The sequence below is a fragment of the Xenopus laevis genome, chromosome 5S (genome assembly GCF_017654675.1).
Source record: "Xenopus laevis strain J_2021 chromosome 5S, Xenopus_laevis_v10.1, whole genome shotgun sequence".
NCBI classification, from domain to species: Eukaryota; Metazoa; Chordata; class Amphibia; order Anura; family Pipidae; genus Xenopus; species Xenopus laevis.
In genome coordinates, this window is record NC_054380.1 from 99,080,844 (window position 1) to 99,152,932 (window position 72,089).

The 72,089-nt window shown below is 40.2% G+C and overlaps 1 long non-coding RNA gene and 2 pseudogenes across 1 annotated transcript; 2 read left to right on the forward strand and 1 right to left on the reverse strand.

Annotated features, from left to right (window-relative positions):
- Positions 1-7,101: 7,101 nt before the first annotated feature.
- On the reverse strand, positions 7,102-17,151 carry LOC121394120 (annotated as a pseudogene).
- Positions 17,152-26,754: 9,603 nt separating this feature from the next.
- LOC121394291 lies at positions 26,755-45,243 on the forward strand (annotated as a pseudogene).
- A 7,579-nt stretch (positions 45,244-52,822) lies between these two features.
- Positions 52,823-54,503, forward strand: LOC121394292. The gene is made up of 3 exons (XR_005961623.1): positions 52,823-52,969; positions 54,307-54,376; positions 54,489-54,503. It is a non-coding gene; the product is annotated as an uncharacterized LOC121394292 (long non-coding RNA).
- The last annotated feature ends 17,586 nt before the right edge of the window (positions 54,504-72,089 follow it).

The window sequence follows — 72,089 nt, forward strand, 5'->3', positions numbered from 1 at the left end:
GAGCAATGTTGCGCAGTTGAATACGGCAAGATTTTGCAAGTGTTTGAATGTGTGGTGAAAAAGACAGAGAGAGTCTAAGATGACTCCTAGGCAGCGTGCCTGTGTGGTGGGAATGAAAGGTGTTGTTGTTTACGGTGATGATATCTGAGGGACAGGGGAAGATCTAGGAGGAAAATATAATGAGTTCTGTTTTAGAAAGGTCAGTTTCAGGTGGCGCTGTGACATCCAGGAGGAGACAGCAGAGGAAAGGACAGAATTAGAAACGATCAGGAGTAGACAAGTAGAGTTGGGTGTCATCAGCATAAAGGTGATACTGAAGTCCAAATGACTGAATGAGTTTTCCTAGTGAAGTTGTGTAGAGCGACGAACAGCAGGGGGGCCAAGAAACAGAGCCTTGAGGAACTCCGACAGAGAGTGGGAAAGTAGTAGAAGTAGAGTTAGAGAAGGAAACTTTAAAAGAAACGGTCAGACAGATAAGATGTAACCATGAAAGAGCAGTGTCCCGAATGCCAGATGAGTGTAGAATGTCAAGGAGGAGTGTGTGGTCAACTGTGTCAGAGGCTGCAGAGAGATCTAGAAGGATTAGAATGGAATAATGACCTTTTAGACTTTGCCAATAGAAGATATTGGTTACTTTGGTGAGTGCAGTTTCAGTCGAGTGTGATGGGCGGAAGCCAGATTGCAAGGGGTCGAGGAGGGAGTTGTGAGTGAGATGCTGGATCAGGCGTTTGTAAACAGCCTTTCTTAGTAATTTGGATGCGAATGGAAGAAGGGAGACCGGGTCGATAGTTAGTGGAGAGCTGGGATCAAGGGAAGGTTTTTTGAGGATAGGAGTGATTAGTGCTTGTTTGTATAGTGATGGGAAAGGTACAGTAGAGATTGAAAGATTGAATAGGTGGGTAAGTGGCAGGGAGAGAGTGTATCCAGAGATTGGGGTGGAGAAGGCGAGAGGGTATGGGGTCAACGGGAGCAGGTGGTGGGTTTTGAGCTGGCTAGAAGTTTGCTAACTTCATCTAGAGTTGCAGGGTGAAGGAGTGCAAAGTAGATGTGAGTGGACTGCACGTTGGGTCTGGCGATTGTTTGTCCGGACGGACTATAGAATATAAAGAATAATTCATGCCACATGGTATGGGATCTATTTCAACTGAATTATCTGCTGGTACTGGGGCTTTCCAGATAGGGATCTTTCCATAAATTGTACTGGCAAGCTTTTATTTGATATACTTTTATATTTACTAATACTCAGCACATTCGCTGCAGTGCAGTAAACCTGCCTTAGCCAACAAAACAGTTGCTTTTTTTTTTCTGATTGTAGTAGCCTTAGTATTACCACATCACACACACTAATCATAGTCATGAGCCTCAATATATATAAATTAGGTTTGCCAAAAAGGAATGTTTTGGTTGTGAAGTGTTTCCTGATATCTCCATGTGTCAGGGAAAATAAATGAAAGCTAACGCTCTGTATAGGGTTTTATATTTATATGTGTATATTTTCCCTCAGTTGCATATTTTAGAATCAATTATATTCTGTTTTAAAATGTATACCAACAGATTGGTTTCATGCAACTGGGGAACATTTGATAAAGCTACTTCAATCTGCTGTTTGGTGCTGTATTTTACAGGCCAAGGGCCGGGGCCGGTATTACAAATTTACCGGCAAATGTAATTAGCCGGTAAATTAATAAATACAAGTAAGTTCAGCTCCTGGCTGCCCCCATCTGCTCAAGAATCTACTCTAAACATACCCTTTTGCTTCATATTTCCTCTGCCCGATCCTCCTGGAGGCGGAGTGAAAATCACAGGCCGCTCCCTTTGTCACCCCTCCACTGGCTGGTAAATTTATTCTCAAAATATTCAGTGCAGTCACCAGGGTGTTGCAGCACAAATCTGTGTGTGTCTATGTACAGATTTTTCTTGTGTGTTCTAAAAATGTTATAGTGATTTTTACAAAGGTGCTATCTCCAAAATAAAATGATAATTCAGTTAAGTAAGGTGCTTACAGTGCTTTCATCAAAAGGTAGAATGAATCAAAGCAAGGTGCAATGGTATTTTCTTCAAACAATAAAATTTAGCATGTGGCTTCTCCACTCTCTGGTGGGATTAGCAATTTACAAGATTCCTGATTTCAAAACAACATATCAGTATCAACTCCAGAGTATTTCTTTTTTATATAAAAACATTAAACCGTGCCCATAGTGTTAATTAAGCCTTTATTTTTAAAAAGGTTTTAAAACTTATTGCACTTTCAGTGCAATATCAAATCAAAAAATCACTTTCTCCAGTGTTATGGTGCAGATTATGGAGGTGGACCTTTGCAATACAAAGAGATTGATTCTCCCTCTTCCATGTGTTTCACCTGTGCAATCACTCACAGCTATAACTGTAAGTGAATGTCACACCTGATGGGTTTCTCTGAGGACAGGCTTCTTCAGAGGTGGATTTCCTGATAGTGTAAATGATCTTTGTGACTTCACCCCCAATAAATTCCATATGGGCACCAGTTTAAAAAGGCTGTTTATACTGCAAAAGTACTTGGAATTTGGCCTTTAAAGCGCAGGGTTCATCATCCAATCAATGAATTAAATAAATACATAAATACCTTATACAAATATAACATTATACCAATCCTAAAATCCATACTAAATAGTCCTATAAAAATACTTTCAAATGAATATCAATGTTCAAACCAGTGGCGGAACTACCAGTGGTGGAAAGGGTGGCAACCGCACCAGGGTATGCACCCCCTTGAGGCACTCTTGCGAAGGCATAGCCTGTTCCATTACTGGTTCAAATCTAGGGGAATAAAAGTCTGCATGTTCATATATCCAGTGTCGGACCTGTCCCACCGGGATAACAGGAAAACTCCTGGTGGGCTCAGGTGGTCAGTGGGCCCTAATGCTTCAAACTTGTGGCCTATTTCACAGACATTCCCCTTTTATGGTAAAAAAGAGGCTTAATAATGGAAGAATAAAGTATATTAAGTAGATATTTAAGACTAGGAGAATAAAGAAGTGAAGTGAGGAGAGGAGGAATAATATTTTGGAAAGTGGGCCCATGGTCTAAGGTCTGAACATTGCATATATCCATTTACTTTGCCTTTGCATTAGGTCCCCCCTCTCCAATTTTTTCCCAAGAATTTCAATAACCCAAAATTTCAATCCCTGCAGGTTCTTCTTACACTCTTCTTTAAAATGCTTGGACCACACTATGGGTCACTACTCCAACTTTAATATTCCTTGCATGTTTATTTATTCACTCCCTTAACTCCCTGGTTGTTTTCCCTACGAAACTGGAATCAGCAAGGATATTCTAGGAAAATAAATGACATTTTCTGATGTGCACTTTATATAGCATTCAATGTATATTTCACTGGTACTGCAATTTGCTATAAATTATTTCCTTTCACTGCATACTTGCATCTGATAATGTAACAAAAAGGGCCAGTAACGGCCAAAACACAAGGGGTTTGTAAGCAATAAAATACTGTGACCCTGCACTGGTAAGAACATGTTTGTTTGTTACAGAATCATTAATTAGTTTATATAGATAAGCTACTATGTAGACATGAGAGCTCCTACTCAAATTTTCATAGGGCTGTAGGGCCATATAATTGTGCAGTAGCAAATACAGATTACATTGTTTGGAATAACAAAATTCTTTATGGTAATTCTGTATTGAATTTTTCAAATGACACAGATGTGATAAATAATTCTCAGTTATTGTCGTATAGCAGGGTATTTTCTGGCATTTGTAGCCGTCGAGCAATTAGCTTGGCTACTTAAAAGCTTCCGTGAGTGCTATAGCTCTAAAGATACATGTTAAACTGAACAGAAGCATTCTGGTTTAAGAAGAAGAGAAGATGTCAAACGGCTATTGTGAGGTGGAGTTTTTCAGGTTAGGTGGGTTGCAATTTGACCTGATGTGCATCCACCCTTATACATGTTTGCGATAAGCTGGTTTTCCATTATTTCTTTAGTGTTTACTTTGATAACTGGTTACCTTCAGTTTCTCCCTATTCCCAACTTGTAGTCAAAATGTCATTGTGTTGCTGGGGTCACTGAATCCAGCAACCCAAAATGATATCCAATTTGCTGCCTGTTTGCTGGAGTGATTATTCAACCAGATAAAATTCAGGGTTAAGTATATTAAAGGAATTCTGTCCATGATTTTTATGGTGTAGTTATTATTTCTAAATTAAACTGTTAATAATACAAAAATTCACTCTACTGCTTAAAATGTTTTTCTTCAACCAACAAATTATGTATTATTTTTTAGCTGTAATATTGATGTGTAGGCAGCCATCTCAGTGCACTGACCCTGATTCTGAGCTTTGAGAAGGAGCCAGTGCTGCACAATAGAACTGCTTTATGATAAGCTAATGGTCTCCCCTTCCCATTGTACTTCAGTACGACCCCAGGTCATGCAATAGCAAAGCAGGGTTTCTCCTTGCCTGGGTGTTGTTCTCATGTCTACCACAAGGCAATGGAGCACTTTTAGCAATGCAAACAATGCTGAAATCTTTTTTCCAGCCTTCAGGAAACCTGCTTTTAGGAAGGGTAAGGTGGTCTGGGGTGTCAGAATTCATTGCCTCGCATTGTGTTTAATGTATTTAGCCCACTGCCTCTCACTGTATTTATTGTACATGGGGCTAAAGTTCCCACTGCTTCTCATTTTTGGTGTGACTTCTTCTTTCCCTCATTGTATAATGATATTATATGATCTGTTATTGGTCATAGCAGCCAGAATGTACCATTATTTGCAAGAATGTTCCGTGTGTATATATCTATCCACTTTATTTATACTAAGCTAATCCCCTTTACTGTACTGCCAATGGCCAAATGGGGCTGTTTTTTCACAGTATATTTAGCTGGCAGAGAGTTGCTAAACAAAAATATATGAATATTTAATAAAGATCATTCATGGGCTCTCTACACACCTATAAAATGTTAACCTTTGTTGTAGCAGAAGAGGTGGCAGCAAGTGCTGGTGACACACAAATGCAGCCTTTAAATACTGAATAAATGTAATATATGCCTATATTTAACTATATGTTATAAACATCATCCATGATCATTGTGACTTATTGGCAAACATGGGACTCATCCTGTAAGGGATGGACAATCAAGGCTATGACAAATATTTTGCTGGAAAATTCCTTCATGACTGGATGTACTTCTCTCATGCCAAGTCTAAAAATGCCCCTTTGGAACAAGCTGGATTTGACCCACTGTTGGTCTGCTGTTTATGGATAGGGACTGGAGAAGAGGATAGTGCTTGAAATAAAGATTCTGCATGGCGTGTAATTAAGAACAAAGAATGTTGGCAAAGAGTAGAGGAAGCTGTTTCATAGATATTTCTATTTTTGTGGTGCAAGCATGTAGCAGACAGAAAGTACAAATTCCTATTGTTATATTAAATATTTTATTAACATATTTAATTTATATCATAGAAATTAATGCTTAATAATGTGCTTCACAAGACAACATTTGATTGGTGGAGATAGTATTCCAGTTACAGTCACATTTAAAGTGAATACCTGAACAGCTTAAAAAGTACCAAATCCTTCCATTTAATTTTAAAAGTAATTGGTCAGCTTTTTAATAAGTTCAGATGGAAATCAGCTTTGTCCTATTGATAATCACATGGATTTCTCTTTATTTTCTGGCATTATTATTTCAGCAAGCTTAGTGACGTCTTGCGCCTGGCGGGTCAGACTCGGACAACCAATGTCACCGTGGTTAACGCAAGGAAAGTGTTGACACAACTTTCAGATGAATGATCAGGTTGCCACTGGTGCAGTGCGATGGAATTAGGTCTGGTCAATTTGCAGGCTTGGGCATTATGAAAAATTTTTGCCTAAACGGCAGGAGATCTTTAAATGATAAATCCCTAGTGTTAATAACTATATTACCATCTTTTTCTCTTTAATTGATCTGCTAAACCTTCTCCTAAGTCAATATTATCATATTGGCTTCCTGTGTAGGGTTAAAATCTATTCCATAGCTCACTGGCAAACTAGACCATTGAGACATCTTCTTGGCCGATCAATTTCTACGAAGGCCAGATTCTCTCTAACCTTTTTCTTTTTGGGGACCAGATTCATTACAGTCTTTTAAAAATTGTATCTTTGGGTAGTCTATTTTTATGGCTGGTTCAATCCATCGTCATTAAGATTCCTGCCACAGCAAGTTATTGTAAATACATACTAAGGGCAACTGCATCAGTAACAAATCAAGGGTCTTAATTTGTGGCTCCAAAACAAAACAGATGCAGAACATTTTGGTGGAAAATAATACGTTTGATCAAACATTAACTATCCATAAAATGCTGAAATACGGGCATAATGGGTTACAATAGCAGATTTCCATATACATTATGCACTTACTTTTATTAACTTTAATGCTAATATTCTATATTCTGGTTGTCCAAGGTTGGGGCATACCAAGTCTTTATACGTTCCTGCACCTATTAAGTTATGTGCATAGATGTGGAAGCTGTTCTATAGGAAAATTGGTGAGAATCTGGTTCCATATGAAAGAATACATACCAACAGAACAGCTGTAAAGGCATGTTGTATGGCATGTTTAAATAAATGTATTACACATACGTTTATCATGTCACCACTCCAGTCCATAAATAAATGCAGCTGCCAGGCTCATACACCTCGACCAACTGATCTACCTTAGCCATGCCACTGAGGTAGATTTCTGGCCCTGGAATTCACAAGCAGTTTACAACGCTGCCAACAATCGATTTTATATAATCTTATCCCAAGTGTTCACCCAATCTCTGACATCCTGAAAATGGGGTGGGGCGGGGCAGGACATACGCCTAAAAGTAGATGCTGCTGAGGAAGACAGTCAGCACAGGAAGATCACAGGCAGGGAGAATGCTAAGGAACAACTCAACCGGAACCTGCCTGTCACCCTGTTGTGCGGAAGTCCGTCATGAACCTTTTCCGATCTGCAGGTTAAACTTGAGACAACCTGCTAAATCACCAATAAACTACATGGAACTACCTGCCTTATGCAATACTCAATAACCACTTTTTTGCTGACTCCTGGTTTTGGCCGATTACTACTTGCCGATTATCCACCTTCAAATTTTTAGGACCGTATGAATGTCCTGTTTTGTGTGAACCCAAATGTGGGGTAGGTATGATACCGAGGACCCGAATTTTAAGTGCTTCCGTCCAAGTTTAAGTCCCAATTGGTGTCCTAGGAAGATGTTCTTCTGTGAGCAGTGGTAATGTTGATCCATCAATATCATGATCTTTAAAGACCTAAAAAATAGTAGGAGCTTATGAGAAAAAATATGTTTTAACTTAAAAACCTATTTCGTTCCCAGTGCTGGGCTATATTAAATAATCTACAACTAATATACCAACAACATTTTAGTTGGTAGCATTTACCTGTGCATAACTAGAACAACCTGGAAGATTTGAGAATGAAGTTACTACACATCCTGCAGAGTCCCATTTGCGAATGTCTTCCATCGACGGTAAAATCTTCTCTAGTTAAAAAGAGACTTTTGGGGGCCTTTAGAAACAATACAAAAAGGATTCAATTAGCAAACAAGTGCAATGGAAGAACTTCACATGCTGTGGCATAAAATTAACATGATGCTGATGGCTCAAGGTAAAGTTCATGTATACAAGTCAGCCTTAAGTGAGCAGTGAAGAGGAACAAGCAAGTGAAGGGGTTAATTAAAGGTAAACATCTATAAGGTTTCTGTCCACTTACCTGGTAGCAGCGGTGAGTTCATGGCAACTGGAAAACTATATGGAGCAGATGAGAGGTGGACAGGAGGCTGGTAGATATATCTATCCTCAAAAGCTATTCCAGGATTGTTCCGTCCCTTGTCCATCTCACTCCTGCCATTCACTATTTCTCTTGGAGTATTCTGGTTTCTCTTCTTTTGAGGATCTTGCAATTCAGAAGTACTCTTATCTAAGGCAGACTGTAGTTCTGTCTTTACCTGATCGAATTTGGAAATGGTCTCAGTTTCTTCCTCTTTCTTCTCATCCTTCTCTTCATCAGTAGGGACAGGTGGGGAAGGTGGCTTATTATCTGCTTGTATTTTGGAAACACTTATATGGTTGTCTATGGCCTTTTGATTGGCAGCTCTTCTGCCTGGCCTGCGAGCTCGTTCTCTCTGTAGATTGCTCATGGAAGGGTATGGGCTGGCAGTTTTTAACATTGCATGTCCATGTAGACTCTCAAAGGCATTTCGATGTACAAACACATCAGAAGGAAGGTGACCTTCTGGAACCATCTGCCTTCCTCTGACTGCCATTGGATTTGATTGAAATCCCATGGAAAAGAAATGGTGCATCAAAATCAGCAAGCCTTTCCGTTGTGATTTATCAATCTCTCTGGGCGGATACATGGTATTCATTTCCAGTTCCATTCTGATGAAAAAATAATTACATTTCTCAGGGCAAATTATTGATTAAGAGCAAATTATTTGAAAGAGCATGATCATCTAAAACAAGTTTTTGGGGTTCTACATATAAAACTGGATCTGGGCCTTAAAACAATATTAGATACATGAAAAGTCCGAGCATGTGAATCTAGCAGACATGAATCATAATTTATAATTATTGTTTAAAATTGCTCTAACATTGCCCAGAATGTTACATATAATTGGTCAGATTCAATTAAGTAAGAAAAAGGTTTATGACATGAAAACTCATGGATGTTATTCAATTTGAGGTACAATTCAATTCAGAAAAATGTGTCTTACTGTTTAAACTCTGTTGAAGTCTATGGGAAAAAAAACTGGAACTGAATTGGGGAAAAATGTTTCTCTGTGAATTTAATCTCATCCATGAACTGTCACGCTGATAAACCACGAATATCTGAATCAAGTCCCTGTCCCCAGTGGAGTTGCAATCTACAATGGGTACATAATTATATCTGTGCTTAGTCTGCAAATTCTGCATAATTTTCGAAAATGAAGAACACTTTCTACATAAAATTACACTGAATACACTAAACCAAAATGTGAATAGATGGGAAAATGTTTTTGCCAGAATATACAAAGAAGGGTTATTTATGAATGGCAGGGCAGTGTGCAGTTTTCAGACACAAATGTATCCATGATGATGTGTTATTTCACACAATTCCAGCATATATACTGCTGAACTGATAGTTGCACCTATCGCTGCTTGTGCCTGATGTGTCAAAAACAAATTTATTTCAGCATGTGTTAGTTCAAAAATCAGGCAAGTTGTGGATCACTCTCTATTTAACACCATTAGCATGTGATTTTTAAGGCAAATCTTCTGCACTTATTGAAGCTGGGGGAACCATTGAATTACAATAATTTTTAGTGTGGTGGTAGCTTCCAGAGTAACCTCAACAACAACAACAACAAGAGGTGCATGATCCAGCAGAAGAGGCAAAACAGACGCAGTGGTGGGTGGGGATGAGGGTGGAGAGATAAGGGAACATCAGGGAAGCAGTGAGGAGGCAGGCAGTACTGGAGGGATTTATAGGGGTATGCAGGCAAGAGGTATGTAACTAGCACCCCCCAGCGCTACTCCCTAGACATGTGCCTCTTCTGCCTACCCCTAGTATCCAGCCCTAGTATCCAGCCCTCGCCTTAAGGATGTCTGAATATTCTGGAGCATGAAATCAAATACAATGAAAAAAACCCGGACCAAGTGCATTGCCTAGAAGCACCAGCTAGGAGCAGCTAGGCAAGTTCTAAGAGTATGAGCTTTAAAGGTGAACTAAACCCTAAAAATAAACAAGGCTAAAAATTGGGCAAATTTTATATACTGAACTTATCGCACCAGCCTAAAGTTTTCAGTTTCTCAATAGCAGCAATGATCCAGGACTTCAAACTTGTCACCGGGGGTCACCATCTTGGAAAGTGTTTGTGACACTCACATGCTCAGTGGGCTCTGAACAGCTGTTGAGAATCCAAGCTTAGGGGTCATCGCAATGATCAAGTGGAAAATGAGGTTGTCCTGTAATATAAGCTGATGCTACAGTGCTGATTATTCAATTCTGATGCTAATTGTACTGGTTTATGTGCTGCCATGTAGTAATTATCTGTATTAAATTACTAATCAGCTTTATACTGTGACATTTATATTCTATGTGTAATGTATATTGTGAGTGGGTCCCTAAGCTCAATAAGTGACAGCAGCACAGAGCATGTGCAGTGAATCAGCAGAAAAGAAGATGGGGAGCTACTAGGGCATCTTTGGAGACACGGATCTTCCCTGCTAAAGGGTTGTGGTTGCCTTGGGCTGGTACAGAAACCCAAATCATAATGAACAACTTTCTAGCCTACTTCTTTAGTTAAGCTTTAGTTCTCATTTAAGGGGGGTCAAGCTGTCACCCTGTAGCAATTAAGCACTTGCACCCCACCCATAGTAAATGAACCCTAATGTCTCTTTACTCACAAACTGAAGTTTCATTTTTTGAAACGGCTTCTTTTGAGGAGGCCAGTGGAAAAATCTACATACACATATTTACTGTTTCATGGTTAAAACCAGCTAAAAACAGTGTGATCTTGTACAATGGAATTCAATATTTGCAAAAGCAAAACACAAAGTGAGAGTTCTGCATAAACTACATATTCAAATAGAAAATTTCAGTTAACAGTATATGTATGAAAAAAAACACGGTAATAAGGGTCCTCTGGAATTCTGTTCTTCAATGCTTTTGTTGTGCTTTAAAGCAATTTAATAATAAAACTGATGACTTTTTAATATAAAACAGTGTATAAAGCGAGAAAAGCAATATTTTAGTATTTTTTTTTAATTAAAAAAACAATCATCTCAGCCTTATATGTTTAATTAACTACAGGCATATACAGTACCTTGTGACATCAGTAAAGGGAGTTAGAGTATGTGGTGCTTTCATCATGTATGAACATACAATAAAGCCTATCATCTATATGTATTACACAATTATACTCAAACCTGCCATATCCATGGGTAAAGCCACTGATCTCAATTTCTGTAATTTTTCTTCCCTGTTAACAACATTGGTATCAAGTATCACTATTACCCTGTGGTCTCATAATGTACCCTATCCATAGAAGATGGAAACTACATAGTATAACTATAACTGCTATTTAATTATCTTAGGTTCATCTTACACTCAGATGAGCTAAACACAGACACGTTATCTTTAGTGGGCACTGATTCCTAGCATTCTCCTACAACCCAAACACCTACTGCTTATGCAGGGCAACACGTTTCTTCAGAAATTGATCAGAATTGGCTAACAGAACAAAACAGGGGCTTAGAATGGGGCAACTAGGGAAAGCGTCAGAAAATTTAACAGAAAGCAGATAGACATACCCTTGCTTAGGAAGGAAGTCAACTTACCTATTCATATTATGTTTCTGCAACAGTTCCTGTCTCCTAGCCGCAAAATCCATAGGGTCTGTTTGCAGAACACTGTACCTTGAAAACAAATTTTAGAAATATATTGGGAATGTGAAGAAAAGAGATATTGCTTTTAGTCTACCAGCAGCAGAAGATACAAGTCTATAATGACCTAGGAGATATCACATTATGAATAGATGTAGTGGAGAGATTTGTTCTATAAGGAAGCAGAAGAAACGGTGGCAGGTATTGATGCAAGAGAGTGAGGTCATTTTTAACCTCCTTTTTAACATCTAATATTTTGTCCTAAATTAAAGTTATTATGGTCATGGTACTTCTCAATGATATATATTTGTATATGATTACAAACAATGAGGCCCTTGGCATTACCTGGACTTGAAAAGACTCTGTTGGAGAGTAAGCCTGGATGTGCAGGAGCGAGTGACCAAATTGAGATGCCACATGTAGTTGCCTTGTGTCATTGGGAAGGATTAGGTCTCCAGATGGCAACAAGTCTCTAACAATCAGGGGTAACAGACACAATTATATTACATTTATTATTTATATAATAAAATGCACTAATGTATCAAAGCTTAATTGTTGGTATGTAGGCAGTGCTATGTGTGTAGCATGAGGCATATAAATACCTTCTGTTTTCAGAAAGCTTTACGCTGCATGTCTTGTAAGTGAAGGGCTTTTTGGCTCCTTTTAGCCCATCTCACCCTAACCATGTCAGTTCTCTGCTTCGCTACTCTACAAATCCTAGTCACTCAGAAGCCATGTTCCAATATCTTGCACTGATGGAAATCTAACAAGATAAAACAGGCTGTCTGCAAGTTGGGATATGTGTCTCTGAACTATTAGGCTGTATCTGTGCTATAAAACTAGCGGTTCTGGATACATAGTTGGCCATAGGGAGTGATTTGCATGTCCCCATTCATAATTCCTTATGTGAGAGTTAAAATATCAGTTTTGGTATGAAGGCAATGCTATGTGTGTAGCATGAGGCATGTAAACATAAAAGACAGGATGATACATATTTACAATCTACACACAGCCCTCTGTCCATTTCACATTGACATTAAGATAATGTGCTGCTTGTTTCCTCTTATACTGGTTAACAATATATACATATATTTTAAGAAACTGAAAACTCCAGTTATTACAAATCTACAACTCTGATCATCCTTTAGAAGTTAAACAGATGCTTAGCAGTGCAGATACACAAACTGGAGTGCTGACTGTTCCCTATCCATTGCTCATTACATATCCCCAATATATTACGTTAACTGCTGGCTGACACTGATGATTGTTGCCTATAATCATTGTCACAGACTGTGTCTCTCTAGTGGCGTTTCAAACATGAACATCAGAGTGCTTGCTTGGGCTGCCAAACAATAAGCTGAGTTTTTTCATAGGCATTTTTTTCACGTTCATAAAATCCATTGGCTTAGAGTTTTAAATACACATCAAAATCTGCCGTAAGACAAAAAAACAAAACCTCCCATGACATAAGATTGCCTTGGTAAGGGGCATCGTTTATCCTTATACACCCTTCACTTTTCTGCCGCCCTCTTGATTGGCTTATACAATTTCAAAAAATGCAAAAAATGTGTAGCAGTGCTTACTACCTCTCTAGCATACGGTGCTCAAACTGGGACTGTAACAAGGGCATTCTCTGTTGGGTAGGTACCACAACTTGGGGGTTGCTTGCCATCATCTGGTTTCTCATCATTATCTCTTGCCTTTGACGCAATTCTGTATAGAAAGAAACAAGACTGGTTACTTTTGACTATTTTAACACAAAGGAGATTCAAGTTCTGATCCAATTGCCTTTTTGAGTCAGGAATTTTTTTTACCACTTGAAACAAAAGCTTCAGATGGAAATGTTGCCTTCTTTAGGCTCAATTAGCAGTTTTCACTTAGACCAAAGCTTGAAGGTATGGACGTTTATCTTTTTCAACCAAAATTTCTATGTTTATATGTGAAACAAAATATTGGTAGAAATTATTGTTATATGGTTAGAATCAGATTTTACCATCCTGCACAGACAATACATCTACAGTTTGTGTATTATATATATATATATCTATATATCTATATATATATATCTATATATATATATATATATATATATATATTAATATATATATATATATATTATATATATATATATATATATATTAAGTGGGTTTGTGCTGCATCTACAACTGTTAATTGGTTGCTAAGAATTGCTGGATAGCTGTTAATATTAATATTGCTCATGTTACTAAATGACTGTGCTGACCTCAATTAAATCTAGATTGTCAAACTTCTAGCAATAACATATCTGCTCTTCTGACATAGACAATGGCTGCACTGGCTGTCCTTTCAGGCCTCGTGAGTTGTGCTTGAATGCACAGCCTAGCTGGTAGTGAAATAACTTAGGCAATGTGAATGGGCTAGAGCAGGAACATTTATTAATTTATTATATACTGAATGTTTTTCCTTTCGTCTTGCCAGTGAAAGCCAAGTGTTTAGAAGGAATGGAGTAATCAACTTTTCCGTCTCCATCCAGACCCTGGATTTCTGAGTCACAGCAAATTATGGTGTTTTGCTTCTTGGAGGCCAATACAGAGTGACCGAATGAAGGATGACACACGCCCAGTCCAAATCTGAAACAGATGGTACTCCGAGAACCTTACACTACACTCTTACATAAGGAAATAGGGCAGACTTATTTACCTGCAGTGGACATGCATCCTGTGAGCTGGTACAGGTGTTTCCCCTTCTACATTTGTTTGCTCTCCAATTATTGACATTTTCTGCAGGTGATCACGAGGGGTCATACCACAGCAATATGGGAATGCTCAATCTGGTACCACAGCAACAGGAATGCCAAACGTATTCGGATCAAACTGCCTCTATAATATAAACATAAGAATAGACTTGATAGAATGTTATGAAGACATTTTGCTTTACATCTTGTACCTTATACATCAGAAAATGAAACAAGAATCTAGGATTCAGTTGGGTCCACCCAGTAACAGACAGGTTATTATTGCATTGGAATTATCAATAATATAAGGGGAGTTCGTCACTTACAGTTCTCTACCAGTTATACGTGTACACATGTGTGTCTTTTACTCTTGTATATGTGTCATATGTACACACATGCTGTAGCCACCAGAACTCATGCTGTATATTCAGTATATTAGTCTGGGGGCACAACAAGTGTCTCTGGTACCAGTCCCGCTCTGTATAGATCCCTGGTAAGGCCTCACCTAAAGTATGCAGTGCAATTTTGGGCTCTTTTCTGTGCACAGTATCAGGGCCGGGCCAAGCTGACAAGGTGCCCTAGAAATCCAGCCGAACCCCCCGCGGTGCCAACCGCAACGTTTATACGCAGTAGCTGAGGGGAGCACAGGGGAGGGAGTCCAGAGCGGCAGAGGGGAGGGCAGCGAACTTGGGATAGGCAGAAGACACTTTAGTAGGTACCTACCGTTGTGCCCTAGGCAGGTGCGTCTTCTGCCTACTCCTAGTTGTGGCCCAGTGTAAATATAAAGGAGGGACATCCTGGCCTAGAGGGGGCAGGAGGTTGAGGGGGCTCAGTGGCACACAGGTAAGCAATTGTAATATATATTTAAGAAAAAAAAAGAATATGTCAGGCCAATAAGCTGAGGAGGTGGATAGGAGTGGCTAGGTTCAAACCTCCCAACTGCCCGTTTTTAGAGGGACAGTCCCTCTTTTGACAGCTCAACCCGCAGCCCCTCGTTTGTAAGGAACAGCCATAAAAAGAAACAAAGTTTCTAACTTAATTGGCTTTTGGCAGAGAGCCCAGAACAGCCACAGCAGAAGATTAGATACTTTTGTAACAATTTCTATAACAGGTCCCTTGGTAAAAGTTAGACTCACAGCTTAAAGGGCAATTCACCTTCACTAGCAAAACTGTAAGAACTGAAAAAAAAACCCCACATAAATATGTTCAAACTTTTCATAACCTGTCAAATTTTGTAAAATGAACATGGTAATTAGGGGGAGTGGCCACAAAATGGGCATGGTCAAAAAAATTTGCCACGCTTCGCGCCAACTTTTTTGTCCCGCTTTCTGTTTCCAAATATTGGGAGGTATGCAGGTTGCCAGATCATAATAATGTATGACTGGCTGATTCACAGGCTGTTGGTACCTAACCTGTTTAACTACTGAATCAATAATTCAACCACTGTACCTATCAAACATGTTAAGTCTGTCTATCTATCCCGTTTGTATAAGTACTACTTTACAGTTGGCAATACACTCATTGTTGGTCTTTCTGGGGCCCACCGTAGAACCTGACACCTAGATAAAGAAACTCAATGTTTTCAAATGTATATAGTCTTATGCTGGAAATAAGAAAGAACACATAGGAACTGTCTTTGGCTTGGGTTCATGAAAGATCCTGTTAGAGCCAAGATTGTCCCCTATTCAGGGCCACAATCAGGGTGAAGAAGAGCATGTACCTATGGTGCAACAGAAGGGGGTGCTTTGGCACATACTATTTCTTCTTGACTACCCCTAGTTTTATCTTTCTTTAACTCTTGTTCATCTGTCTGATCTGACGAGGATGAAATTATTTAATCTTGTCAAGGGCCCTGGTGCTCTGTAGCTGCTCATGAATTACTTTCAGCTTTGCTGAAATGCAGCACAGTGCTGACACCTAGTGGACATTTCTTGATGTATTGACTGCAGAAAAGCACAAGTGTCTGCAGAATAAACTCATAAAAGCAGGGGGCACTTTTGGTCAAAGAGTTCAAAAGCACTAATTTCTACAATTATATCAATGTCTTAGATCATCTGCATGTTTTAGACTAAATGTCATCTGCATGTTTTAGATTAAACATTTGCATATTATATACAATGAAACTGCATCATGTCAGGAGGTGAGTAGGTCCAACTGGAGGGCTTGAATTCTTGTCTAGAGCATTGGCAACAAGCAAGGCACATGTTTAACTCTCTCCACGTTTATTTGGCCAGTCAAACAGAATTTGAATTTTAAAGTCACATGCCATGTGAAAGTGGCAAATTTTAAATAACAGATGATGCTAATATTTACTTTTAAGGTTTGGTTTTAATTAGATTTTTTAATAAATCATTTGTGGAGATTTGTTATTTGGCTAAATATAAAAATGATGGATCTGGTGAATTCTTATTATACTTTTGAGTGGCACAACTGCTTGCTCGAGATTGAGATTGAGCAGATTGAGTCAAACTGGCTGCTTCCATACTGTTTTCTTTTGTTATTTGGAAGAGGAAAAATGGCCTCTTATGTTCATGTCAATAGTTGGGAGAAACACGATGCTCAAGAATAAATTGTAAATGACTCACAAAATAGTGAACGTGGTCCGGGATCACCAGCCCCAGATCCCCAGCTTTAGGGAGTGGTACAGCAAAGGATGTGAAGAAGAAGCAGGGCCACTCAAACTGATCCAAAGAACCAGAGAAAATTAGATAAAAAATATTTTTATTTGTACAAAATTAAAAAATGTATATTTGTATTTCCATCTGCCCAATGGATGGAGCTGCAAATATACATTTTTTAATTTTATATAAATAAAAATGTTTTTTTACTCATTTTCTCTGGTCCTGAATTGTACACAGTATATGTAGAAAGAAAAAGTGGTAACAACAGTGGAAACTTACCTACACTCAAAGCAAGTGTGGTGCAAAGATGGTTTTACACCCAATGGCACTGTGGCATTCTGTGACATTCATGACACCATCTGCTGAGTGCTCGAGCAGGAGCAGCACCTTTTTCTGATAAGCTGCCACTGTTAAGTATCTGGTGCAGATAAGAAGAGTATAATCCCTGCTTAGAGCGTCTTAGCCTCAGTGAACCCTTTTTGCCAGGAGCAACAGATCTCACACCTACTTTATTTTGTCTTGTCTGAGAGACCATCTAGCCCAGAAATATCAGTGCTCCTTCCCTGAATCTGACATTTTATTCATGTGATATTTTTAAAATAATATAATGAAAACAACCAAAAAAAAGGGAATCATTTGGGCCTTAAGGAATCCCCATAAGCCTCCATAAGCACATACATGATTTTATTAACATACTCTTGGAAGGCCTGAATATTTTTTAAATTAGTTTCAGCTCAGTCTGGGGGCTACAATGAGTGGACATACTATTTCAATTACACATTTCTCAAAGGTTTGTACCTGTCTTCTGTAATGACCTAGGGCACCAGAAGCTATAAACATATCCCTGTTCAAATAGCTTTTCCTCCAGCCTTTTGTTCCCTCCTGGGCAGGGTTTAGCTGAAATAATATAATAAAAATCTCTAAAGGCAGTTTCAACCATTCTGTCTTGTCAGTACTTGGAGAGTGTCAGTACAGGTGTGGCACCAGAACATTTCTGGATAAGGAATCGTTCCATAATTTTGATCTCCGTACTTTAGATCTACCAAAAGATCATTTAAACATTAAATCAACCCAATAGGATTATTTTGCCTCCAATAAAGATTAATTATCTGAATAAGGGGTTTCCAGATGGATCCTATACCTGTAGTGAGCCATTCCAAAGATCCTTCTACCCTGTGCAGAAACATAGGCAGAATAAGCAGAGCCCCACTGTCCCCTACCCCCCATCCCATGTATAGAGCCACAGCCCCTGCTCACTATATACCTCAATGAATAATTTTATAGACATAGATGTAATGGTATAAAACACTTGTTCGCTCCTGGCTTTTCAAAAACCATCATATATTCCTAGTCTTAGTCTAAACAGGGGGAAAATAAAGACACTGATATATGATTATATATATTTTATACATTTTTACTACCAAAAGGCTTTCAAAAAATGATGCTTTCTGCACACATTGGGGCTTATTCTCTAACACAACAGGCTGAACTGTACGCCAGAAATTTTATAGTCTTAGTCTTAGATTTTTTTAAACATAAGCAGCAAAAACAAGTGATTCTTTTAGGGAACAATGATATTTATAAATGTGCTATGACTGAATTAATTGATAATAAGTAACAAGATTTATAGCAGATAATGCAGATGGCTTGAAAGAATGCAATTTAGCTTTTCATGCTTGAGTAAATAACACCAGCTAATAACAAGACAAATTTGTAGCATTGTACTTTGGGATAACTGTGTTCATTTTGATGCAAAGTAACTCCCAGTATCAATTTTTCCAAACTGTGATAAGCAAACACCTGAACTTGGTGGCAACAGTATTGGCTAATTCAGAGGCAGAATTCATGTAAATAATATTGCACTAAGGAACATTATACATTTACCTCTTTCCTGTAAAAACGGTTAATTGCTCACATATAAGCAGTAAATTATTTCCCTAGAGAGAACATGGAACGATGAAAGTACAATTTTGTTGACAGAGCAGGAGAACAGAAAGAAGTACAAACAGAAATTCAGCAAAATCTGTGTCCATTGACTAATAAATAATAGGATGACTCAAATCCCTCTTCTTTGATAATGATGCAGGGAAGCAGCACATTTGTTCTGTACAAATAAGCACAACTTTCCCCAAGCATGATGATTTAATTATATTAAAGGGAAACTATTGCCAAGTAAAGGTGCTGACATATGGAAGACTATTGTGTAATGTATTCAGACTATTTCTCAGATTATGAGAATTGATCACAGCCATAACAATATACAACAAAAATGTCTGTATTTTCAAGGGATTATACATTTGCACCAGAATGATTTTTCCTAAAATAACCCCTGCCTTTCTCTGGTTAAATCATTATGCTTGGAAATTGCCGTAACCACATTATCACATTTGTGCTGTTCGTTGCAGAGCCTTTAACTGAATTATCAATATTCATTATAATATTCTACTTAATTATAGGAATTATTCAAATGATTCTGCTGTATGTATGATTTGTAATTTTTTTACAGTATAAAATTAAGTGTATGAACACACAAGGCAGGTATGCACTACTGGAAATCACATAAGACAGGTTGTGTTGCACCACTAGTCTTAATCTCTAATCTCCATATTTACTGTCCCAACAAGTTAACAGAAATAATGTTTTATTACAAACAAAAATTGTCAATACTCACAGTAATATCTTTTCTGTTTAATAGCACAGAGGACACCCATCCAGGAATGGATTCACGTTAGGCAGAAATGTCCATAAAAGTCTCTTGAAATGATAAGAAGATTAAACCTACTATGCGCAGATTAACAGGGAGACACCAGCTTTTAAAGACTCAGTCTATGAAGAGCATGTGTAGGATTTCCAGTAGAGTGAACTAATTTGTGCATGGAACCCATTCTCATATACATACCATTATAGCTATTGCTAATAGGTTAGCAAAAAGCCACTTGTATGAATTAAAAATGTACAGGTACAGTGGCTGGCAGATATTTTTAAACTAGAGGGCCCAGCAATAACATTTTACTTTAATATGGCACTTGCTTTTCTGGTACAGGGCAAAGCATGAAGAACAAGGGGAGGATGGGTACATGGCACAACTCCAACTAGTAGCATCCAGCTAAAGATCTACAGGAGGCCCCATTAGGACAATCATCACACAATAAACCAATATTATAATACATAGTAGAGGGTTATTAATACAAGGATTACTGCTGCCAAACACTGATCTTGAAGTCTAACTTGCCAGCATGCAGTAGCTTATAGTTTCACTAACCAGACTGTACATGGAAATCTTTGCAAAAATGTGGATAAGGCTACAATGGATCCTCTTACTCACTCACTATATCAGTCATCTTTTCATGGGTGGGTTTATTTCCACAGAAGGTCCAGCCTCTGCACACGTCTTCAGGGGGATCCTGCCTCCTGCTACAGACACTCAAGTTCTCTGTCTTTGGTACACTCTCTGTTCATTGCTGCTTGGTTCTTCAGAGGCCTCCCTAGGGCTCAAACCCTCCTGCAGTAGTGATCCAGGAACCTTATACATCCACAATTGAAACATGTCTTCCTATCTCATTCTAAGGCCCCCCCAGTGTTATTTTGGGTTTACATCAACCCCCTACATTCTCTCCAAACCCAAACAGGCAACATCTTCACTTACTATACTATTCAAAAGATCTCTACCTTTTCTCTTCCTTGTTGCCACCTTTACGGGATAGAAATCAGCCAAATATGATGCCAGAATTGCCTTATTTCCCAATTTATGTAGTAGTACAGTTTACAGAGTCAGATTGCATTACAGGCTTTCCATGCAGTCATCTTGATTCTGCACTACATTTATTTGTCTGGAGAAACCACATTGATAACATCTGGCTGCCCCTTGAGACCCATTGACCTTCTCTTAAGGAGTGATACATCTTGGGATAGTCATGAGTTTTTTAAAACTTTTAAATATCTGGTGCCTCGTCTCTTAACAAAATGTAGTTCTACTGTAGGAAGTACATGAAGATAAAATCAGTGTAAAACCCTTTACCCTTTTCTCAAAGGTTTTGTGTTGCAGTGAAACATTTTACAAATTTGTTGCTTTCTTCCTATTCATGCCTGAATGCAAATATTAAGATTCACAGTCATAGCAGAAAACAATAGCCTGCCAGTCTAGTGCCTTTCATTTTCTTTCTTTCTTTGTGCAAAGCCTATTTATTACACCTCTGGCAAGTTCTACGTTTGGTTTGTTACAGTTATGTATGTAAGCTATGCAGCCCATCCCATTCTTTGGAAGAACGCCTGTTTATTTATGCTCAGTTAAAGAATACATTTGTTTTGTGTAATCATTTATATCTGTGCAGAAAATTAACCCATCATGATTCTGCCGTTCCAGGCTCAGTAAGTGTTCTATCTCAATCAATCACAGCTTGATCCATACAGGACCAATATACCTGGGAACACCAGTAATCCTACGGATAAAAAAAAAATTCATTGGGGCCACAGATACAATCAATAAAATATATAGATTTATTACATGAAACTGACGAGTAAAGGTTTTGTGTGATTTATCTTCCCTTCTTTAGAAAGTCACAGGTCCATACCTATTATCCAGAATGCTTGGGACCAGGGGTTTTCAGGATCATTCCATAATTTGGATCTTCATATCTTAAAGGGGTTGTTCAGTTTTAAAATAACTTTTAGTATGCTGTAGAGAGTGATATTCTGAGACAATTGGCAATTGGTTTTCATTTTTTATTACTTGTGTTTTTTTTTAATCAGCAGCTCTCCGGTTTTACAAATTGCCCAAGGAACCACACATTGATTTGAATGAGACTGGGATGCGAATAGAAGAATGCCTGAATAGAAAAATAAGTAATAAGAAGTAGCAATAACAATAAAGTTGTAGCATTACAGAGTTTTTTTTTTAGATGGGGTCAGTGACCCCCATTTGAAAGCTGGAAACGGTCAGTATAAGAATTCAAATCATTTCAAAACTAAAAAATTCAGATAATTTGAAAAGTTGCTTAGAATTAACCATTCTATAACATACTTAAACATTAATGTAAATGGGAACCATTTGAAAGCTGGAAACAGTCAGTATAAGAATGCAAATCATTTCAAAACTAAAAAATTCAGATAATTTGAAAAGTTGCTTAGAATTAACCATTCTATAACATACTTAAACATTAATGTAAAAGGGAACCATTCCTTTAAATAGAAAATATAAGAGGGGCATAAATATCTGAGCATGTGAATATTATATAAATCGATAGTAGCGGACATATGGTAAACTTGGAATACGTGATAACAAAAGCTGCTTTATGAGAAACGTTAAATAATTAAATCAAAACATAAACTGTGAGTCAATGGAGTAGGATGCCATACTGGGGACATTAGTGAAGTCTGTATTATATTCATTCATTTGTAGATTAGACACATACAGTCAGATAGGTGTTTCCATGGGTTGGCAGAGAAGATTTCAGGGAGTATTTAGAACAGCTGAGGGATTGCGCTGTCAATACCTTTCCATTAGACCATCTTGCTGAACTAATCTTTCTAATGGTTGTAATACTTTTGCAGGCACGTCGTATTAAAGAGTCACAGTGAGGCAAAGTACTGAAATCCAAGCTAATCTCTCAACAGTAAATATAAGGAAAGGTAATTATTTAACAGCGTTAATTTAAGAGGATTGTTTCTATAAACTTCAGTACTGCTTTATTAAGTGTTTAAGTGATGCATGCTGGGACAAATTATATTTAGCTTTAGTTTATACGGCATGCATATAGCAAGTGATTCATGTGTACATCAATATAAGGTTTTATATATCCACTTTCTCCTTTAGGAAAAAGTCTGGGATTTTTTTTAGTTGTGATTGTGGCATATTAAGTTGATTTCTTTCTCTTTTTCTTCTCCTTACCTTTGGATTTGTTTCTGTTCTTTATTTAAATACAGCACATGCATCATCCAATGATGTCCTCAGTATGAAAAATTATTCCATTCAAGGCAATTACTTTGAAGCTGCCCTGAATTTTTAAAGGGCAGCTTCAAAGGCGATGAAGTAAACTTGCAAAGAAGAGCAAATAAAATAGGGCTTCTATGTATTCCCTGACCAACATATGTTTAGGGCCCTGCTAAACATTCAGTCATAGTCCCAGGGGCAAGCAGTCCCCGTGGTTGCAGGGCGGCCCAAGAATGTAATTGCTGTGGGACCCAGTAACATCTAGTTATGTCACTGCTTAGTCCTAAGAATATCTAGGATATAAGCGTTTCACCTAAATCTTGCTGTAAGTAACTTTTAAGGTGGGCTTTCAGGGGTATGCAAGACAGAATTTATACCAAATGATATCCTTAAAGGGATACTGTCATGGGAATTTTTTTTTCCAAAACACATCAGTTAATAGTGCTGCTACAGCATAATTCAGCAATCCATTTCTCAAAAGAGCAAACAATTTTTTTTATATTTCATTTTGAAATCTGACATGGGGCTAGACATATTGTCAGTTTCCCAGCTGCCCCCAGTCATGTGACTTGTGCTCCGATAAACTCTTTACTGCTGCACCGCAAGTTGGAGTGATATCACCCCTCTCCATTTCCCCCACAGCAGCCTAACAACAGAACAATGGGAAGGTAACCAGATAGCAGCTCCCTAACACAAGATAACAGCTGCCTGGTAGATCTAAGAACAACACTCAATAGTTAAATCCAGGTCCCACTGAGACACATTCAGTTACATTGAGTTGGAGAAACAACAGCCTGCCAGAAAGCAGTTCTGGCTCTTTTGGAAAGCACATGACCAGGCAAAATGACCTGAGATGGCGCCTACACACCAATTACAACTTAAAAAAAAAATACACTTGCTGATTCAGGAATTAAATTTTATATTGTAGAGTGAATTATTTGTAGTGTAAACAGTCTAATTTAGAAATAAATCATAAAAATTATGAAAGAATCCCTTTAAGAGGCTTTCAGGTTGGGTGTTTCTTATTCCAGACTCTGAAAACCTGACACCCCCACACCTGACATACAAAATTGCAGACTATTGCAGCTACAGTGATACGGAATACATGGCATAACTGGAACAAATAATCTCGAGGCACATATGGGACATTTGGAGAGAAATTTTTCAAATACCATAGGTAAGGTTGCTGCCTGGCCTGCATGCTGCTTGATGCCAATGGTATTAATAGGGACAAACATGAAGGTATAGGTAGGTTTGTATTTTTTCCAGAAAAGGTGGCAACCAAAACCATGGGTCCACTGTACTTTTGGACTCAAACAGCTGCTGGATAATGTTTACTTCAGGACTTTTAAAATCATCTTTTTTTGTTTGGTGAAATGCTTGTTCCCCCACTGGATTATTTATTAATAGAGTCCTTTTCTGCAAAAAAAAAAAAATAATTAGTCACCTATTGACTTGAATGCGTTTCACAAATTATTTGTAGTTTTGCTGATTTTTTTTAGCAATTTTGCAAATTTGGACAGATTTGCTCATCACTTCTGCAGACCCTACTGGGGGGGGGGTCCTGGGTGACAGGGGGTATCTGCTGTATTGTAGTCCTCCTCTCTTACCTTAAATTTCATGTAGAGGACACGCTTGGCTGGTCCCTTTTCTGTGTGCAGCATAAAAAGAGCTTACACTGAGGTCAGGCCATGATTTGAGCATTTGGCCCTTCTGATGTGTTTATGGCAAATTCAACAGAAATATGTGGAATTATAATTAAAGGAATAGTTATATGCAGGTAGGACAGTTACAAATACCAAACAGAAAGGAATACAGCATGGGCTGCAACAGAATGTAATCAGCAACACAGTCTCAGCATTTCCAGTAAAATTGATTAGCTATTAATTGAATGGTTAACCAAATCCCCTATAAATATATATAATAATATGTGCCAAGTATACCACAGCATATGTCTTAAAGCATTCAAAGTATAACCAAAATGCAGTTGTTAAAGGAGCACAAAAAGCCTATATCACCTAATGAAAAACCCCAATTAAATATCCTATACCTGTAGTCTCTGATTTACTCCTGTAATGGGTGCCATTTTGAACCTTAGGACTCCCCTTTTGGCAGATCCAGTAATGTGACCGTGTCATTGTTTCTGAATGGGCCAATTTACCAAGTTGTATATAAAAATTATGAAATACATCACAAATTGCCATCTGAATACCAAGCATTGCCTCATAAAATATGTCATAATAATTAGTTTTTATATTGATTCCATTGTAAACATCAGCACAGAAAATGCTGAGTAAAACCAGCTTCCCCATTGCCTTTTTAGAAATATTGCATTCAGCTCTATTCAGTGGACTCCAAATCACGCCATTTATTTTGCACAGCTCTGAACACCATTTTTTCCATAATAATTTTACACAACTTGCTAAATATGCCCCATTTGTGTTTGACTCTTACTCTGCTGCTGTGGCTTGTTTCATTCCAGCTGTTCACTAGAGGGCAGTGTCCTAGAGGCAGAGTGGATTCTGTGCTTTTTGGCTCACAAGATACAATTTTGGGCTTATGGGTTTATAATTGCAGTCTTTGTGACATTAGTACAGTTAGGTAAATCCGTATTATTATGTCTTCTGCTTTAGAGCAGTTATTCTATAGTGAATGTCATTGGAATGAGAATGAATATGGATATATGATGTTTAGAGAGGTTATTTAGGTTATTATTATTTATTTTAGGTTATTCTGCACTGATACTATATACTGCATACCTTCTCTATATACTGCCATACTTCCCCATCTACAGGTCTGTTAGGGATCTGCCCCTTATTGTCTGGCCTCTCAGTTCCAATTCCACCTGCCTTGGGCAAGACTAGGTTTGCCTAGGTTTATTATATTCAGGGTGGAGTATATGCAAGACTACATGCACATAGACAATAAGGTATTTGTTGTAACAGGGAAGGGTAGGGTGCAGTCTGACCCTTAGTTTAAGGCATTTGGGGTGCAAAGGCCACATATATGCTGTATACATAGAGAATATAGCTCTCTTTTCAGGTGGATAGCATCTCTGTGAAATTTGCAAAATGCAGGAGGAATTGCTTTCTAAAGCTGGCCATAGACGCAAAGATATTACCTCAATATCGGACGAACGATCGTACGTCCTCATCTCCCGACCTGCCACTAACCATTCAGACCAAATAAAGTAGTAAAAGAACAGATTAGCCGATGTTCTCACCCTACATCAATCGTACGAGCTGGCAGTGGCGGAACTACTGGGGGAGCAGGGGGTGCGAGCGCCCCTCGGCCCCCCGGCAGCCCGCGGGCCACTAAAATGTGGGCCGAAAATCGCGTACAGAGGGGGGCGGGCCCGAGCTGCGAGTCATGCACCAGGGCCCGCCCCCCTCTAGTTACGTTACTGCAAGCTGGTGACAGTCTCCCACTGAAAATCGTCTGATTGGCAATACATGCAGAAATATGATCGGCAGCCGACAGAAATTTTCTAACCTGTCTGATCGGGACACTCCACACACGATCCGAAAATCATACGAATCGAATCCGTGCATCTATGGCCATCTTTACAGGCTGCTGACATCCATTGCTATTACAGTCCTCTAAAGTCTGCCCAGATTAGGAATATGTACAGATCATAAACATTATGGGACAGAGGCCTCCTACCCCTGTTACTCTTAAAATGTGATGCTTCATCTTTGTAACAGTGCATCTTTATAAAAAACAAACAAGCAAAAATGCATAAGGATAATAATAATAATGCTATTAATGTGCAGTGCTGTGTACTGTATATAAGGTCTGAATTGGGATGGGATCGATAGTCACTTTGGCTATACATGCTTTATTAAAATATATTTTTCTGCTTTTCAAAGTGTCCTATTGTTGCTGGTTCTTTTTGAAGATTATGTACAACTGGTTGGTGTCTGGAAGCAGTGTGTCACCCTTTGTATCTCTCTCTCTCTCTCTCTCTCTCTCTCTCTCTCTCAATATAAACATATACATAGCTGGAGGTTAACTAGTATTTTCTCCTGTATTGTGTAACCTGAGCTAGTGCCTGACTCAGCCCCTTTAGCTATTAAATACATTATTTTTTGGCAAGGTAGGGAGTTCCTAGGAAGAGTCCACCTGCCCTGCTGCTGCACACTTCCTGGGTTATTAGTCACTTCTGCATTTCTCACTCTGGTCTTGCAGGTTTTAAGAAATGGTTTCTTATAGCAGAAGAGCCGGATTAACTACAAGATCACTCCACTGCTGGGGCTCATTTTTTTCTCTCCCTCTCTGATATCAATGTTAAGCCAGTTGCCAATATGGTGTGTGAACAGATACAATTTGCAGGAATACATTTTTTAGCCAGATGGAGGCATTCGTACAATTCCCAGTGGTAGAACCGTATCCCCAGTATATATAGAGAAGCGGTGAGTCTTACAAGGTGTACTGTTGTAGAGACGGCACAGGTAATAGAAGCTGCTGTCTGATGTGGAAGCAAGAACATTATGGAGAGTAAAGGTATGTTATTATTGAACTTACTTCATTGTTTATCTTGTGTTTTCAGCATTACTGTAAATCTAGAAATATGCAATAGGAACTAGGCATAATATATTCACTGGGTATATGTGGCTCGTCCATTGTCCACCTGGCATTTCATTCCCTGTATCTCCTTTAAAATATGTAGATGATGTATTGAGCAGCGCAATTATATTTTCTGTCTCACAATAAGCCTGTGCCAATATTGTTTGCAAAATGTAATTCTGTGTTCTGCTGAACTGTATGCCATCAAAATGAAGGTCCTCTAAAATATATATACTACAAATCCCAGTAGCCGCTGCCAGCCAGCAGTCACCTGAGAGAATGCTGAATGTTCACAGCAGTAGAGCTAAGCTAAAGACAAAGTTGACTGGAGGAATAATGAATACTGAAACCACGTGCAGATTTGTCTCCATATGCTGCTTCCATTGTGTACATGTAAATGTGATGTTTATGCAGATTACAAAATGAAACACGATGGGTTTGAGGATAAAATGACCAGCGGGATTTGCTGGAAAGGCTGTGCATCTGTATGAGGAGACACCTATATGGCCAGACAGCAGCAAACCTGAAATATGTCTCGGTTCTAATGATCGTCCCTTAGGCCAGTTAGTTTGTCATGCAACATTACAGCTGGCCTGAGCTGCAGCAAATTATCTGAATGATTCTTTTTTGACTTAGTTTGAGACAAACAGTGTAACAGACAGATTTTATTGCTTCACAGGTAACTATACTGAATGTTAGGGAAAGGGTAACTCTTTATGAGAGGCACCATGACACTTTACTGCCCCTGTCATTCATTACAACCTTAGTGCTCCTTTACTACATAATAAATACTACTGTTTGGCAGTCTGGTACAGGCACCGCAGATTCAAGGCCATAATTTCACCCAATAATTTCATCCACAGAAATAACATGGATCTACCATATATGATTAGTTATGAGCCTTGGTGCACAGACAGTGAACTAAGCAATACTCCATGCCCTTAACACAGAAACCAATGCAGAAAAGTTAGCTTTGCATGACGAGCTGAAGTGCAAGGGACTTAAAAGAATGTCTGTGTTTTCTCTGTTGTTTTGCTGACTTGTCAGCTGTGAGAGCACCTTTTGTAATGTTCCCAGTTCAGCTTGTTTCACTCTATGTCCAAAAAATAAAAAGTGAATCAAAGGAACTGCCATCTTTCCTGTGCCCAGCCACTGAGGTGACTATATGTGTACATAGTCTTTATGGTTGGGCCTGCATAGGAGTAGATGAATCAGTCTTTGCAAAATAATATTTATTTTTATAGGACTTTCTTCTCTTTTATACTTCTACACTAGCTACGGTGTTCGTAGCAGCCGCGCAGTTAATTATAAGGCTAGATTTTCAGGATTTTAAGGTTATTATTATTTTTATATGCCCTATATTTTTGTTTAGACCCTCTTGCACTCACCTAGCAGTATGTCATTCAAACCACTATCTGGTACCAATGTAACCAGAGAGCAGTTAAAATACCAAACCGGAAATCGATGGAACAGGTCAACAATGATGTACCATCCACAGCATAACTTAAAGGAATAGTTCAGTGTGAAAATAAAAACTGTGTAAATAGATAGGCTGTGCAAAATAAAAAATGTTTCTAATATAGTTAGTTAGACAAAAATGTAACACAGGGCGATTGGTCGCAACAAACACCTTTCCATAATGGACGTATGAGTCGCTGCTTATTTAAAGGGGAACTATTGTGAAAATGAAATTTTAATATAAACTTTCTCATTCTGAAGTATCTTTCTAAATACAATCAGTTAAAAATTCTGCATTTTTTATGAAATAATCAAGTTTATATTCACTATTCCTCTCTCAGCATCTGTTTCTCTTCATTCTGTCTTCATGCAGCAGTTGGGTGTCAGATGAATGATCCAATATATCTTATAGTGGGGGGGACTCCCTTTCCTAGCAGATGCATTAGAGCTCACTCAAACTGATTCCAGTACAAACAAAATCTAACTAAATAACTGCCTTTTGCACAAATCATGCATGTAGAAAGACAGGATTTCTGGTGATTTTAAAAGAGTGAGCTCTAATACATCTTCTAGGTAAAAGGAGCCCCCCTATAAGATATATTGGATCATTCATCTGACACTTAACTGCCAAATGAAGACATAATGAGAAGAAACAGATCCTGAGAGAGGAATAGTGAATATAAACTTGATTATTTCAGAAACAGAACATGATTTTTAATTGAGTGTATTTAGAAAGTGTCTTATTTTAGTATGCTGAAGCTAATATTAAATTCTCATTTTCACGATAGTTCCCCTAAATCAAATCCTCTGCTGCCATGTCTCTATTATCAGTACTCTCTTGCCATACATACAAGATACTGGTGATTGGTGATAGTAACAAGAAACTGCTTAGTTAATAGCATTTATGCATGTGCAAATGATTAAAGGAAAACTATACCCCCCAAACAATGTAGATCTCTATAAAAAGATATTGCATAAAACAGCTCATATGTAAAATCCTGCTTCATGTAAATAAACCATTTTTATAATAATATACTTTTCTAGTCGTATGTGCCATTGGGTAATCATAAATAGAAAATTGCCATTTTAAAAAATAAGGGCAGCCCCTGGGATCGTAAGATTCACTGTGCACACAAACATACCAACAAACCATACATGTTAGGTCACATGAGCCAATTAACAGACAGAGTTGTGTCTTTTGCTTCCACACTTCTTCCTGTTACAGTTAGAGTTGAAGTATTTCTGGTCAGGTGATCTCTGAGGCAGCACAGAGTCCATCATGAAATGGTGGCTCAAGGCCAGAGATGTAAAAGGCCAAGATTTACTTAAATATATATTCCAGTTTGGTAAGATTCTTTAATATGCCACTTAATATTATATGAACTATCTGTTGCTTAAGTGTTAATTTTGGGGGTATAATTTTCCTTTAAGTATTTTTGTGCCTATCATAATAAATGACACTCGTTATTTCTTTATATACTTTTGTTATTTCTCAATGCAAGGTAACTGAATCGCTGAGTTAGCTCAGGCAACCAGCCAATACAAAGTCAGACTGCCGTACAACAGGCATATCACACTTTATTTGTAATATGCAATGAACATAACTTATTTCAGTATCAACCCGTGCAAAAATATTGCTTGTGACCAATGATATTTAAATGGGATATTTTATTGCCTTTACCGCCTAGCGATATTTTACTTAAAGGGGTTGTTCACCTTCCAACAATTTTTTCAATTCAGTTGTATTCTAGAAATAAAGACTTTTTCCAATTACTATCTATTTTCTATATGTCACCGTTTTTTTCAAATATTGAAGTGTAATTTTTCACTCTGGGAGACGGGTCACCAACCCTGTAAACTGTTCTAAATTAAAACATTTAGTTGATACGAAAGGCAGCTGTTAGAATTGATACAACAGTTGCTAATATTCCAGAGATGCTGCTGAGAAATGTCTCAGTTAAATCTACACCTGAATTACTGAGTTACCAGACAAACACCAGAGACAGGGACATTAAACGTTAAACTTAGAATTTGGAAAAACTGTAAAAAATAACAAATGGAAAGTAATTGAAAAAAAGTCTTTATTTTTGGTGAACAATCTGAAAACAAGTGAACTGAAAAATGTATTTGGAAGGTGACCAATCCCTTTAAATATGAAAAATACATAGATACTGAATTTTATAACACTTACTTACTTTTATTTATAATGGTATTTATGGCCATTCCAATTATCCACCATCTGTTCATCCATGCCCCAATTCACCCTGATCAAGCTAATTCCTCCCTTATCTCAGCAAAATATAGACTGTTCAGCAAAAGCTGGCTCAGTAGCAGGTATATTCAATGGAATGTATACATAGGGCTTATGCTGTATTTATTTTCTGTATACTGAAAGTAATGTATCAGGGTGCATAATATTGGGATCAAAGAACAGGCCTATCGTTTGGACATGTTAGAAGGCATTGGCATTTGCTTTGTCTAAGGCATTTTTCATACACAGTTATTGGAGTACTGTTTATATTAAGAATATGAAGAATTGACTTGCCAAGGTAATTATTACAGCAACCCCATCCACTGTCTGTGAGCATACTTTGGATGCCAGCCAATATTTGAAGAACAAGGACAGGGGCATAACCATAGAGAAAGCAGACCCTCCGGCTGCAGGGGGGCCCAGGAGGTACATGGGGCCCATGAGGCCCAAATTAATGAGTAATTTTAATATATATTGGTAAAACAGGACAACCTCTGTCTATTTTGGGGGCCCTAAAATTATTTTGCTTTGGGGCCCACAACATCTAGTTATGGCAATGAACAAGAAGCCTTTGGTTATTAGTGGAATTCTGGGTATAGTTCCCAGCATTAACGTTCAATATGTAACATTTGTTATACAACTGAAAGTGTCTGTTTTTATTATTTATTTCCCCCAAGGCATCCCTTCAATACTGAAGGGCAAAAGCTCTCTCGGGCCTATCCTAAAACCTCACTGTCTGTTTTCCTCCAGACGAGTCCCAGCTAAAAAAAGAGGGAAATAAACGGTCCCCATTTGATTTGATTTTTAGTCAGATCCAAAAGAAAAAAGTTACCAAAGAAAGCAATGAAAATAATTTCCAAGTGAAGCAATTCTTTAGAGGATTTCAGAGAAATTCCAGCAAGGCAGAGAAGAAGAAGAAGGAAGGAGAGGAGCCCACAAATCAATGTACATCTGGTGATCACAACAAAGAGAATGGGCAAAATGAAGTGTCAAAAAAAGGTATGTAATATGATATCAGTCAATTTTCTGTTGGAAATTTACCTTCAGTACACAACTATTTTCTGTTACTGTCTTCTGAGGTGGGATTACATGCTAAATTACTGAAAGCCTTTACCTGCTGCTGGTGGTGAAACAATTGCTCACTGCCTCACATAATGGAGCTATGGAGACCACACAGAGATAAACATTATATAAAGATCATATACTATATCAATTTGATCGAAAAGGTTGAACTTGACATGGGGCCAGGTTTAGTCTCTCACTATAAACTGTCTACAAAGCTCATTGAGAGCTGGCCACAAACCTAAAGATCCACCCGCAGGGGCTCCATGTAATAAACTGCCCATTGTTCTAGAGGGCCTTAACGACAGCTTTTATCAGCATATGTAAAGGCACCTTTAAAGAGACAGCACCATTAAACAGTAACTCTTCTCTGATGAACAGCAGTCTCTCCCATTTAGCAGGCATAGCACAATACCAGTCCATTTTATTCTAAATTGACGTTATAAGCCTATATCTCTGCCTGTACCCTCCAGGTAATATTTCACTGGAGTCATAGTTCCTCCAGGTTTCGCTCTCAATACAGCTTTGATAAATTTTTGCAAAATCAATGTGGAGGAACGGAGCACCGCAGATCCAGAATAATATGTTAAAAAAGTCAAAATTTATTACAAATCCATTAAAAATTACAGCAGCATCTCTCCTGTGGGGCTGCCCACTTAACGCGCTTCGTGTCTCACTGCCACTTCAGGGTTGAATTCTCCTTTAAAGGCATTAATAGAATCAGCCATCACAACCACATTTGTGGTGCTCAGCTGTCTGGACCTGTATGTTACTTCACAGAGAAAGGACAACTGCTGATCATCCTTCAATTCTACTTGATGTCTGTCCAAACATTAAATCTGTCAATGTACCTTCTTGGTGGGTTGATGGTACATTGATGGATAAGTGAGGCGGAGTCGCAGCTTTTCTTTAATCCTGGCCAGATTACACTTGTCCTTCCATTGAATGACTAATTGCACAGTATCTCTAAGGTGGACCCTCTGATTGGTCAGATACCATGTAAGTCAACCAGTGTATGACCACCTTCACAAAGAACTAGAAGAAAATTTGTATAGGAAGGTTTTATGTTTAAGCTTAAATATATGAAAAAGAGTAGTAGTATTATTAGAGGGGAGTTATAGGGCAATATTTTGTATATCCTGTACTTTAATACAGGGCTTGTCTTTCACTCAGCAGAGGAAACGATGGCCTCGAATGAAGCTGGATGGTTCCAGGTCACTGAGTTTATGCAAAAATTTGGGAAGAAAGCAGAATGTCATAGCATTAATCTAAATAACTGCTCCCTGACACAGACTGACTTGAATGATCTTGGTAAGTATAAAACATATATAATATTTATTGACATAAAAGGAGCTACTTTATGAAGGACTGAAGTGGGGAAGGATTTTTTTTTTTCAATTTTCCATTTCCTTTTTCCATTAGGTGTTGCACTTGCCTTTTCTACCTTGATGTTGAAGAAATTGATTTATCTTGGAATAATCTGATTGGTGGATCAATAAAACTGCTAACCCCACATCTCCGTCAAGTAGCCAGGTTAAAATTATTGTGCTTAAGCAACTGCAATCTGACTGAAGAAGATGCCAGCGCTTTAGGTATTGTGATTTTCTTACCAGATGTCATGCTTTTACCCCAAGCCTCCTGTACTTCTGTCACCTTCTAATAATATCATCCTTTTAGTTACAAAATGTAAATATACTCTTGAAGGGGACTTATCAAGTTGGAGTGGGAATAGATATGTGCTGCTGTCATATGACTGGCTTTTCTGAAACACAGGTTAGGGTAGATAGGGAAATGGATATTTCTACATTCTTCATAGCTGGCCTGAACCCACAAGATATAAAATACAAATCACCCTATAAAGTCATTAATCATAACCTGGGGTTCTGGGGCCCAGCAGGAAACTTGAGGCTGAGTTACTAGCCCCCATAAGTACACTAGGTTTGCTCAGGAGGATTAACTATAGCAACAAGTGATCAGTAAATGCTACCTGTTTATTGGTTGCTATGAGTACTGCACCTGGGCAATTAATGCCTTTACTGCATAACCCCTTATGTATTTTTCTCTTTCTAAACTCTTCTTCACCTTTTCTGTCTTTTGCCATTCTATTTTTTATTCCCTCTTACCTGTGTTGCTTTTCCCCTTTATATACTATATCTTATAATACACCCTCCCTTTCTTTCTTCTGTTTCCTAAAATCTCCCCTTTCTGCTTATGCATTCCTCCCCCTCCCTTTTTTTATCTATAGCCTTTCATTTTTGTCCCCTTCTCTCCTTCCGTTTTACTTTATTTGAATGACTTTGGACCTTCTTCGAAGCATGCTTTATCCCTTGTATTTTTGTTGGAATAGTGCCACTGCTAGTGAGTTAAGAGTATTAACCAACCCACTAGAAAATGTTGAAGGCATTCTACAACACTGACTGACGACTGCTTTATTTCCTTGCAATATACAGTAGTTTATTTAAACACTTCAAGCATTGACAATGAATGACAATGGACTTTCTAATACATTCATTGTTACACCAGGTTTCTGTGACTACGGGTTTAATCTGCTGTTGATTTGCACTTAATTGTTATTTGTTTACATACAAGGAGTGGCAGGAGCATGATTCGGGCCGGAGTAGAGCTTTCACTGTACTCCAGTTACCTCCCTAAATATAAATAAGTATGAGGATTATTCACGATGGATAAAAGCCTTCAGATTACTATGGGTGTATCATTACAATGGATTAGTACAGGCAGATTTCACTTAGGCAAAGGATGCCCCCTTCGGTTGTGTTTCCCATCACCTTTAATAAAAACACTTCTATGGTGGCAAAATCTGTGGAGGTCACATTTTTATTTAAAGGGATCCTGTCATCAGAAAACATGTTTTTTTCAAAACGCATCAGTTAAAAGTGCTGCTCCAGCAGACGTCTGCACTGAAATCCATTTCTCAAAAGAGCAAACAGATATTTTTAATATTCAATTTTGAAATCTGACATGGGGCTAGACATATTGTCAATTTCCCAGCTGCCCCTGGTCCTGTGACTTGTGGCTGTACTTAAGAAGAGAAACGCTTTCTGGCAGGCTGCTGTTTTTCCTTCTCAATATAACTGAATGTGTCTCAGTGGGACATGGGTTTTGACTATGTTCTTAGATCTACTAGGCAGCTGTTATCTTGTGTTAGGGAGCTGTTATCTGGTTACCTTCCCATTCTTCTTTTGTTTGGCTGCTGGGGGAAAAAGGGAGGGGTGATATCACTCCAACTTGCAATACAGCAGTAAAGAGTGATTTGAAGTTTATCAGAGCACAAGTCACATGACCTGGGGCAGCTGGGAAATTGACAATATGTCTAGCCCCATGTCAGATTTCAAAATTGAATATAAAAAAATCTGTTTGCTCTTTTGAGAAATGGATTTCAGTGCAGAATTCTGCTGGAGCAGCACTATTAACTGATTCACTTTTAAAAATTTTTTCCCCCCATGACAGTATCCCTTTAACCACAAGCTCTTATCTGCACCCCTTTCAAAAACTAAATGAATACACAGACCTCTCCAGGCCTGAGAGTGTGAAAAAGAATCCCTGCCATAAAGTTTGGGAGAGCTGCTGTTTTTTTGTAGCGTAGAAAAATCCATGCAAGTGCCAAAAGAAAAAAAAACACTACACATTTTTCAAGAAGTAAAGAATTTTTACCCAAAAGGGCACTAATTTACACAATATTACTCATTTTTGGGGGGTATATGCCTTTTGTTCTGACAGTATATTTTGGGTGGGAAGAATAAATATAGAGAGGAGAAAATGAGAATTCCATCAAATTAGGTCACACTTTTCAAATATAAGTCTATACGGAGATATAAATGGATTCAAACTTTTACACGTTTTTTTTTAAACATAATGAAACTGAAGCCTGAAGCATAACTGTATACTGCATTTTGAAAGCAAAGGAGTTAGAGTTTTTGGAGAGACGGCTGATTTTGTAATAGGCTTAATTCATACTATGCAGTGCTTGACTCTCTACAAAATAGTGCAGTCTAAAGGTGGCCATACACAGGGAGATCCACTTGTTTGGCAAGATCCGATCATGGGCCCTAGGAGGCGAATGGAGGCGATACAGCGGTTCAGATCTTGGGACCGCATCAACAAACAGATGCAGCGGTGATCCGACGGGATTTTTTACCCTGCCCGATCGACATCTCCCGACTTTCAGCCAGATATCAATGGGGGACGCCCGTCGCATGGCCTCACACATGGGCCAATAGCTGCCTACTCTGTCTGTCTGCAGCTTTTATCGGCCTGTGTATGGGGGCCTTAAAGGGATACTGTCATGGGAAAAACATTTTTTCAAATGAATCAGTTAATAGTGCTGCTGTAGCAGAATTTTGCACTGAAATTCATTTTCAAAAGAGCAAACAGATTTTTTTTATATTCAATTTTGAAATCTGACAATGGGGCTAGACATATTGTCAATTTCCCAGCTGCCCCAAGTCATGTGACTTGTGCTCTGATAAACTTCAATCACTCTTTACTGCTGTACTGCAAGTTGGAGTGATATCACCCCCTCCCTTTTTCCCCCCAGCAGCCAAACAAAAGAACAATGGAAGGTAACCAGATAGCAGCCTCCCTAACACAAGATAACAGCTGCCTGGTAGATCTAAGAACAGCACTCAATAGTAAAAACCCATGTCTCACTGAGACACTTTCAGTTACATTGAGAAGGAAAAACAGCAGCCTGCCAGAAAGCATTACTCTCCTAAAGTGCAGGCACAAGTCACATGACCCAGGGGCAGCTGGGAAATGACAAAATGTCTAGCCCCATGTCAGATTTCAAAATTGAATATAAAAAAATCTGTTTGCTCTTTTGAGAAATGGCATTTCAGTGCAGAATTCTGCTGGAGCAGCCACTATTAACTGATTCATTTTGAAAAAAACTTTTTTCCCATGACAGTATCCCTTTAAGAACCCCATTAGGCTTGAACTTGTACCATATTAAAATGCCTTTGGGGAGAGTTTACTTCTTAAGTCTCATTTGCATCTGGCTTTTCCATGGAAATGCTGAGGGATAAATTGTTTACAAAGAATCCCCTCAATTTACTTCAACTGAAAAGGGATTTGAAGTATTTTTATTACTTAGGTCAGTCCTAGAGATGCTAAAGATTGAAAAGCTCATTTATGTTCAAACAGGGCACCATCAGCATCTGGGCCTGGAAACAATAAGGAGAAAGGTGCACTCTATATCACAAAAGAGGGGTGTACCTAATACCTGCCTGCTCTGTGCAAACAGGTGTTCCGCTCCAAGGCTAGGATCCTGCAAGTTGATATACATGGATGCCTACATGCTGTCCTTGTTTTACAGGCAAAGTTGTGCCTGCCACAATATCAGGTGCCAGTATGGGAGATGCACAAACAAAAACTATTGGAGCAAAGTGTATCACGGGCATAAGTATGGTACTTGAGTTAAAGGCATGTTTATTTTGATATTTTTAATGATTATTCTTTATTAACCTTTCTCTCTATTACAGGAGAAGCACTTGAGTTACATTCCTCATTTAGAAGCATTGGATCTATCTTGGAACAGTGACATAGGGAGGCAATCTTTCTAAAGTCACCCAACACATCCCAGTCCAGTTTGAGCTAAAGGTGCTGATCTAACAGAATGTGGGCCTGGGTGAAACAGATGGGGAAGCACTAGGTAAGAGAAATCAGGGGTTAGTTTCATTAGGGCCATGTTTTTTTTTTTTTTAGTAGTTGTTTATCTGTTGAAACAATGCCAACTGAGCAACACTTTCTTAAATAAGTATACCATTACTACTGTAAAGTAGACTTTGCATATAGTAGACAGGCGCATATGCTCTCTGCTTGGACCTGTCCTGTTTTACTCTATATTACATAGTGTAGCTGTTTTATCCAACATATATTGACTATTCTATCCAATATATTTCAGTCACTATATCCAACCATTCTGCCAGATAATCCGACAATGTAGGTTGTGACTTGAGCTATTTGGTCAAAGGAGCTCAAACTGGAACCTCCCATAAATAGGTGTAGCTTAATCCTTTAGTTCTGCCTCCCTTTCCTTTCTCTATCTGGCCTCTCTCTGCCACTTTATCCACTGCTTTCTTTCCATCTGTGTACAGAGAAGTAACCATAGCCTTTTGTCTGCTGCCCCCTCTCCATCTGCCCCCCCTCTACCTTTAGAATCATGCCACCAAGACTTTACTGGGGTGCCTGACCGCAATCAATGGGTACTAGTTTTTTGTGTCAAATATATATATTTATTTATCCTTATCTCTTAGCCACAGCTATTGGAAAAATGCCACACCTGGAAGCACTGGACCTGTCTTTAAATAAATACATTGGCTCCATAATGAACAGTCTTGTTGTGGAACTTAAAAGCTGCTCTTCTCTGAGGGTGTTAAACTTACATGCCACGGGACTACCACCAGGACAACATCCAATATCTGACGTCAGTAAAATATTATTTCATTTTGCATAAAAACAGAAGAATGTACATGCTCCCAGCATTAATGTACAGCCAAGTGTGACCCAACCCTGAACTCATAGCAAATAATCTGCAACCACAGTTTTCATTGTTGGTTTTGGAATAAGGACACCAGACATCAGATTGGTTGCTATGGGTTACTATGCCAGGGCTCCCCGCCAATGTTTTTTCATAACCTTGGCAGTGCCATGTATTGCTATGTTATTACACAAAAGAAGGGAGGAGTAGGCAAGTTCACATTCTTCACACTGTAGAAATGAGAATGTCTGATATATAAGCAACTCATTGCATGTTATCTATGAGAGGATCTCTGACACAGTCCGTCACCTGTGTGCCTTGTGTTTCATTCATTCTCCTGTGTGTCTTATGTTTCATTCATTCTCCTGTGTACCTTATGTTTCATTCATTTACCTGTGTGCCTTGTGTTTCATTCATTCTCCTGTGTGTCTTATGTTTCATTCATTCTCCTGTGTCTTATGTTTCATTCATTCTCCTGTGTACCTTATGTTTCATTCATTCTCCTGTGTACCTTGTGTTTCATTTATTCACCTGTGTGCCTTGGGTTTCATTCATTCACATGGGTGCCTTCAGGAGCTATATATTGCACTTTGTGTGACAGCATTTTATCTCTACCAGAAAATTTACTAACAGCAAGGTGTGATGTTATCTTCAGGGCTCTATCTATGTCAGGTTTCATATGTTTTTATTTAGGCAGACTGAGATGAATCCTGCCTGCTTTGAATCAGTTATGATGGTCTATGGCAGGGATCCCCAACCTTTACAACCCGTGAGCAACATTCAGAAGTAAAAGGAGTTGGGGAGCAACACTAGCATGAAAAATGTTCCTGGAGTACCAAATAAGGGCTGTGATTGGCCATTTAGTAGCCCCTATGTGGATTGTCAACCTACATTGAGGCTCTGTTTGGCAGTGCACCTGGTTTTAAGGCAATAAAACTCACCTCCAAGCCTGGGATTCAAAAATAAGCACCTGCTTTGAGGCCCCTGGGAGCAACATCCAAGGGGTTGGAGAGCAACATGTTGCTCGCGAGCTACTGGTTGGGGATCACTGGTCTATGGTGTGTGTGCCTAGGTTGGTGCTTTCTATGCTAATGTTCCATAAAGAGCCCTGCATCGGTTTCGATACCTATGGAATGTTTGCAAAGCGGTAGGGTTTAGGACATATATACCCTGATTGGGCATTCCTTAATAACTCCCCCGCCCTCCCCTGTGGAAACAGCAATTTTCTCCCTACCCATTTGATCTGGAGTGACGTCACTTCTGACTCTTGGTAATGTTACTTCTGTTTTGTGTGTCCTGGGTCGGGAGGTCAGGAGGTCAGGTTGAGTAGTGGGTCTGGGAAGGGGGACATTGTGGGGTGGTGGGTATTGGGTTTTGGGTCAGGTACAGGTCTGTCTAACTGGATTTATGCAGGACTCTAGTTCCACAATCCAGTGTAATTCAAGTGAGGCAGATCAAAGTCACAGCATCCAACTGGAATGCACTTGCCTTGCAATCACTTGAATCTTAGCAGTCTATACAAATGCTTTAGTGTTGGCGTCAAATTGTGACACACATAATGTTAACAGTCGCAGTGCAACAGTATATAGAGGCTTAATTTAAGGGCAGCTTGCACATCCCTAGACTAGATAAAGAGCAAGTCCATCATTTACAAATACAGTTATCATTTATTAAATACCCTCCCAGTGCTGCTTGCTTGAAAAAGCTTTCTCATATTTACTCTTCTCCCAACCAAAATTGATTAACGAATCTGCACTGGAAAAACACAATCAGCTTGTCAGATGAAATAACATGACTAGTAGCAATGGTGTAGGAAGATTGTCCCTTCAGGTGATGTTCACACACACCCAGACCTATCTTACAGTAATTCTTTCAAAAGCATCAAGAATGCTTTGTTTTATTTTAATTCTCTGTTCTGTTTCTGTTTGCAGTTTATGGTTGCTGACATTCTGTGTCACACATGCTCCTTGGTGCCATGGCTATCACTTAAAACATGTTTTGCCCTTTACAGGTGCAATATTTCACTACTGGCCGAATTTAAGAGTTTTGGACCTGTCCAGCAATAAGGAAGCTGGGGGTGGATTCCGAGAAGCTGCAGCACGACTCACAGCTTTCAAACACCTTGAGCGGCTGGATATTCACCAGTGTTGCCTGTCACAGGATGATGTCAATGCATTAAGTAAGAATAGGAAGTAATTAAGTAAGAATATGCTGCAATGAATCTCTATTTGTACCATACAATCACTGTAATGCTTGTCAAAGTGGGAGAGTAACATATCACTGAAGACTTTATTCAGATAAAAACACATGCTAGATCCTTATGGCAACGAGTCACTTAAAGGGGACCCGTCACCAAAAAAATTATTCCAAATCCTATTTTATCATATTAGTCAAGCAAAATGAACTTTAATTACACTGTATAAATTATTTGAATCTTGTGTCCTTCCGTCTGGGAATTCATTATTATAGCAAGCAGGCAGGAGCCATTTTGTGGACACTGTTATTAAGATAAGCCTTCCATCATCTCAGAATCCTGTTTGTGCACCAGAATGGGGGACCTGATGTCCATCCTCATGCCCTGGCTACACAATTAAATGTTTAAAAGAACTGGGGGAATGAGAGGAGAGCAGTGACATCTAGGAAGTGCTGAGTGGAAAGTGAAAGTAATTTTTGATTGACAGCTGAGATTATTAAATGAGTTTACAACAGCTATGAATGCTTTAATAAAAAAAATAGTTAGAATTTCATGTTTAATTTGAAAAAGACTTTAATTATACAGTTTTTTGCGTCTGGGTGACAGGTCCACTTTAACTGCCTCATCTATTTAACTAATTTCTGTGCATAGAAAAACTTCAGAAACATGTATATACACAAAGAGAAAAATTGCCAGCGCTTGGTATGCCTAAAATAATTACTACAAAAAATGAGGTGTTAGTAGCACACCAAAATATGTAAGCTTACGTGCCACACTTTGGTTAAAATATGTGAGCTTACATTTTTTGTAATACTTATTTTTAAAGGCCACCCGTGTGCTTGCAATTTTTCTCTTTGTGTACAAATATTGGCTTTTTATCGTTTATAGCAGATGGTCAACTCCAGATTGTGGGTTAGGGGTGCTTCTAGCAGCTGGTCAACGCCACAGCATGGGTTAGACCAATCGTTGGCGATTTCTTTCTGTGTTTCAGAAATATTTAATTTAGATATTTTATAGGATTTCAAGCCCATCAGTAGAAAGGGTGGGTGCATTCTGATTCTATGATAGGCCAAAAAACGCTTGTAAACTTTTTACACCCACTTCTAATCCGTTTTGCAGTGAGCAGTTCTCATCGTGTGATTGGTCACAACAGTCACCTATTCATTGGGGCACTATATCTTTTTAATCTATAATAACATTCTAGTTATGATTCCTTAGAAAAGGTCTCCAACAAATCTGTCTGGGGAAAACCTATTCTTTCATTTAATCTAATTAAGTCTAATTGCCTATTTACTTTATATAAAATAAATGTAAATTAGGGGTTATACCCTTATGATCACTGTCTGTTAAAAATAATAAAAAAAAGCCTTCGGTACAACACAAACATAAATGGGCAATGACACAAGTGGAGTTTTGTCTCCAGAAAATTCCTTGGTCAATGAGAATGCAGTTGAAGGAATCAAATCTTGTAATCATGAAAAATGCCTTCATGTGTGTTTTTATATGGTAACATAATTTGACTAATTTACCTGCATTGATTCTCAGCATCCACAATGGCAAGGAATTTTGCTGTGGTGGCAACACGTGGGAAACAAAACATGTATTATTGCCCTGAAGAGTGATTAGGGTATAGTGACCCTTTACATATAAGGAGCTCTGTGCCCATAATACCAATGAATTCACCATTCTGTATGGATAATACATTTCTTCCTTTGCCAGGGTGCTGGGACTAACAGGAAATTATGTCAATATACCTTTATGTTTGATAACACAGATTATAAGTAAGCTTGTGACATGAATAATGATATGAAACACCTTTGTCCTTGTGAAGCCCAGGTCATACCTTTGCTGTCCAACCTTGAGGTGCTGGATATTTCATCTAACAAAGCAGTCGGAGTGAGTCCTGAATATCTGTTCAGCAGACTCAGATTTTTGCCAAGACTGAAATCTGTTCTTGTCAACAACTGCAGCTTGAAGGAGGAATCCTTTGCAGCACTAGGTATGGATATGATTTTATTTGTATATACCTGGTATGGTGGCACTTTGTACCTCTGCATAAAAATTGCAGTCCCACAACACATGCAGTTTCAGCTTATCTGATATGTATTCTAGTACCATCCGACTCATTCAGAGTTGAATTTATTTAATTCTGCAAATTACTTACCCTCAGCAAAAATGTTTTAAACAACTTGCACCCCAACACTACAACCAATGGTTGCCTGGTTGGACACTTTTGTATTTATGGCCACTGGGCTAGCAGTTGTTATGTATGTAATGCTGTATATATGGGACATTGTTATCTCTTCTTCCTAGCTGAAGCTTCCCATTACCTATTGGACCTGAGAGTTCTAGACCTTTCTTGGAATAAGTGTGTCGGAGGAAGCTGAAGTTGCTTTTAGATACCCTTAAAACTGCAACAGCTCTGCAAAGCATGGTACTGAGTAGCTGCAACCTGGTGACCCAGGATTTGGCAGTATTAGGTATGTACTGTATGTATAAAGCTTGCACTTAAAATACTACACACTAAACTCAGTTCTAATATTGATAAGTAAACATTATTTCATGTAAAATGGCCTTTACCATACACAGTGGTAAGTACGGGACAACAGAAGTAAATAACTGCTTTTTACTGAAAGGTCCTATGACTACCCACAATGGTAACTTGGCTTTGGGCCTTTGAAATACACAACAATAAACTCAAAAAACTCAGTTATGTCTCAAAACCCATCAAACACCAATGCAAAAAAGGAGAAAAACAAAATATGAACAGGCTTAATTGTCACACCTTCTGGGAAGGCCTAGAATTATTAAAGATGAAGCCATTGCCCCAATATAAAGCTATGTGACTCAGTATGAAGCTGATGAAGCAACAAAGGGCTGGTAGATGAGTCGTTCTATATACTTTATCTGATCGTATTGAACCAACCAATTTACTTAATGCACAGACAAGGGAACAAAGTGTTTTGTTTCAATGAACAATACCATGGGCACAGGGGCAATCCTGGCCCCTCCGCCGCCTGAGGCAGCTTGGTGTTGCTGCCGCCCCCCCCCCCGGTGCGCTCACCTTTTTGGTCCAGGGGGATGACGAGGGCGGCGGAGGGAGTACCAGGAGTAGAATTATTGCTGCCCTGGTACCTAGTGTTGCGCTCCTGCCTGACGTGAGTTGCTCAACTTGCCTTATTGGTGGAGCACCCCTGCATAGGCACCACTTGATCATGAGGTCTGTGCTGATCATGAGGTCTGTGCATGTATCTGACCAGAGCTCCCAAATTAGGTTTCTTGTCAGTCCCCCAATATCTTGCCATTTATGTCAGCAAAAAAAAAAAAGGGAAAGGGATGAGAGCAACATGCCCCGAGCTAACGCAAAGTAAAGAATAAGACTCTCTGATACCTACACAATGATTTTAAAGGGAAACTCCACAAAAACATAACTTAAACTTTTTGAAAAGTAAACATAATTTCAAGCAACTTTGCAATATACATCAATTAAAAAATATGAAGATGTTTCATGATTTTTAATGGTTCTGACTGTACCCTAAGCCTAGCCCCCTGCTCTCCTGCTGATCTCTCTGATAACTTTGTTGAGCTGGCTGACTACTGTTACTTTGTATCAACAGCCATCTGTCCTCAGCCTGCATCCTCCAAACCCCACAATTCCCTGCACACGTGATTTCAATAAGGAACAGAACATCACAGTGCAATGCATTGTGGGTTATGTAGTTCCTGCATGCTGTCTGTAAGCTGTGGAGAAGTTGTTACATTTGTAACATCAGTGTTTAGTCCCTCCTTCCCTTCCAGGATTTCAAATGATGCAGAAAGAGAAGAACTGCTAAACAGCTGGATTTCAGCATAGAAAATTGCATGTATTCATACTTTTTAAAGAAACAGGTAACTGTGATGGATATATTAGGGGTGTCTGTGTTATGTGGGCCTCGTTATCAAATTTTGGTTTGGAAGCCGGAGTTCCCCTTTAACTAACTCTAACAATCTGTGGATTCAGGCAAGTGGCAGATGGACTGCTGTAAGATGACATAGACAGTCGCTATTTATTAGCTCTGTTGTGGTGTGATGGGGGCCTATATGAAAGTTCCATGATGCTCTTCTTCTCCATGATGTTACATATAAATACATTTAAAGCAAACTTTGTATTCTCCTGAAGATACCTTCTCATTTCAGCATCGGCAGCACAAGCAGGACACTTGGACAGTTTGCAGCAGCTGGACATTGCTTACAATGACACAGTCGTGGATGAAGGATGGATGCTTTTCTTTGAAAGTGCACATGCTCTTAAGAACATTACTGAATTAGACGTTAGCCTGCGGCCTTCTTCAAACCGAAGCTGTGGGCCCTGGTTCATTCATTTATTGTCCATCTTGGTGAAACTACCAGGACTCCGAGAGCTTGGAATGCAGCGCTGGTTGCTGACAGCAGCAGAGAAACAGCAGCTCAGCTACATTATGACAGAGAAGAACATCAGCATTCTTTTTGACTGATAGGACAATTTTCTCTACAGTTCACTGCACTATAATCATAAACATAAAGAAATAGCACAAGATGGCCTTTGGGTGCTCTTTCACTATCAATATTTTGAGAAACTTGAATATGCTATTAAACATTGCATTGATATCTGTCTGATTAAAAAAAACAATGTATGTATTAAATAACTGCATAAACTGTAATCTAAATCAAATAGTAATTCTAGGTGTTACCTTGAAGGTTAGTTTAGTTTCCCAGACTGTAGGAGACACTGAAATGGCCCAAGCCCTTTACATACCATTAGGCCTCGCCACCATGCCTGGATCTGAAACAGAATGGATGTTTTTAAGCCACATATCATCCTCCTCCTGCCTAAAGCAGCCAGACAACCTACCATACCATGCTACCATAGTATTGAAGGAATATTTCTTGCAATATGTTATGTCTACATACTGTATGTCTAAGACTAGCTTAGTTTCATTTAGTCCATGGGCCATCTATGTGCCCAAGGGAAATGCAAGTCATTGTTATTAGAAATTCCCTTGCAATATGAATTTGATATGAGAGAATCATTTTTAGGTCTCGTAAAAAATAGCAACAAATTACCAGGTGGAATTTACTGGTCATCTGTTTAACATCTGATTGGTTGCTTTTGGTTACAAGACCTACCCATGTACAGTTTTGTACACACTAACAACTACAGTATGTAAACAATCCTTTCAGGGACAAAGAGTTAGTAATTAATTAAAGGCTATACATGGGCTGAAAAAAACCTGCCAGCAGACCAATAGGGGTATTTATTCACTATATAAAGTTTTCCAACAATAGACGCACTCTAGGGGGCAAATTTACTAACCTCCGAAAAAATCGCCAGCGACGTCTTCGCTCACATCACAACACTTCACCAAGCAGAGATTCGCCAGGAAAATGCTAATTCACTAAAATCCAAAGTCGCGTCCAGGGCGTTGAACGCTGGCGAAGTTGCTAGCGTTACTGCGCCAAGTGAAACTAAGTTGTGCCAGTGTTGGCTAATTTGCAAACTGCAGGAGGTTAAATTTCAATGGACGATATGTTGCAGCAAATACATTACATTACACAAGCCCGGGGAAACTTAAATAAAAGAAATAGAGTTGTTATATTGCCCTACACATGAGCCCAGTGTATAGTTTATGTGCCATATGTTAGGAAATGTAGGGGGAAGCCGGTTATCCCAAAAGAATGTACGCTCTTTTGCAGCCTATCACCCTGAAAAAGGAAAAGACGCTAGCGTTTTTTGGGACTTGAAAAATTTTCAACTATTTTTTTTAGGAACTCCTATCTACTCTATTGCACTTCGCCTGGTCTGAGGTGGCGAAGCCAAGTCTGGCGAAAGGCGTAACGTTCAGTAAAATCCGCATCTTAGTGAATTTGCATAATTACATCCATTCGCCACAGCACGTATTCGCCAGGCGTTAGGGAGCGAAGTACCGCAAGAGTCTATCTCCTTCGCTAGCGAAGTTATGCCAGTGACCATTACTAAATTGGCGAAGTTCCGAAATGATGTCACGCTGGCGAATTTTCGCCAGCATTAGTCACTTCGTCCTTTAGTAAATTTGCCCCTAGGAATTGATATTGCTGTGAAAATAAAGGAAAACTGAATTGGCAACGTTGTGGTTTGTAATGCCTTGAGAAAAGTCCAAAATGGTACCGAAGCGTTGCCAATATATTTTTCTTTATTTTCACTGAATTATGAAGTCCTGGAGTGTGTCTATTGTTGAGAAACTTTACCTATGATGTATGAGACCCCAGGCATGTGTATGAGAGCAACCAGGCATGTGCTGACTATATGTTGGAGTGCACCATATATGGCATTTATATTATATTATATATATATATATATACATATACATATACATACATATATAATATATATATATATATATATATATATATATATATATATATATATATATAGTTTTCTTCCACTGAAATATTTTGGCTAGTGAAGAAGCATGGAAAACCCCTCTTCTGCCTGCTATTCACTTTTTTGTGTTTTGCACATAGCAGAAAAACACCTGCCAATACTTTACTCATTTACACATAAAGCAAACTTGTTTTTGCCTTTAATTGGTATTTAATTTTAGTCATATACACTGAATCACTATTGATGGACTAGTAGATCTTTTAATACATACTGGGGCTCATTTATAAAGTTTGGGCAGTTCAGAATAATTCACGCAGTGACTATATTTGCCATGTGCATGTTATATTATAAAGCTGGATACGAGTGGTGTATTTAATGTGCAAACTGAATTACAAATTTTTATTCACACTGCGAATGTTGCAAATATTTATGCGTTTGAGTTATGCCACAACTTTGGTGAAAAATTTAAAAAAAAAACAGTTTTGCAAGTTGAAAATTTAATTACTGTCAACTCTTTTTTCATGCACAACAACCCTCACACATTGCCTGTACTCACACAAACACCCGTCTCATTTGTGAGCCATTTGTCAATATTATTGTGCTGTGCGCATTCGCAAAAAATGGAAAGACAGGCGCTTCAGCGCTTCAAAGCAGCACCTGCAAGCGCACTCTTCTGTCCACAGAGAAGTGAAGTGCCAGTGTCGCCTGCCCTGCTGTGAGCGGAGGAAGGCGCGACCTTCTGCACTCACTAACACTGACTAGCACTGACCAATACGTGGGAAAGTGCCCTGTGCGCCCTATGCAGGGTCGGACTGGGGGGCCTGGGCCCACCGGGGCTGCTGTCACAGGGCCCCCCCCTCCCGGCAGTGCCCAAGGACCCCTCCTGACCTCCAGCCCGCTTTCATGAACGCGATGTGTGCGATCAAAGAAGCAACCCAGGGCCCTAACTTCCAGTCCCCTGCCCACATCCATGAACACGCCGTGTGCGTGCGCGCAGAGTCTGGGGAGCGAGTCTGGGGCAGCTGGGGCAGCGGGTCTGGGCCGACGGGGGCCCATGAGGACCGGGGCCCACCGGGTTATTTCCCGGTGTCTCGCCGGCCCAGTCCGACACTGTCAGTAATCATGAATCAAGGGCAGGGGGATTAAAATGAATACAAAGAATACATTGGGATACATCCCGACAGCACAGATCCCATTCTGGACACTGTGCTGATACAGCAGATGCACCTTATTTGGCTATTGTGCTGATGTTAGATGGACAGAGGGGCACAATTATACTAAAACAAGGATGATGGACTGGGCAGTGGCTTAACTAGATGTACTGGGCCCCACAGCAAATTAATTTTAGGGCCCCAAGCATATCCACAGGTTGTGCTGTTCTACCAATAGATAATGAAATTACTCATTATTTGGGCCTTGTGGGGCCACCCTATACCCCTGGGGCCCCCCAGCAATTGCAGGGTCTGCTTCCTCTGTAGTTACGCCCCTGATGACTGGATACCATTGGCTCAATTTGAGGAAGTATTTATTCAAATCCAAGAGGGGCTTACTCATTGTGGTCCAGAAACCTATATCCCAAATCGAGAATCCTATGGGAAGAGGAGCGAGAATATATGAACCCAACATTGGTCATATATTTTTATATGGAAAAATATGGCACAAACCTGCCAAAAGCTGCAAAAAGTAACCCAATCCGTACCTTGGCTAGTTTGGGCTTTAAAAACCCTCTCTGAGCTTTAAATTAGTAGCCCAATTTGGCAGGAAAACCACCAACCTGGCAACCCAGTGTCATATTGTGTTACTGACATCAGTCTATATGCAGCATCTCTTCCGGTTTCCCAACATGCAATGGCCTGGTCACTGCCAGAGTAATGAATGATTTGTGCTGCTGCCCCACCCATCTGTCCCTTTACTAGAAGAATATGCCCCCCCCCATACATACCTTGTATATTCCCAACTAAGGACAAAGCCCATCCTTTGGTCAGAGTGTAACATCTATACCCACTATTCAGGCTAAGGAGGGAACCCCTACAAGCAAAGGACCCCCCGGTTCCACCAGACTTAGCAACAGCAGCAGCAGTGATTGGAACCATGGCTGATGAATGAATGGATCCAACAGATATGGCAGCATAGTAAACTGCACTGACTCAATAGGCCACACATACAAAGCAATGCTCTGTGTACATAATAAGCTGTGTATGTACTGCTCATCTAAGGCAAAATATAAACCTCACTCAACAACAGGGGACACTTCCCCTTTAAGAGCAGCGAACAGAGGTGACTTCATACCTGGGGATGCGACAGTTGGTTCAGTCCGTTGGTTGGCATTGTGGTGAGAGTAAGTAAACTTTCCCTCTGAGAGATTTTTTGCCCAAATAACCCTTATTTTAAGGTAAAAAAGAGGGGGAATTGGGTGATGCCCCCCCCCAGACTAGTGGGTGTTGCTTTTCTCACTGAATCTGGAGATTTTTCCCCTAAAATTGGCTTTGGAGATGCCTTTAATCTTAGCGCTGCTTGGGAGATACAGACCCAGGATTTGGATGTTATGCAGGGCTGCCAGCAAATATACACATTTTCTACTGTAGGGAGATTTGGGGACCCCTGTACTACACATGAGGTGCTTAATTTTTGTTCCCAGTATTAACAGGCTCCTTAGAGTTTTGCCCCTCAGCCCTGGGGTATCTGCCCTGCTCTTATCTACCAACATTGTAGCTAAATACATGCTCCCTTTATCAAAGTGTGGAACTAGGGAGGGCAGCAGAGGCACGTGCCATGGGACAGTTAAGGGGGTGATAGCAAATGATTGGGGACAAATAGCAGGATCCCATATACTGTAAGAGAGGTGACTGTAACCCATGGTTTAGACTGTTGGTTTTGTCCGTTGGTTGGCACTGTGTTAAATGTATATTCCCTCTGAGAGATTTTTTGGCAAATAACCCTTATTTTAGTGCAAAAAAAGAGGGGGAAAGTTGGGTGATGCCCCCCCCAGACTAGCAGGTTTTGCTTTTCTCACTGATTTTAGTGAATCTGGAGATTTTTCCCCTAAAATTGGTTTTGGAGATGGCATTTAATCTAAGCGCTGCTTGGGAGATACAGACCCAGGATTTGTCAGTTATGCAGGGCTGCCAGCAAATATGACCACTTCCTACTATAGGTAGCATTTGGGGACCCCTGTACAACCATAAGGGTGCTTACTTTTTGTTCCCAGTATCAACAGCAACAGTTGGGCAGCAGAGGCACGTGCCATTGGGACAGTTGGGGGGTGGGTGATAGCAAATGAGTAGGGGACAAATAGCAGGATCCCATATTAGGGAGGTGAGCATACCTAGGTTTTGACAGTTTGTTTTGTCCGTTGGTTAACACTGTGATAAGTGTATATTCCTCTGATGGATTCTTTGCCAAATACCCTTATATTAGTGGAAAAAAGAGGGGAAATAGTTGAGTGACACCTCCCCAGGACTAGCAGGTGTTGCTTCTCTCACTGATCTTAGTGAATTTGGAGATTTTTCCCTAAAATGGGCTTTGGAGCTGCCTTTCATCTTAGTGCTGGTTGGGTAACACAAGACCCAAGATTTGGATGTTTATGCAGGCTGCCAGCATATCTACTCTTAATTTCCACTAGTGCCCCATAAAAAGGAAACATTTTGGGACCCCTGCACCTCACCATAACATACTTAATTTTTCTGCCAGTACCGACAGGTTTCTTAGAGTTTTGCCTCCTTTGGCTATTTCTGACTATTGGAAAGAGGACATTTAAATCAGTGGTTCCAAATGGTGGTGATAAATAAAGCGAATCGCTGATCTGTTGCTATTGGCAAGTGCTCTTTTACAATTTAAGCACCTATGTTAGTAAATACGGCAATATTTTCCATCTGGTTTGCTAACGCCATGGAGCTAGCAACTAGATATTAATCATGTGTTGCAGAGTTAATAAGTTCAGTTGAAATGGTAGATCGGGTGCATTCTGCTATGAAGTGTATGAAATAGTTGGAGATCTAACAGATCAATGAGTCGTTCCATGAAACTGGGGACAACAAGCATCATTTACTGCCATGTGTGTCATTCTCATATCAACCAAACCAGTCACTTTCTGTAGATCATCAGAAGTATTTGCTTTGATTTTCTATGAATTCTGCACTTCTCTAGCCCAAGTCACCCAAGGGGCATAACTGGGCCTTACTTAAAAAACATGGAGTGAATGCACCAATGTACTGTGTGCTCATTCCAACTGCACCGATGCTTAATTCTATAAACTGAGGCCCATTACCTTCTGGAAGTGATGCAAAGCTCAAGTTTAGGGTAACAATAGATCTCTGCCTGCCTCCCTCTGTATTATATAGGAATGTTAAGTGCAAATTCATTAACTTGCCTTTTTATTCTCTTTCTATACAGATTGCTACAGTGCTTTTCCTGCCTTTTTGGACTGCGACTTGGTGCTACACCTGCCTTTTAACATCTGGGTTTATTATTTTTTGGCTTCTCCTTTGTTCAGATAAATCCAATCTCGTCTGAACAAGTGTAAGAGATAGCCAGGGTCTCCTTAGGGAGACCCCCTTGGGGTACCCCGGCCTTGAGCCGGCCCCTACATTTTTTCAAGATCTGAAAAAGCTCCTTTAACAGGTAATCTTGCAAATACAATTGATTCAGTTCATGAATTCTTTCTTCGGCAAGTCTGCCCTAAATTCTCTTGTTGGAGTTCTACGTGGCTTTGTCCATATCAGCCCATATGTTTACTGTATATGGTATTTATAAGAAGCCAATCCATTGCCATCAACAGCATTAATAATGGGCTTTTGTCATTGAGTGGAACAATGTTTCATACAAATAGGATAATATAGATAAGGAAATAAATGGGTGGTTCACCTTTCAGTTAACTTTTATTATGTTATAGTATGGCAAATCTGAGCAACTTTTCTTTTCAATAGTTTTTATTGAGTTTTAACATTTTAAGAAAAATGAGAAATTATAACAGTTATGTAATAACATCAAGTATTTACTTGGAGAAAAGGAGTTAAGAGAGAGAGAGAAGAGTAGAGATGGAGTCGGTCCTTTCTTAATCCAATGGACCTGCAGATTAAAGAAAAGAGAAAGAAATAAACTGAAATTAACTTTGACGGCATATTATGTATTATGAACATTTGTATCGAGCGTTGCATGCTCTACAGTGGTTTTCACGAGGTCCCTTAAGTATCATAATAGAAGATAATTCTATGGGCTGAAGAATTACCTGAAATACAACTGTTAAGTATTAGTTATTCCACATCTGAGAAAGTATAAAGTGTAACATATGATTACTTATCATATAGTGATTACAAAAAGATTGTTGGGATTTCTGTAGTTGGGAAGGAATATCGATAACACGGTTACCATATTTCCTTAAATTTCTCATTTTTATCTATACGTATACTGGTTAGTCTTTCATTAACCATTATCAATTGAGTTTATCCTTAAAGTGGGACTAAGCAACTTTTCAATTGGTCTTCATTGTTTATTTTAATATTTTGAATTATTTGCCTTCTTCTGACTATTCCCAGCTTTCAAATGGGGGTCACTGACCCCATCTAAAAGACGAATGCTCTTTAAGGCTACACATTTATTGTTATTGTACTATTTGTCAAATCAGTGCATGGTTGCCGGGGTAATTTGACCCTAGCAACTATATTACTGCAATTGCAAACTGTAGAGCTGCTGAAGAAAAAGCTAAATAACTCCAAAAACGACAAATTTAGAAAAATTGAAAACCCTTTGCAAATAATCTCAGAATATCATTCTCTACATCATACAAAATTTTTATTTAAAGGTGAACAGCCTCTTTAACTGTGACTTCATTTTGTCTGACTATGTCCATTTGTATCTTTAGGTTTTGAAGATGAACAAGACAGAGAGAATTCCATCACTCCTGGTAATGCCTCAGTGAAAAAAAAACCTCTCTCTTATCTGAACTTTTGTTTCCCTATCACTCTTCTATATAACTTCTCCTTAGGGTTGGGGCACACGGGCAGATTCGGGGAGATTTAGTCACCTGGCGACTAATCGTCTCTTCTTTGGGGCGACTAATCTCCCTGAACTGCTTCCCCCTGCCTGCTAAATTAAAAACCGCCTGTGGCATGCCACTCGCGGCGATTCGTTTTCCGAAGTCGCCCGAAATTGCCTCATGAGGAAACTTCGGGCGACTTCGGAAAACGAAGCAACGCTACTAAATCTCCCTGAATCTGGCCGTGTGCCCTAACCCTTAAGCAGCTGTCTGTCTGCACTGCTTCCTTTTCCACATAGGTGGGAGCCGACATTGAGGGAATCGAATTACTACGTTTATTTCCTTTTTCAAAAAAAAATGTATGTACCATAGAAACACTTTTCTGTCTCTATTCTCCTCAAAGCCAGACTGCAGGCCCGGAACTAGGGTAGGCAGAGTAGGCGCATGCCTAGGGAGCAATCATGGGGGGGCGTACTTTTAAGGGGAATTTCTTGTTTTTTAACTCTGGTATGCTTAGCCTTTAATAGTTTTTAAACTTTATAGACCGCCTGTTCCAACTCCCTCTTGCCCATTATTCGTACTGCAGGCAGAAGTACTCCCCACCTCCCTCTTGGCTCCTGCTGGCAAAGGTACATATTATGGGGCATTATTTTGGATTTTTAGGCTGCTGCTGGCGCAGGTACTGATTGGGGGCATTATGAGGGATTGGCTGCTGCTGGCACAGGTACATGGGGCAATAGGCACAGTACACAGATGTTTGGGGCAATTTTGTCGATTTTTGGTTGCTGCTGGCACAGGCACATATTTGGGGCAATATGATGGATTTTTGGCTTATGCTTGCGCAGCACAAGTAAATATTTGAAGGCAATATTGTGGATATTTTTACTCCTGCTGGCACAAATACATATTTGGGGGACATATTGTGGATTTTTGGCTGCTGCTGGCACATGCACAGATTAGGGGTAACAATATGATGGATATTTTGGGCTATGCTGGCACAGGTACAGATTGGGGGCTTGGGTGCAATCTGATTGATTGACTGGCATTGGTACAAATGGGGGCAACATAATGGCTGCTGGCACAGGTACAGGAGGCAACATGAATAGTAAGGTGGCAAATGGTAATGCAGGACCGGGTGGGGGCACTGATTGAAGCCCTTGCCTAGGGTGCCAAAATACCTTGGCCCGGTCCTGCCAGACTGACTGTGAGTAGCATTTAGACGCATTTAGTATTATGTCCCTAATGCTTTTCCCTTTCATTTACAGTCACTGTACTCCGTCCTGGAGGATTTCAGGGTGGAGGATACAGATTTTGAGGCCCTCGCCTCTTATTACGGTAAAATCCTATATTATTTATCAGTTGCTGAGGTTGCAGCTTTAGTTTTATTATATGACAATTCCTTTCCCCTTTAGCTCAGTGTTTAATGGAAATGTGTTTTTCTTTGCAGAACATCACTACCGGGTCCAATATGGAGCAACGTCATCTTGTAAGTATAACAAAAATGGTCTTATTAAATGTTGTGAATAATTTGCTATTGCGCCAGGGGTAAGTGCAAGGGAAGTAAGGGTGGAAAATAGCAATGTTTTATTAACACTGGGATTTCTCTTTTTCAGAGATCAGTTTATACTGCTCTACTTTTTGGACCCGAGCACAATCAATGGGAACATTATCCATTACTGGATAATGATTTACTATCTGGTAAGTAATGCAGAATAGACATTTAGATAAATATGGAATAAATGATATTAATTTGCCAGCTCTTGTCTCACACTGTTAATTTCTTTATGTTACAGGAAGAGCTCAAGAGGGAGCATGCCACCCTCTGCATTGATGTGTCGCTGTCTCCTGTAAGTGTCACTATTATTATTATTATAACAGAGGTTATTGTTCACTGTGTGTCTTTATAATAATTAGGAAACATTATTATTCGTTGTATCTCCTGCTCCCCTGGGGGGTATCTAAAGTCATCCACCTAAGTGCCATCTTCACCAGCAACAAAAATGTCATTAGACACTGCATAGAGTTTTGTTTCAAGGGGCCACATGGGCACAATAATGGCATTGGTGCAAAGCAGTGCTTAACATTGACTCTCTTCTTCCACAGGAGACACCAACAGAGCAGCAGATATGGAGGCAGCATCTGGAGTATCTGCGGCTGCAGAATGTAAGTGATCACTGTCTCTGATGCTTTTCTTGGATATTCAACCACTAGATAATTAACTTTGATTGGTCTTTTTCTCCCTATGATGAGAAAAGGCATATTAATGGTCATAAATACAATACCACAACATCACCCGGCAGGGAATCCAACACCATCACTGCCTCAGCATATAAAGTACTATTAGCACCACATATACAGGCATAATCAGGGTCACCTTCAGGGGGGACTGGGGGGACAAGTGTCCCGGGCCTGAAGGGGGGCCTGGCAGTGCTACACTTTTGAGAGGGGCGGGCCCCCCTTGACAGCGGCTAAGCCGTGCAGCCATATGCAAAGTCCTGAACAGCCGAAATGCGGAAGTGCCGAAAAGCCGAAGCGGCGAAAAGACCCGAAGCCACGAAAATAGCCAAAGCCGAAGCCCCGAAGCGGTGAAAAGACCGAAGTCACGAAAACAGCCGAAATTGAAGTCCTGAAGTGGCGGAAAAGACCCCATGTCACGAAAGGAGGCGAAATTGAATTTCTGAAGCCATGAGTTCAATTCGTTTTTTTTTTTTTGTTAATCCCCTGGCCACCAATGAATTATTTTAATATTCTATAGGCCCCTGCCACCAATGCTTTTTAAAAAAATATTTTTTGGGGCCCCAATCTTTTTTAACTTGTAAGGGGGGCCCTGGTGCCAATGTTTTTTTAAAAAAATATTCTTTGGGGCCCAATTTTTTTTTTACTTGTAAGGGGGGCCCTGGCACCAATACTTTTTTAAAAAAAAACTTTTATGGGGGGCCCTGGTGCCAACGTTTTGTTTTTTTTAACTTATTAAGGGGGTCCTGACCATCAATAGCTTTTTATAACTTGTATGTTTGGGGGGTTACTTTTTTAGCACTGATGTCTGTGTGGTCTTTTAACTGTGATGTGGAGTGGGTGGGATCAGGGGTGGGGCTTGGGTGCCAGGGGCCCCAAAAGTTTTGTTGTACGGGGCCCCATGATTTCTAATGGCGGCCCTGGGCATAATCATAACTGTCTCCTTTCTTTCCTATCTTTGTGTTTCCCCTTCGCTCGCAGACTGTCCAATCTCACCTTCTCCAGCTTGGCATGACATTCTCGGAGAAGGAGAAGAAACTGCAGGAAGCTGCTCATCCTCCGGTGGGGGAAAGGCTGACCCTCCGAAAACGGGTCAGGAAGGCCATCATGAAGAGGCTACAGAGAGTTTGGGTAATGTATCTATTTACTGTCAATTACCCTTCATCTAGAGATGCCCCATGTTGTCCAGTGCAGTTCCACTTTACTTCCGGCCATTCTGATCATTTTCAATCAGAACAATAGAAAGGAAGTTATACAGTGTCGGGCTGGCCCACCAGGATACCAGGAAAACTCCCGGTGGGCCCAGATGTCAGTGGGCCCTTGTGCTGCTAAACATTTGGCCTATTTCATGGTCATTCCCTATTTCTATGAGAAAAAAGAGGCTAAATAGATGAATAATTGATTATAGTATAAAGAGAGCAGACTAGGAGAATATAGGTTGATTAAGTACTGAGAGTGGGCCCCTGGTCTAAGGTTTTATGGTGGGCCCTGGTCTAAGGTTTTTGGGTGGCCCCTGGAGTCCCAGTCCGACACTGAAGTTATACACCCTGTCTGTTCAGCCCGCAGGCTGATTACTTTGAGGGCTTACATGATAGACCAATTTATGACTTCCTTAAGCTTGTAAAAGGTTGCTGACAGAGGCTGAGATCTAAGTCTGCAGATAAAGTGTTGATTTTATAGTAGGCCAATAAGAGGGAAGGTAGTTAACTCTTATAGGGGCTGCTGTGCATCTAGCCTGGATATCCATCTTTAGAAATGGGTTGCCACTGGGTAATGAACTGGCACCAAGTGATCAAAGAGTATAAAGAATAAATGTGCATGCTCACTGAGATTGATAAACTGAGATTCATAACAGGCCCTGGCATTGTATATGTAGAGAGACCCAAACAGACCCCACAGGCCTGACAAATAGTATGCTCTTAAAGACAGGCTAAGCCTTTTATATCAGAAATAAACAAGTATTTGTCTGTAATTTATTCTTATTTCAACACTTTCTAAACATTTTCTTTTCAGCATTCCACCAGAAAACTCGCCTGCTGTCATCGATCCACCGACAACACCTGAATCCTTTTTACTTGTCCTGCAACTGTGTGTGTATATGTGTGTCTAGCCATGATCCAGGGTGTAGAACTGACTGCCATTTCTAGGAGTCAGGAAGGAATTTTTACCTTCAGTGCAGATTGGCTGTTAAGCACTTGGTTGGTTTTTTTGCCTTCCTTTGGATCATTAGCTTCTTGGGTGCATGTTAGGGGTGCGTGTCTAGGAGGATGGGTACATGTATGTAGGAAAGAGGGTGGGTGCGTGTATATGAGGCAGGGTGGGTACATGTGTTTAGGAGGGTGGGTGCATGTGGGCAGGAGGGTGGGTATGTGTGTATATTGGAGTGCGGGTACATGTGTGTAGGAAGGAGGGTGGGTGCATGTGTGTAGGAGCATGGGTGGGTGTGTTTTCTGTAGGAGGGAGGGTGCGTGTGTGTAGGAGTGTGTGTGTTTTGTCTGGAGGGTGGGTGCATCTGTATAGGAGGGTGGGTGCATGTGTGTAGGAGCATGTGTGTGTGCGTGTGTGTGTGTATGTATGTGGGAGGGTGGGTGGGTGCATGTCTGTAGGAGGGTGGGTGAGTGTGTTTTGTATTTTGTATGAGGGTGGGTGCATGTGTGTAGCAGGGAGGGAGTGTAGGTACATGTGTGTAGGAGAGTGGGTATCTGTAGTTTGTCTGTAGGAAGGTGGGCACATGTGTATATTTGAGTGCGGGTACATGTGTGTAGGAAGGAGGGTGGGTGCATGTTTGTAGGAGTGTAGGTGGGTGTGTTTTGTGTGTACGAGGGTGGGTGCATGTGTGTAGCAGGGAGGGAGGGTAGGTACATGTGTGGGAGGTTGCGTGTGTGGAGGAGTGTGTGTGTTTTGTCTGTAGGAGGGAGGGTGGGTGCATCTGTATAGGAGGGTGGGTGTGTGTTTGTAGGAGCGTGGGTGAGTGTGTTTTGTGTGTACGAGGGTGGGTGCATGTGTGTAGCAGGGAGGGAGGGTAGGTACATGTGTGTAGGAGAGTGGGTTTGTGTGTTTTGTCTGTAGGAGGGATGTAGGGTGTGTGTGTGTGTGTATGACCTGGGTGCATGTGTAGGAGGGAGGGTGGTTAAATGTGTGTAGGAGGGTAGATGGCTGTGTGTAGGATGGTGGGGCATGTGTGCGTGTGTGAGGGTGGGTGTGTATGTACTGTATGTGGGAGGGTTGGTGCATGCGTGTAGGAGGGTGGGTGTTTTTTGTGTGTACGAGGGTGGGTTCATGTATGTAGCAGGGAGGGAGGGTAGGTACATGTGTGTAGGAGAGTGGGTTTGTCTGTAGGAAGGAAGGTGGGTGACTGTGTATATTGGAGGACAGGTACATGTGTGTTGGAAGGAGGGTTTGGAAGGAGGGTGGGTGTGTTTTGTCTGTAGGAGGGAGGTGAGTGCGTCTGTATAGGATGGTGGGTGTGTGTGTAGGAGGGTGGGTGCTTGTGTGTAGCAGGGAGGGAGGGTAGGTACATGTATGTAGGAGGGTGGGTACTTTTGTGTAGCAGGGAGGGAGGGTAGGCACATGTGTGTAGGAGGGTGGGTGTTTGTGTGTAGCAGGGAGGGAGGGTAGGCACATGTGTGTAGGAGGTTGGGTTTGTGTTTTTTGACTGTAGAAGAGATGGAGGGTGTGTGTGTGTGTGTGTGTGTAGGAGGGAGGGTGGCTGGTGCATGTGTGTAGGAGGGAAGATGTATGTATGAGGGGTGGGTTTGTATGTGAGTGAGAGGGTGAGTGCGTGTGTGTGTGCAGGAGGGAGGGTGGGTGCATGTGTATAAGATCGAGGGTGTATGTATGAGGGATGGGTTGGTACATGAGTATAAGGTGTGGGTAGCAAGTCTATGTAGAAAGAGTAGGTGGGAGCCTGTGTAGGGGAAGGATGGTGGTTTGATGTTTGTGTGTGTAGTTAAATTATTGTTTGTTAATGAACTTATAAAGCCATGGTCCAGGGAGTAAAACCGACTGCCGTTTGGAGTCAGGAAGGAATTTTTACCTTCAGTGCAGATCATTCCCAAGCACTTTAGGGTTTTTCTCCTTCCTCTGGATCATCAGCCGTTAGGGATGCCCAAACATAAATTGGCTATTAAATTTAATAAATCCTGTGCTCAATGCCTGGTTTCCCCATAAATATGTCTCTGTGTTTTTCTTTAATCCCTATGGTGAATATTGAGGGAAGGGGCTCCTGTGCCTCATTCTATTAAAGATGACTGACAGTTGTGTGACGGGCTAATTAATATTGCTGGGGCTGCTCAAAATGGGCAAAGGCGGCATGGGGTAAAACTGGGTGGTTGTGCTGATAGAGGGGTTTAGTTGAAGAAGGGAATGGGTTAATATTTCTGCAGGGTTAATTGATTAATATGTACATGATGGGGCTTAAAGACCTAGGGACACATACTGGAAGGAACTACAATATTGCTTTACTCCATAGGCCACAATGCAATAGCATTTCTAAGTCTGCGTCCCCTTTCTTAATATGGGAATTCCAGCCACTTCCCACCAGCCTATTAATACTATACCAGACATTTAGTATATCAATGTGATTGATATTGGGGGAATGACTATGCTGGATTCGTTTTTGGGTATGTCTCTGTCCAGGTTGTGAGACATCCTTGTGGGGGTGGGGGTTCCTGCTAAAGTGATGGAGGAGTATTTCATTTCTTATTGCCCCCACAGTGACACACTCTGTTGTTTGCTAGGCCAGCCAACACTGTGAGGGGTAATAAGGAAGGTAGGGGCAAGTTGGGTCAACCATGTCCCTGTCCCCACAACTCCCCCACTCAGTACCAAAGGTCACATGGACATGAGCGCTGAACAGTAACTTTTGGCCAAAGGATTATTAAGCCTGCCACCATGTCAAGGTAGACTCTTTAAAGGAGAAGGAAACCCTGTAGAAAAAAAACCCCTAAGCACTACCCCACGTAGACACCCCTTCCCCCAGGCTAACTACCCCCCGGAGAAATGCCCCATACTTTATACTTAGCCCTCGTCGCAGATTCTGGCAGCGGACTTCACAACATCAATCTCCCGGGTCTTCAGGAAACCTGACTGGGAGATTGGCAATCTCTGTCAATTTTGGCGCATTCGCAGTTGTCGCAAACCGGCAAATTGCTCCAACTGCGCATGCGCTGACATACTGATCTCCCAGTCAGCTTACCGAGGACCCGGAAGATTTTCTAATCTCCCCAAACTGCTTCTCCCTGTCTTCCACCTGCTAGAATGAAAAATCGCCTGGGGCATGGCACTCGCGGCGCTTCATTTTCCGAGGTTGTCCGTAGTTTCCTTGTGTAGCAACTTCGGGCGACTTCGGAAAATGAAGCGACGCAAGTGCCATGCCGCAGGCAACTTTTTTTTCTAGCAGGCAGAAGACAGGGGGAAGCAGTTCGGATTAGTCCATGGTGAAGACCTCCTTTGAGAAAATAGGCACGTACAAATGCTAAATATACAATCAGAAAGTCCTTTAAATAAAATGTGTCAATAAAATGGTTATTGACAAATAAAACAGTGCAGTAGTATATATTCTTCTCCAGTACTGGTACTGCAGTGTCCCCTTTTAAACATTTTTATTGTAAAGTACAAAACAGGCTGCACAACATACTATGAGATGGTATGGGCTATATCATTTATTTGCATAATCAAATTAGGAGCAGGCAGGGAAATCGCGTGACTTTTTATCACAAAACAAGGAAGTAAAAAATGTTTTCCTCTTCCCACCCATAATTTGCATATGCAAATTAGGATTCGGATTCTGTTTTCAGACAAAATTTTCGCAAAGGGGTTCGGCTGAATACCAAAATAGTGGATTCGGTGCATCCCTAGCTAGAAGTAAAAAATCTCGTGTTTTTTTCTTGACCTGCGGTATAACAATCTCATTGACAATGGAACAGCTCACATTGCAACATTTCTGCAGGTATCCATTTTATAGGAAAATGTGCCTTATCTATAAGTAAGAATATGTTTCACTTTGTATTTTTATTTTAAATAAATATTTAATAAGACCATTAAGCATGGATTATGCTGCACATAAAGTCTAATTTCCTATTTTAATTTGATTTACTAAGATTAGCGAGATCTGCCATTTTGCTCATTGTAAGATATAATTGAGTAAGTCAAATAAAACTCTGTCCACAGTGGCCAAACTATGCTGCAAATCTCATTATTTTGACTAAGCAATACTGTCTGATCTAAGCACCTGTCCAACATGAGGAAACCACTGTTGTACTTGGCAAGAAAAGCCTCACAGTTCTTCTTTAAATCTGTATTTAGTCAGCATGACATTCAATTAAGTGTGTGCAGGGTCAGACTGGGGGGCTGGGGCCAGCATCGGACTGGGCCGAACAGACCCGGCGCCGCACACATACTCAAAATTGTGGCACGCCGGAGCAGCAGGGAGGGCCGGAGGGGGGCCCTGGGGCAGTAGCCCCGGTGGGCCCCAAGCACGGCCAGACTGGGGGGCCCGGGGCCTACCTCTGAATTATTTTTCAAGCTCTGTACAGAACACTGTTCTGAGTAAGCAGTTCCCAAGGTTAACTGTGGGCTGATGCTAGGCAAGCCCCCAAAAAAGGCAGGAGGTTGTGGGATTAGGGGGGTGACAGGGGTGTTTGACATACGGAGAACTTCCAAGTTGATGCAGTGGCAAGTGTGCAGGGGGCAACCCCTGCAAGACGAAAGCCAACCAAATATACTTTAATTCTGCAAGAGCCAAGCACCATGTTTTTCAGCAGGACCCTTCCTTTCGTCACCAGCAGGCCACCTCCGGCTGCAACTTGACCATGGTGGCAGCTCTCCCCTATCTTATTCAACAATTTCCACGCAGCTCTCTTCCCCCAGGCAGCATCTTCCACTGATGATCCGTTGGGGACTCTGTTGCTAGTCAGCAACTTCTGCTGATCCAACGGACAACTCTGTCCCAGGCAGCAACTTCCACTAGTCAACACACCATCTGACCAACTTCCTCAACCCAGCAGGCTACACCGGCCACAGGCAGTAATCAAACTCACAAGCTTGGGCACTGTAGGCAGATGCCTTAACCACTGACTCTGTTAGGCGGAAGATTGCCTGCCGGTAGCGCCTGTCTATTTAATGGCACAAAGGGACGTTCAGTTGTAATGGGCATTCGAAGGCAGGCCTGGTGGGCTAAGATGCTGTGGCACAGAAGCCTATGATGCTTGGTCTGTGGCCAAGTAGTCCCGGGTTCAAATCCCATGTGGGACCTTTCCGAATCCTTAGACAGATGCCTAAACTGCCTTCTATGCTATGTTCCCTTTTCTTCAAATAGCATTTACCAGTCACAGCTAATTTGAATTCAGGCAAAATCACCAAGAGCAGTTTGAAGTCAGGTTTAGCAGCCATCAATGCTTTTTGACTCCCAGCACAGTATAAGAAGTCAATAACTACAAACAGTTACCTGCAGTGCTTCGTGTAATGTGGCTGTACCGACACAAGACTATGCAGAACTTATTTTTATTACAGAGCTTTTCTAACATGTGCTCTCCTATGTGGGTATCTCCAGTACTTTCTATTATATTACTAGCTGGTCCAGTGCTTCTGCTACAAGCGCTGACATTGTCCAATATACTACACTTACAGGCCAATACTTTTGGTAATGCCAAATAACATATCAGGCAAAGCTGCCCTTGCTGAATTAATCAAGGCCTGACCTTGAATCCACAAATAAATGAAACGTATGGTAAGACTGTGCTACTTTTTGTCACTTTTCATCATTATCACCTTCCCATAGAAATAAATCCTTATCTTAATTTTACAAGAAATAACCCACTGGCCAGTGGCTGATACAATCTTTTTATTGCAGGTATGTGATTGCCGCATTTAGAAGGGAGTGCTGGAAATACAATGTTTATTCCAGCACATATGCCCCTTCATTTTGCCAGACAGAAAGTACCCTGAGGAAATTGCACTGGGAGTATAAGTTGTCCTTATTGTATGAACATTAGCAAGTTTTTGTTCTTTCAAATAATGTATTGTATAATGTGACATATCTGCCCTCCAGTTATGGACGTGCATTAGAACACACATTAATTTGGAAGACATATGGATAAAAAAGCTTTGCTTCAGTCTGGTTTTCAAAATATATTTATCTCTTATATTCTTTCTTTGGTTATTAGATGTTCTAAGTATTAGTTGTCTGTCCAGGGTGAAACGAACACTTGTACTTTTTATTTTAACTTTTTGTTAAATGTAAATATGTACAAGATGAATATATTCTTGTATTCCTAATGCAAGGAATTCCTTTACTATTAAAGGTGTGGTTCTAAATGTGCTTCAAAATATTCTCTTGTCTTCAGTCCATGCTAAAAATGCTACTTCAATTCCAGTGTAATTTAGGCTGCATAAGGGGGCTGCGCTAGGTGAACTGTCTGATGTGCACTTATACTTGTGTTCTGATATGAATCGGATACAATTGCTCCATCATCATTTTCCGGTGCTTAGTGTCAAAATGATGACATGTGCATGTGATTCTTTCGAGATTCTGGGATAGGGGAGGGGAAGTGAAAAGAAGAGAGAGTAGCGTGGCTTCCAAGAGTAGGAGATTGGATGTGGTCTGTTTGTTTTTCATGTGACTTCATGGAAAATTTGTATTTTTGTGATGTACTGTGCTTTGAGGGGCTTTAATGGAGGTTTAGCAATTCTATGGGTAAAAGACTTGAGAATAGGAAGTACGATAAGATAATTACTGCAAATTAATTGTTTATAGGGGAGTGTTTATTATTTCTATTTATAAACTGGTTGAATGAGATTGTGTTGTGGTATAGCCAATACAGGGACATAAGCTTACTATACATGGACCAGTCACAAACAGCCTAGGGGGCAGTTTCTATGATTTACCAGAAACTCTTTTCATTTCTTTTGCCATGTTACCCCATAAAATCTACCTTTACAACCTATAATCTTCAGTGTAATTAATAATGGCTTCCATAGTAACGGGCATTGTTATTTACAGTACACCTACTGGCACACACTAGTGTTCGTTGCCCTATATAGCTCACTTGATTTCTATTGGGTATGCCATTGCCCTGCCATGCCTAAAACAAGTTCTTGTTTTATAGAGGAAAAAACATAAACAGGATATTTACAAAATGTCAGCTATTATATTGATTTTTTAAGGTAAAACAGTTTCTCATTTTAGTTGTCACCTTTGTGTGAGTGTGTGTAGGCCATTCTACTCATATACTAATCTCCTTCCTTGGCAGACATGATGTCATCACTTGCCCACCCAGCTCTCCCTCAATTCTACCCCTACATGACAGCTTCATTAATTTGTATGATTTGCTTTAGGAATACATGATTGCTACCCGCTGAGACAGTGGTGCTTTTCAAGGAGTTTATGGCATGAGTTTACACAAAAAGTTTAAAGAAAATAAACCAATACTGTCTGTCCTGCTTGGGGCTTCAGCGCCACACATGCATTGACAACAATAACAATATAACAGTCTTAGATCTGCTGCAAAGCCATTTTATCTGAGAGGAAATTGTAATTGTAATGTAATTGTACATACTTTTTTAAAATGTACTTTACATTTTAATGTTAAATATTTGTGCCCCACCAGGACACAGGTGCCTTATGCGTAGAAACAAGTTCATTTCTTCATTAATTAACGCCAGAGGAAGTAGACCCAGGGTCTGAGAGATAAAGTGGCACAGACCACAGGGTTTGCTGTATATGAAAAACCCCTCCTCAGCTACTTTCCTCCCTCAATAGTTGCATGCACATGAGCCCTGGGTGTGAAAAGGTGGGGGACTGGGTATGAGTTGCTGTGCCCACCAGGTCCCTCTGAAGATGTTTTATGGTGGGCTTGTCTACACCACTGGGTCCAAGTGCATACATAAGTGCACCCCTTTAGCCAATTCAGTTAATTCTTGAGTTATGGGGTATATGCTGCATTGTAGGTAAAAAAAAAAAACATGGCAACTTGCATATACAAATTAGAGTAAGAAATGGTTAAAAAGACCAGTAGCCAGGTACTTGGATCCTCCTGAATCCAAATCCTGCTAAAAAAAAAGGCCAAATCCCAAATAGAATTCTGATTTTGGTGCATCTCTACTCATACTCAACCTTCTTTTTGACAACAGATAAATGAAATGTAAATCATCTTAAAGTGAGTGCAGTTGTACAGAAACTAAAAAAACATAAGCGCATGAGTGATGTAAATTCCATCACAAAATCTCTAACTAACAAATATATGTATGGTTGTGTAATTGTTGGGGCTTTTTATACTTCTTTTGGTATCCAGCAGTATAAACAAATATTGTTACAGGCATTTAAAAATGATATTGCTCCAATCTAAACTGTGTGGCAGATCGTTATAACACGAATTACCAAGATCACCCTTATTGTATTAAGGACATAAGCCCTTTTGGTTGTGTTGCACCACATACATATTTACGAGCTTCTTCTGAGGCCAAGCACATTAGTGGCACAGAGCTCCTCTTGGTATTTGTGTAGTGACCTTGTTAAGTGTAATCGGAGATTCATTAAAGTTGACTGAAGCTTGAGAATACTTATTTGTGCTGTTCCAATAATTGTAGCCTTTTTGTGGTCTTCAGGGACTTTATACCCCCTTTTTCTAACATAGGTTCAATGAATAGCAGGGTCGGAACTAGGTGTAGCCAGAAGAGGCACATGCATACAGCTCAAAGCTTGGGGGGGGGTATCAAGCATGTTCCTTCCCTGTTGCCTACCCCTAGTCTGGCTGAGCAAGTGTTGAGCACGTTCTGCCCTCCACGTTAACGTATGCGTGTTTGTGGGGGGGCGATGTGGCAAGCCAAGTTGCTTGGAGTGCCCAGCTGGCCTGACCCTGATAAATAGGGCATCATTTTAAGAAGAATTCTTTTAAGAAGGCAAATATCAGTGTTTTTTGTCATTTCTTTCTCTAAACAGGGAAACATTTCAAAATGAAACTAAATCCACACTCTACTTCCTGATCCCAAAAAGCAATATCAGACAAGCTAGAATTCCACTAAGAAGCTTCTGTATAAATAAAGTCTTCACTTGCACCAACTACACGTTTTTATCTTTTTAGATAAAGAAGTTTATATACAGTGGCCTCTCAGTGAGCTATTGATTAGTCTGATTTTATGATGTTCTTTAGGATGAGGAAGAAGAATGTGGCAAAAATAAGAATTGGCAAAAAGTATGTTCAGTAACAAGCCATATTCATTACACCAATGTTAAAAAGGGGGTATATTGTAACTGCTCAGTATGAAAAGGAGTGCCTACACTTTTGGTCCTTGTCACCACTACATTTACAAACATGGCTCTATTTATAGTATATCAGTACCAGTCATAAGTATTGTCAACAATTGGGTAGGGGGCACTGTGGAGGCAGAGGATGTAGGTTGAGTCCTTATGGCAGGGGCTGTAAGGCTGGACATGGAGAGGAGTGACAAGACAGAGCCGTGTAGAGCAGGAACAGAACTGGAGCAGGAACAGGACTGGAACAGGAACAGGACTAGAGCAGGAACGGGACTGGAGCAGGAACAGGACTGGAGCAGGACAGAAGGGCAAGACAAAGCAAGATACAGACTAGGCAGGGAAGGCAAGGAAGAACAAGATTAAGGGAAAAGTCTGGAGCAGGTGTCACAGTGCTTAGTGGTGAGGAGGGCTGGCCTTATATAGGACAGGGTCAGCCCTGATTGGCTGACCTCAACCCACCAATTAGGATGCTGAAGTGAGATGGCTAATCCTGAGACCCAGCCAAAGCATAAATAAGAATTTGCTGGCTGCTTATCTGGCCCGGTGGTTAGGGCATGCAGCCAGTAACCAAGAACTGTCAGGATCAAAGCCCAGCAAAGCCTGAAAAGTATTTAGTAAGAGCACACAATATACCCCAAATCTAGATGACCACCATAAACATTCTTATTGCTTTGTGTTGTTACAGCATATGGTAACTAGAACACATTTTACTGGTCGCTCTCTTGTTTTATTATAGAGACATCTGGCATTGATAGTTAGTCTCTTTATCTGGCTAAGAGACTGCAATCTGCTGGACCTGTTCATTTAGGAGATCTCTATCCAATGGTTTCTCATCTTCACTTTGTTTGCTATAAGTAGTAGGATCACTTGAGTCTCCTGATTTACTCTATTTACTCCTTTAAAATGATAATGTGGGAATCTCAGGCCAGAACTATCTTCACTGTCGTTTATCTTCAGAGATTCACAGTAAACACGCTCTATTCTTCTATGATATAATTTTAACTGGTGTACTAACAAAGGTGCTAAACTGAAAACGACCTGTGCCCGGACAAGCAATATGGCACTCCAATTCATATATTGTAATGAAAATATAAAAAAAAAACAAATGTCCCAAGCATAGCCTGAGTTAGCACAAGGTAAACTAGCATAGTGGTGAATTATAAATTGTGCAGAGGTGCAGGTACCAGTACTGGCCTAGCCACACGCCAGAAATAACGTCTGCCAATCAGTTAAATAGGGATAATGTAGCAAGATACTTTATGATTAGAATTTGACAAATGCTTCTGTAAATAGTGTTAGTTCATAATCTACACTTCTGTATGACCTTATTTTCTATTCAAATAAGGGAATAAGTGCGGCTCACCAAAAGTCCTTATTGGTTTAATTCCACGGGTTATCCTGTGTTCGATATCCCAAATCAATGTATCAGAAATGCAAATTGTTGTGGAACAAATCCAGGTCAGCAAACTCGACTGCAATATTCTTTATTGGGAAGCAGAGTTACACAACATGTTTCGGGCTATACCCTTTGTCAATAGAATATTTTCTAATTAACAGGCAAATAAGAGGTTTTATTAAAGGGATAATGTCATGGGAAAAATTTTTTTTTTTCAAAACTCATCAGTTAATAGTGCTGCTCCAGCAGAATTCTGCACTGCAATCCATTTCTCAAAAGAGCAAACAGATTTTTTTATATTAAATTTTGAAATCTGACATGGGGCTAGACATATTGTCAATTTCCCAGCTGCCCCAAGTCATGTGACTTGTGCTCTGATAAACTTCAATCACTCTTTACTGCTGTACTGCAAGTTGGAGTGATATCACCCCCCTCCCTATCCCCCCCAGCAGCCAAACAAAAGAACAATGGGAAGGTAACCAGATAGCAGCTCCCTAACACAAGATAACAGCTGCCTGGTAGATCTAAGAACAACACTCAATAGTAAAAACCCATGTCCCACTGAGACACATTCAGTTACATTGAGAAGGGAAAAACAGCAGCCAGCCAGAAAGCATTTCTCTCCTAAAGTGCAGGCACAAGTCACATGACCAGGGGCAGCTGGGAAATTGACAAAATGTCTAGCACCATGTCAGATTTCAAAATTTAATATAAAAAAAATCTGTTTGCTCTTTTGAGAAATGGATTTCAGTGCAGAAGTCTGCTGAAGTAGCACCATTAACTGATGCGTTTTGAAAAAAAATGTTTTCTGATGACAGTATCCCTTTAAAGATTCCTTTGAAACACAGTAGCCATTCTGCTTTTTCTCTTGTCAAATCAAACTGCCGTTTTTTTGTTTTTGGTTCATATTCTATCAAAACTTTCCTCAAATTCCCTTAACTGTGTCTGTTTTCTGCTTATTCTGCTGTCAGCCAGATATTTCTGAGGCGCTTTCTGTAGACACAACCCATTAACTGACTGACTCTAGCACATATACAGAAAAAGGCAGGCTATTTCTCATATCTCATGACAGCTCTCTATGAATGATACAAATTATTTCATCGTAGGTGCCGATTATTATATTAGAAGTTCTGCAGGCAAGTGCTTGCTGTGCCTGAAAATAATCTGTGCCCAGTATTTATTAACGACACACTCTACTTTTATCAATAAGTAGTTAGAGATGTATCATGTAGACAGTATTCCTATGTAAGTAACCTCACAGTAATGTGTAGGTGCCTTTATGAAGGTAATTTAATTATAAACCTTGATCTGTACAACTTTGTTGAGTCAAATTCACAAAAACATGTCAAATTGAATTTTTTTGCTTGTACCTACTTACATAATTAGTAGCTTAGGCTACAAAATGCACAAAATGCACAAGAAAAAAAATGATGGCCTGGGCCCCCCACCCACAAGTTATAAAAAGGCAGTGGTGATCAGGGGCCCTCCATGCAAGTAAAAATAAATTGAAGGCCTGGGCCCCTGAGCTTAGGGACCAACTCACAATATACAGTACACATAGAATAGAAATGTCACAATATAAGGCTGATTAGTAATTAATACAGATAATTACTACATGGCAGCACAGAAACCAGTGCAACTAGCATCAGAATTTAATAATCAGCCCTGTAGCATCAACTTATATTACAGACCAACCTCATTTTCTGCTGGATAATTTGTGAGCTTCTCAACAGCTGCTCAGAGCCCACTGAGCATGTGAGTGTTACAGACACTTTCCAAGATGGTGACCCCCTGTGACAAGTTTGAAGTCCTGGATCATTGCTGCTATTGACAAGCTGAAACTTTAGGCTGTTGCAATAAGTTCACTAATATGGCATTTTTAGCCACATTCATTTTTAGGCTTTCGTTCTCCTTTAATACAAACATTCCTTGGAAGCTGGTACATGCCCAAGCTGCACTTGTTGTCCTTGATGCAGGAGCATACCTCCCAACTGTCCCTTTTTCGGAGGGACAGTCCCTCTTTTGACAGCTCAACCTGCAGTCCCTCATTTGTACTGGAAAGTCCCTCTTTTCTCTGCACTGAACAGCCAGAAAAAGAAACAAAGTTTCTCACTTAATTGGCTTTTAGCAGAGAGCCCAGAACAGCTAACAGGTACAAATAAGATACTTTGTAACAATTTTGAGACACAAAAAGACAGTTTAGATAAGGAGAAATATTTTCAAACTTTCATAACCTGCGAAATTTTGTAAAACGAACATGGTAATTAGGGGGTGTGGCCACAGAAAGGGTGTGGTCAAAAAATTGCTGCGCTACGTGCGGAAATTTTTTTTTTGTCCCTCTTTTTACTTCCAAAATGTTGGGAGGTATGCAGGAGGAGTAATCAGATTACTGTCAAGAAAGGCAGAAACTGGGGATCTGATAACTATAGAGTCTCGAAAAAACCTGGTGCAATGAAAAAAAATGAAAAGTGCAAAGAAAAATAAAAAGCCGGTGGTGATCAGGGGCCCTCCATGCAAGTATAAAAATTGATGGCCTGGGCCCCCACCCACAAGTTATAAAAAGCCAGTGGTGATCAGGGGCCCTCCCTGCTAGTAAAATAAAATTGATGGCCTGCCCCTCACCCCCACCGACAAGTTATATAAAACCATTGGTGGCCTCCTTTAAGTTAAAAAAGAATCTTGGTGGCCAGGCTCCCCAAACTTTAAAATAATTGTTTGCCAGGGTTTTGTGTCTAAGGGGGGCCGGCCATGCTTCACTTACTTGATTAGACGGGCCCCCTTGCTTTCAGTGTGCTGCCAGCTTCAGGAAATAGGACAGCAACTCCTGCACTCAAGATTTTCTCCTATTTAGATTTTCTGTACCCTCATTGGTTCTTTAAAGGACCAGTAACATCAAAATTTTTTTTTACAAAATTCGTTAGTATACATCGAAAAAAAAACACCAACACAAATTAAACTTTTAAATAGCAAAGCCTTTATTAAGAAATAACTTACCGAAACTCTACTTCCGGTCCTCTTCAGAAAAGGCGACACGGCGACCATCCATCCTGCGGCGCTTGATTTCTTCTCCTGGCTATTGTCGTGACAGCATGTTAAGGAGTCTGATTTACAGCTTTTCCGGCCGAACTGGTGCTTTTTGACTCAATGGACGCGCTGCCCTCCTCTCCCTTGCTACACATCATGCGGACTCGGGCAGGCGACTCCCCTCTCCCCGGTGTGGGTTTGCAGGATCCTCTGCAGCTCGTCCCAGTGTGTGAATCTGTTGCCCGCAGAAAAGCCAGTTGCAGAAAAGGGCCGCTTCCCGGTGTAGCAGCGCAGGTGCACTTTTAGATGCGACTGAAGTGTCCCAGTCCTGCTGCACTATAGTCCGTGCCAGTTGGGAGTGGAGGGAGCCCTGCAGAGCACCGGTGTAGAAGAAGCCGGCTCCAGTCAGTTCCAACCCACACCGGGGAGAAGCGATTCGCCTGCCCGAGTCCGCATGATGTGTAGCAAGGGAGAGGAGGGCAGCGCGTCCATTGAGTCACCGAAAGTTGCCAAATAAAGGACCATTCAAAAGCACCAGTTCGGCCGGCAAAGCTGTAAATCGGACTCCTTCACATGCTGTCACTACAATAGCCAGGAGAAGAAATCAAGCGCCACAGGATGGATGGTCGGCGTGTCGCCTTTTCTGAAGAGGACCGGAAGTGGAGTTTCGGTAAGTTATTTCTTAATAAAGGCTTTGCTATTTTAAAGTTTAATTTGTGTTGGTGTTTTTTTTCGATGTATACTAACGAATTTTGTAAATTTTGATGTTACTGGTCCTTTAAGGATAAGTCCCGGTAAAGCTGCATTGGTACTTGATAGGCTGAAGGGGAAGTCCTACTTCCCCTATCCAATCCCAATGCAGCTTTACCGATTCTTATCCTTAAAGAACCAGTGAGGGTACAGAAAATCTAAATAGGAGAAAATCTTGCGGTGCATGCGCAGTACAGCATGAATGCCTGAGCATGTACTGATTAAAGACAAAGAGGGTGGGCTTAGGTCTGGTGACTAGGGCAGCACTGGACACTCCAGAATAAAGGGATCTTCATATTAATACCCTTGGTTTTGGAATGGTCTGTTGGACAGGCAGATGTCCTGATAATATAGTGAATTCATTTATGAAAATAGTTAACAATTACATG